This window comes from Haematobia irritans, chromosome 5, assembly GCF_050003625.1.
Source record: "Haematobia irritans isolate KBUSLIRL chromosome 5, ASM5000362v1, whole genome shotgun sequence".
NCBI classification, from domain to species: Eukaryota; Metazoa; Arthropoda; class Insecta; order Diptera; family Muscidae; genus Haematobia; species Haematobia irritans.
Genome location: NC_134401.1, coordinates 118808450 through 118880538, shown reverse-complemented (window position 1 = coordinate 118880538; position 72089 = coordinate 118808450). Strand labels below are relative to the sequence as shown.

The 72089-nt window shown below is 32.1% G+C and overlaps 2 protein-coding genes across 2 annotated transcripts; both read left to right on the top strand.

Moving 5' to 3' along the window:
• Window positions 1-36954: 36954 nt before the first annotated feature.
• LOC142237909 (chitinase-3-like protein 1) lies at window positions 36955-45100 on the top strand. Its single transcript, XM_075309367.1, has 5 exons — window positions 36955-37112; window positions 37186-37350; window positions 37422-37689; window positions 44202-44419; window positions 44489-45100. The coding sequence occupies exons 1-5, from the start codon at window positions 37046-37048 to the stop codon at window positions 44968-44970; spliced, it is 1200 nt and encodes a 399-aa protein (XP_075165482.1). The 5' UTR covers window positions 36955-37045; the 3' UTR covers window positions 44971-45100.
• Window positions 45101-48694: 3594 nt separating this feature from the next.
• On the top strand, window positions 48695-62104 carry LOC142240013 (putative chitinase 10). Its single transcript, XM_075311732.1, has 10 exons — window positions 48695-48850; window positions 48918-49091; window positions 49149-49416; window positions 53232-53449; window positions 53514-53991; window positions 54226-54321; window positions 57490-57560; window positions 57630-58116; window positions 61009-61226; window positions 61527-62104. The coding sequence occupies exons 1-10, from the start codon at window positions 48763-48765 to the stop codon at window positions 62015-62017; spliced, it is 2589 nt and encodes an 862-aa protein (XP_075167847.1). The 5' UTR covers window positions 48695-48762; the 3' UTR covers window positions 62018-62104.
• Window positions 62105-72089: the final 9985 nt, after the last annotated feature.

Below are 72089 nucleotides of genomic sequence, written 5' to 3'. Positions count from 1 at the left end.
TTAATATTTATAACAAAAAAACAAGAAAACCTGTTTGTTTAGCGGCAGGCTTCAATTGTGAAAGCAAACATTGCTTTTGTTATTTTCGGCTACTTTCCCCCTAGCCACCCTCTGCAGACCAGTGAATAAAGTGGTGGTGTATGTATGAAACAAAAGTCCAACAAACATAGTGTCACACACACATAACTCCCAAATTATTACAATTACCTATAAATAAGAAGAAGCGCCAGGGAAACTCCCCATTGTCTAATTTCATGTGACCAGAAGCGTAAAAGTGAAGTGGATGTAGCAGCACATAGTAATTGTTTGCAAAAGACAATTTCCAAAATTCATTTAAATCCATAATAAAAATGCTAACGCACAACGGCAATACTATTAGTTAAGCAACAACAACAACAAAGGCCTTACTATTGAATAAGAAACATACAGAATAATTATAAATAAACAATAATAATTTAGTTTTGCAAACTACCAAACAGTCTATCATCATTCGTTTTATATTCTAGACGAACGGAGAAAAAAACTAAACCTATAACAAGAAAAAAAAATCCACAAACTGTGCGTTGCAAAACAGCTGAAAATAGTCATACGCATTCACATATACACACATGTTTGTATTTGGTGGTGGTAGAGCAATAGCAATAACAGCAACACCACCCAAAAGTGCAGTTGAAAACAAACCATACCCATCAACCAGCCCATCATATATACAGAGCAACAACAACATGAAAAAGATTTACTAGGGTACTTTGCTAATGAATAGTATGTGAGAGGTGTGTGTGTGAGAGAGAGAGAGAACGTAACAAAGAGTGAATAACCCAATGCGTACGGGTGAAAACAAAAATATATGTTTTAAGAAATTCGGCTAAATAAAGTGAATTCCACAAATGTTTCAAAGCTTGTTCTTTGTTCCAACCAACAATAAAGAAATGCGAAAATACATAAAATGTGTCAAAGGTAAATATCGTTAAAAAAGAGTACATCAATCAATAATTATCCAATATTATAATCCATAATTATAATCAAAAATACGCTAAACAAAAATTTACAATGTAAACTGTTTCAAATGCAACTACAACAATTAAATCCCCGCGAATTGTTTGCTCTCCTAGTAACAGAGGAAGAAGAAGAGGAAGACTAAAATAACAAAACATTGCCTTCACAAAGTTGCCCGACAAAAACATATGTTTTTGCGACATTGTGTCTTCTTCAAAGAATATTGTCAGAGATATCCAGTGAAAGAGAGCGCGCTCGAGAGAGAGAGAGAAAGTTTGAATGTTAAGTGCAGAGAAAATCTCTCGAAAATAAATACTAATTAACCAGCTGTTTGTGTGCAGTGTACTTAATGTATATTCGAGCAGTGTAATATTAAACAGAGTGTTATGTTGTTTGAAGAAATTTTAACAATAAACAATTAAATTCACGACAAGATTCAAATTTCTTAAAAAGTTTATTAATGAAACAAACAACAAAAATCTAAACAAAGAAATACTAACCATTGAATAATAAAGTAGGCAAGTGTAAAATTCTGTAAATATAAAACAAATCATTATTATTATTATTAATACATATTTATTTTTAATAAAAAAACGTTCACTGAGTTGTGTATAAATGCTAAAGCTATTATGCTTATCGTCAGATTCATTCATTTGTAATTCACTACAAGAAATCTTCGATAACAACTATACAATACCTCACTCCCCCTCCTTGGATTTTGTTTATCGAGAGTGCTTCGTATATGACCGTTATATGCATTTTTGTTATCTGCCGTTTATATTTCACATATGCTGCCGCCGCCTAGTTCATAATCAACATCGCTATTGACTCGGGTAAGTTATAGTTTTGTAATACATTCAAGTGTATTGGTAGTTATTTTGATATCTAAATATTAAGGTGGGTACTTTTTCCGCAATAATATATTAATGGCATTTTTGATTTCGAGAAAAGTGCTTATGAATTAACTATTTCGAATTTTATGAATCCAATTTATGATGAAAAGACAGCAGCAGGCTATTGAGTGCCATTTAGGATTTTTTTCGGGAACCGGATCCCATGAATTCCCGGTATTTTGCCATATTTTCGATCAGGCACATTGTTTGCAATAGTTTATAAAAGCTTAAAAAATCAGTAACGATATCAGCACATCGTTAAAAAAATTACCCTATTTATTTTATTAATTTTTAAATTCGGTCCGATGGTCGGACCAAATGGAATTTGGTTGATTTTGGTCCGTTTTCGTCAAATCGGTAATAAAATAAATATTTTTTTCTAGAAAAAAAATTTTGCGATAACTTTCTATAGAAATAACATTTTGACAACATTTTCTATATAAAAAAAATTTTGACAAAATTTTCTATAGAAATAAAATTTTGACAAAATTTTCTATAGAAATAAAATTTTGACAAAATTTTCTATAGAAATAAAATTTTGACAAAATATTCTATAAGAATAAAATTGTGACAAAATTTTCTATAGAAATATAATTTTGACAGAATTTTCTATAGAAATGAAATTTTGACAAAATTTTCTATAGCAATAAAATTTTGACAAAATTTTCTATAGCAATAAAATTTTGACAAAATTTTCTATAGCAATAAAATTTTGACAAAATTTTCTATAGGAATAAAATTTTGACAAATTTTGCTATAGAAATAATAATAGAAATTTGGCAAAATGTTCTATCGAAGTAAAATTTTGGTAAAATTTTAACTGTTGAATGATATTAATTTAATTTGGAAAAATGGTCCGATTGTGGAAAAATGGTGGTCCAAAATAAAAATTCATTGTGGCAACGCTGCTTACGAGTTGAATTCATTTACAATTTTAGAGACACCTACACGGATGAAAAATAATGTTTTTCATATGTTTGGGTGTAAAAATTATTTGTTTGGAACTCCAATTTTTTAACACAATATTTTTAAGTGCAAACATATAATGTTCATAAACTAAGATAACATATTTGGGATATATATGTTAATATGTTAGAACATATTATGTTTGGGACATAAAATGTTTGTACACACAAAGAAAATTTCATTAAAATTCTGCCAACGAAAAATTTTCATTGATATAACGAAATATTTTCATTAATACAATGAAAATATTTGTTAATAGTACGAAACTGCACAAAATTGCAGAAAATTCGTTATATTAACGAAAAAAATCTTTGTATTAACGAATTTGTTTCATTGGCTGACTTTTAACGACACATTTCTTTAATATAACGAAACTTTTTCTATTAGTGTATAATATGCTCAGTATGTATATTATACACTAATAGAAATAGCCTATAAACATATATGTGTTTAGAAAGAGAGGCCTAGAGAGTATGTTGCAAGTAAAAAACTGGATATAACCCATTTGCGCCTTAAAAATATATATACACGAAGAACTTTTTTTTTCTACCTAAGGTGAAACATAATATGTTTGAACAATACAAACAATATTTTGTTTGGACCAATCCTGAAAATATATATTCTTGAAGCAAAATGTGTTTGGGGTATATGTTACAGAAGCGATTTTTTGAGGATGTAGGATGTTAAGACTTTAAAAACTGTTCGTGAGTCACGACATTTTTCGTGAGCCACGATATTTTTCGTGAGTCACGATATTTATCATGAGTCACGACATTTTCGTGAATTCTTTTTCGTGAATGTGCGTGAGTCATACAAAACAATATCGTGCGTGAGTAATATTTTTCCGTCGTGAGTGTGCGTTAGCGTGAGTAAACACACCTCTAATATAAATTGATATCCAGATAAGACATCCGGCACTTCAAAGGGGAGCTAATTTCATCCAAACTGGCTACTTATATCGGTTCACAATTATTAATAGACTCCTGTATATCCACCGATCAGGAATTAAGGAGGTTTATATAGGTATAAGACCTCTGGAGCAAATATATGCCTCTGATGAGGCTTCAGAAGTCAAATGAAGTTTGATTCATATCGCTTCACAATTATTTATGTATACCTCTATATCAACCGATCAGGAATTAAGGAGGCTTATACAGGTATTTAATCCGACTTTTTTAACTAAATAGACTCCATATGGACTAACTGAAGGTATGATCGCACTGGGCAACTATTTAACAGAAAGAAACAAATTCGTCGCCAGAGTTAAACCAGCAAACATGTTTACCATGTTACTCATATAGAATATATTACAACAGGAGTATTTTACAAAAACGGACAGCCCTCGTTGCAGTCGTGTCTACGGCCCAGGGCGGTCACAGGGTTTACAACCCTGTCCAAGGACTGCAAACCCCCATGTGGAGTATGCCCATTTCCCGAAAAACTCGAAAATACCAACTGCTAAAGGCTACAAGAACAACAACAAAAACTGCATTCAGATATTTCAAAGTGCTCCAGGAAAAATAAGACTCGACCAGGCCGAAAGTTTGGCCGTATATACTTGTTTTTAGTTAAGCATCCTGAAAAGGACTACCATGATTGTCCTTTGCAGGGTACCAAAGCGAGTCTTATAAAAAAACCCACATGAGACCTGGTTAAAATTCGTTAGACCAATATTAGAAGGTAACCTTCGATTCAGATCAGTTCAATGGAAGAAAAGATTAAATCGAATCTCTGAACTGTAAGGACAAGATGCCTTGATTGAAAAGTTTATCGTTGTCAAAGAAAGAAATCTAAGCAAAATTTTAAGGTAAAGAAATCTTTGTACTCACGACAATTATAATGTGTCGAATATTGTGAAACACCTACTTTCAGGCTTTATAAAAACTAAAAACATTTCAGATCTGACTAAACCTGATTGCAGCCATCTACAATAATTTACATTGATCTTACGGAATGTAACGTTCTTTTAACGTAGTTCTTCATCAAAACTATGAAACATTTAATTAATAGAACGAACTTGTTATGAAATGTTACTTCGATGAGAATACTTTCGGTGTCAGAATAATTACACAATTTTAATACACGCAGAGAAGGAATATGATTACCCCAAAAATGTTTTAAGAGCAAAATGTTATTTTTGGACGTTGAACATGGAACATTTTTGTGGTAAAAATTTTGTTTTCTCGGCGAAAATATATATGGTTGCTGCAATAAGATACATAATTTTCGAGAAAATAACATGGTTGCGATAAAAATGTTCCATGTTTATCGTCCAAAAATAACATTTTGCTCTTGAAACATATTTGGGTTGATCACATTCCTTCTCTGGGTGTAGACTGTGATTGTGATATGCTCTGAATCACATATTCTAAAATGTTTCATGGTCTCCTTATTTCCATAATATAACTTTTTGCTAGAAAGCTTCTTCATGGACTATTTACGAATTTGTTCGCATGTTATGACCCTTATAACATGGGAAGGTATAATTCTCTATATTTTATTAACTTCCGCGACATGAAATTTGAAATATTTTAGAGAAAACAAGTTCGGCCAGGCCGAAGCTTATGTACCCTCCACCAAGGATTGCGTAGAAACTTTTACTGAAGACTGTCATCCACAATCGAATTACTTGGGTTGCGGTAACTTTTGCCGATGACAAGGTATCTTAAAACTTCCTAATACCGTAATATATACCACGTAGTCCATTCGTGGTATATATTAAACTTAAAATGGCCGATTAAATACGTATATAATTAAGTTTGACAAAATTTTCCATAGAAATAAAATTTTGACAAAATAAAATTTTGACAACATTTTCTATAGAAGAAAAATTTGGACAAAATTTTCTATAGAAATAAGATTTTAACAAAATTTTCTATAGAAATAACATTTTGACAAAATTTTCTATAGAAATAAAATGTTTACAAAATTTTCAAAAGATTTAAAATTTTGACAACATTCTCTATAGAATTAAAATTTTCACAACATTTTCTATAGAAATAAAATTTTGCCAAAATTTTCTATAGAAATAAAATTTGACAAAATTTTCTATATAATTTTCTATAGAAATAAAATTTTGCTAGATTATTTTTGCTCGAGTGGCAATCATGATTATGAACCGATATGGACCAGTTTTTGTGTGATTGGGGATCGGCTATATATAACTATAGACCGCTATGGACCAATTTTGCCATATGTTAACACCACGTTGCAAATTTCAACCGGATCGGATGAATTTTGCTCGTCCAAGTGGCTCCGGAGTTCAAATCTGGGGATCGGTTTATATAGGGGCTATATATAATTATGGACTGATATGGACCGGATCGGATGAAATTTGCTTCTCTTAGAGGATCGGCAAACCAAATCTGGGAATCGGTTTATATGGGGGCTATATATAATTATGGGCCGATATGGACCAATTTTTGCATGGTTGTTAGAGACCATATATTAACACCATGTACCAAATTTCAGCCGGATCGGATGAAATTTGCTTCTCTTAGAGCAATCGCAAGCCAAATTTTGGGGGTCCGTTTATATGGGGGCTATACGTAAAAGTGGACCGATATGGCCCATTTGCAATACCTCCGACCGACATCAATAACAACTACTTGTGCCAAGTTTCAAGTCGATAGCTTGTTTCGTTCGGAAGTTAGCATGATTTCAACAGACGGACGGACGGACATGCTCAGGTCGACTCAGAATTTCACCACGACCCAGAATATATATACTTTATGGGGTCTTAGAGCAATATTTCGATGTGTTACAAACGGAATGACAAAGTTAATATACCCCCCATCTTATGGTGGAGGGTATAAAAATCAGGGCTTAAGTTGCGCTTTGGAAAATTTCATTATGAAAACCTCAAGTTAGTACAAATTCAGTAGGTTTTTCATGTTTTGCTTTACGATAAAAAAAACTCACAAAGCTATCAAATAGTCATTAGCTCTAATGACGTACTAAGCATTGAACATTTTGCCATATTCCGCGGCTCATTTGTTCGAACCAATAAAGAAGAAATGCAAGAACCTGTTTCATTTGTGGTTTATTGGACTTTCTTACTAATCGTTTTGCAAGTCTGGTGCTTGCTTTTAATTCGGTCTTTTGCTGCGTCGTCATCGTCATCATTAACCTCTTTTGCGGCTTTTGGTTTGAAAGCAAACAAAAAACATCTGATGTTGATCAGCTGGTGTAGTTGGTTGCCATATGAAAACTGGTCGGTCTATGTAATCGTTCGTCACACAGGACGGACCGGTTTTGAAATGTTTCTAGAGAATATAAGACATTAGCAAATCATATGCAGCAGGGGAAGTATGCCTAAACAGAATATATTGAAATTGGTTGAAAATAAAAACAAAAAGTTCTTAATGCCATATTCCATCTTCTATCCTTAAATAAGCGCAATAACTCTACGAAGCATATGAGTTTGATTTCGTATTATGTGAGAAGCTTCACAGAATACCTCAAGGAAATGTACGTTCGACTTCCATTCTGGTTACTGTTGTTTTTAATACTGACTGACCTAGTGTACGTCAACCTTCTTTCGCATACATTCTACAGTGCTTTGAAATGCTTAAGCTTTATTTACCCCAAATCCTTTATAGGATTGTTGTAGGTCACTCATTCTTTATGATTTTTCGAACCATTGAAACATCTAATATCCCTATCTATTTTCACCACTGCTAACACCAGTCGTATTCGCTATTTAAAATTTCCTTTTTAGTGGTTGCCTGTATTCTCATTTCAATGAATTTTAGATTATTCTGTTTAAGAGCCTTTCTGGGAAATTTGCAATAACATAAATATCTTCTAGTGAGGTCAGTTGGTAGAGTATTCTTCATTTGTACTTAAGATTTGAATGAACAAAACTGAAACCAACCATAAATGCTGAATTGGATAGTCATTCTCTAATGGAAAAGGAGAAAGAATATAAACTACACCCAAAGAATAAACTACTGCAGATGATTAATGAAAGTTGGACCCACATGTATGCTTGATTTTTTTTTAGTTCGATTACTTCTATACCATTCCGCCAACCTACTTCTTAGTCATTCAAGGGTTCTCTGTATGATATGTCCAATTGTATATGGGAATTTTTCAGATACAATGAAACATAATCACTTTATAATTTTATCTTCTAGTGAGAGGAGAAGACAATAGTAAATGTCCGAGAACTCCACCACGATGAGTGAACCCGTTAATATATACTTGAAAGTTTGTCTTCGAAAGCGAAGCCGCCATGACAGCGATGAGATTGAAGATGTTGGGAGAATGGAGGAAAACACGAAACATGACGCTGTTATGGTGGGTGCCACAACAATCCCTGATCGTATACCTGAGCTGGCCATAGCTGCCGAGTGTGACATTCCCGGAGAAGAGATACCAGAGAGAATTAACTGCTAAATCGATGCATCAAAGATAGGTGAAAGGACAGGACTGGGTGTATATGTGGAGAACCCAGACACCGAGATCCTATGCCAATTACGGAACCACAGCACAATCGTGCAGGTAGAAGTGCCTGCAATAAGGGAATGTTTTAAATGGATCGGAAATAACACAAAACTTGAACATTTCCACAGTTTGCCAGTGGGCAATGAAGACAATAGCAAACATTACAATTTGATCGCGAATACTAAAGAATGATCAACGAATACTCGGAATACGATAGAACTAGCTTCATATAGAAGCCGAGACGTGCCGGAAAAAGTGAAAGCATAAAGGCCAATGAACTGACACATAAGGAAGTGAACTTAGATAACGCAAAGGCGGGGTGGTGGCCATCGGTGCCGAATATGAAATTTTGACGCCAGTTACTCTGGGAGGATGGGATCCCAGAGGGAAATAACTGCTACACCGATGGATCGAAAAAGGAAGAGAGGACGCGACTTGGTGTATATGTGGAGGACCCAGACATCGAGATCCTATGCCGATTACCGGACCACAGCACAATCGTTCAGGCAGAAGTGCGTTCCATAAGGGAATAGCTTAATTGGCTCGGAAATAGCACGAGACTATAAATTGTGAACATTTTCATCGATTGCTGTAGGGCAATAGCAGACATTACAGTTCAATCGCAAACCGTATTAGTATGATCACCGAATACTCGGAATATGGCAGGACCCGTATCATATGGGTGCCCGAATAAAATAAAGTATAAAGTTAAATGTACTGGCGATAGGACCTAGGACACATAGGGAAGTGAGTTTGGAGAACACAAAGCCCATATCGACAACGCGTGCCGAGTAAGATGAATGCGCACACATAAAGTGATGTGGACCAATGCAACGGTCGGAAGGACAACGAAAATACTATGGAGTGAAGCAGACAAGAAAAAGTGTGAAGAACTATTCGAGTGGTGCATGTAGGGCGTGTTTTGAGGACGACGAGACCTTCGTCAGTGCCATGACTTTACTAGGCAAAGAGTTAATCATATCGGTGGATATGTTATACGGAACTGACCCATCTTAGAAACAGGGACTAGGGAATACCTTAAGGACAGAGTTACTGCCATAAAAGAAGGCTACAATGGTAAAAAAGCCGAATATTGATTTTGTGTCTGCCAGCCGACTTTATCCTTTTTTATACCCACCACCATAGAATGGTGATGAGGGTATAATAAGTTCGTCATTCCGTGTGTAACACATCGAAATATCGATTTCCGACCATTTAAAGTATATATATTCTTGATCAGGGAGAAATTCTAAGACGAGTTAATCATGTCCGCCTGTCTGTCTGTTGTAATCACGCTACAGCCTTCAATAATGGCGCTATCGTCCTGAAATTTGGCAAATATTCGTTTTTTTGTTTGCAGGCAGGTCAAGTTCGAAGATGGGCTATATCGGTCCAAGTTTTGATATAGTCCCCATAAAAACCGACTTCCCGATTTGGGGTCTTGGGCTTATAAAAACCGTAGTTGTTATCCAATTTGCCTGGGAGCCACCGTGGTGTAATGGTTAGCATGCCCGCCTTGCATACACAAGGTCGTGGGTTCGATTCCTGCTTCGACCGAACACCAAAAAGTTTTTCAGCGGTGGATTATCCCACCTCAGTAATGCTGGTGACATTTCTTCTCTAAGCTTCTCTAAGTGGAACGCCGTTCGGACTCGGCTATAAAAAGGAGGTCCCTTGTCATTGAGCTTAACATGGAATCGGGCAGCACTCAGTGATAAGAGAGAAGTTCACCAATGTGGTATCAGAATGGACTGAATAGTCTAAGTGAGCCCGATTCATCGGGCTGCCACCTAACCTAACCTAACCTATCCAATTTGTCTGAAATTGAAAATCTAAAGGTACTTGAGGACCACAAAAAGGCGTGCCGAAAATGGTGCCCATCGGTCCATGTTTTGGTATAGCCCCCATATAGACCGATCTTCCGATTTTACTTCTTGTAGTTCTAGAAACTGTTTTTACTATCCGATTTGCCTGAAATTGGAAATCTAGAGGTATTTTGGGACCATAAAGAGGTGTGTCGAAAACGGTCCGTATCGGTCCATGTTTTGGTATAGGCCCCGTATAGACCGATCTCCCTATTTTGCTCTTGTGCGTCTAGAAACTGTATTTTCTATCCGATTTGCCTGAAATTGAAGATCTTGAGGTATTTTAGGACCGTAAAGTGGTGTGTCGAAAATGGTCCGTATCGGTCCATGGTTTGGTATAGCCGCCATATAGACCGGTCTCCCGATTTTTATTCTTGGGCTTCTATAAACTGTATTTATTATCCGAGTTGCCTGAAATTGGAAATCTAGTGGTATTTTGGGACCACAAATAGGTGTGCCGAAGTTGAGGTGTATCGGTCCATTTTTTAGTATAATCCCCATATAGACCGATCTCCCGATTTTACTTCTTGGGCTTCTAGAAACTATTTTCTAGCCGATTTGCTTGAAAGTGAAAATCTAGAGGTATTTTAGGATCACAAACAGGTGTGCCAAAAATGGTGAGTATCGGTCCATGTTTTGGTATAGCCCCCATATAGACCTATCCCCCGACCTTATTTCTGGGTCTTCTAGAATCCATAGTTTTTATAAAATTTGTCGGAAATTAGAAATCTAGAGGTATTTTAGGACCATAAAGAGGTGTGTCGAAAATGGTCCGTATTGGTCCATGTTTTGATATAGCCCCTATATAGACTGATCTCCCGATTTTACTTCTTGGGCTTCTAGAATTCGTAGTTTTCACCCATTTCGTCTGAAAGTGGAATTCTAGAGGTATTTGAGGAACATTAAGAGGTGGTGAGTATTGTTCCATGTTTTGGTATAGCCCCCATATAGACCTAACTCCCGAATTTATTTCCAGGACTTCTGGAATCCGGCTGAGCACAAATAGGTCAGCCGAATATGGTGTGTGTCGACCCATGTTTTAGTATAGCCTCCACATAGACAGATCTCTAGATTTAACTCCTTGGGCTTCTAGAAATCGTAGTTTGGTAAAGCAACGATATAGACCGATTTAACTTATTGAGGGTACACCCAAAGAAAGAATATTTTCCTCTGCAATGAAATTTTAGACAAACGAAATTCGCCTTTCGTGTTTTCGTTTAGAGCAAACTAATCCAAATTTTTGATAAGCGATTAAACGATTGTCTCTAAAATTTGTGTTAAAAGAAAACTTTGCTTGTCTAAAATTTCGTTCCTCAGAACAGATAACACTTCTTTCAGGGTATAACAGGCGCACTGATCATGAAAATTACTTGAAACTCAAAGTAAAATTTGTCATCAAACCCCCTAAAATTCTATATATTATCAAGAAACCCACTACGACGAAGAGTTTTCAAAGTAAACTATTATATTTGATTCATGGTGGTGGGTATTTAAGATTCGGCCCGGCCGAACTTACAGCTGTATATACTTTTTTTAGTGTTAAAGCATCTTGAAGAATTCTGAAATTGATGTTTGACAAGTTCTCATTTATGTAGAATTTGCGGTCTGAGTCGAAGTCAATAGCATTAAGTAGAAGGTTGTAGTGGTTTGTCTTCTTATATGAAGAATTCCTCTCTAAGATCGCAAAGCTTCCTACAAATTCGTTCCGTAGACGTTTTTCGGATTCCCTTAATATAGAATTGAAACGTTCTTCCAAATCCTTGTTAATAGTTTCAATGTGATCTGTCGATTCACGAAGCATAACGGTCATCCGATCTTCAAATCTCTTACAAAGTTTTTCAAAGCGTTCATCAAGGAGCTGCATCAAACGAAGGGGAGAGTCAGTGAGATGAGGCGTCTTGGGAATATTTCCCACCAACGATCTGTAAATATGGGAGTCACGAGCTCGTTTATTGGTTTTTTAATCCTGGATCCTCTTTTCAAACTAACCTAATCTAGCTTGTCGTAGAGTGGCTAATTTACGTCATTGTACATTGCATACATAAGTTCATCAAGAGATATTTAGCAATAAATAAAGCCGACTAGGTCATGTAATGCAGTCTTTGCTGATTAAGCTTATTAGACGGAAAACCTTTGCTCGCTAAATCTTTTTCGCTAACGGATCGAAAGCTACTTAAAGTCGACTTTAATTGTGCTTCCTTACTAGACTTAATTTAAGACTAGGAAGTCTCAAAATGAAATCTATATGGGTCGTCGAAGACAAGTATTTTAATTAAAAAGTGGACTTATGGAACCACATCATGAACTTTCATTGGTTTAATTATCTATAAAAGGTTATTTTCTTTGAGTATACAACAAAAAAAAAAAAAAAATAGTTTGAACTTTACTCTGTACAATTAATAGCCTTATGGGTTTCAGTAGCATTTTTTTTTTTGCATTATACCATGACCAACATTTAGGCAGCTCGGTTGAGAAAATGTTCAACAGGATTTATGTTTGTAAGAACCATGAATGTATGCAGGCTCCTTCCGTCCACATAGGACGATTGCTAAAAGCAATAGAATTGTAAATTTTATGGTTTGATAATAAAAGTTGGGGAAAACAAAGTCGTCTCGTATAAGAGCCGGAAAAACTTGCACAATATTGAGGACGATGGTTGAAGACATGTGCTTGCAAAAACTTTTTGATCCTGTAGGGCATGAAAACCAAACTAGCCACCACCACTCATCGAAAGGCGAAATGTTACATTTCTCATTTACTAGCAACTGTTCTCTCTTCTCAGTTCCAATGTCATTCAATATCTCATGTAATGCTTGAAAGAAATCTTAAAATGTTGTACTTATGCCCATTGAAGTGGTATAATCCATCCATAAAACCAAATTGTCAACTAGTTGGACAGGGGATATCCTTAAAAGTTCTCCTCTAATGGTTGAAAATGTTTGAAGGTTTTTTTCCGGCCTTTGAACAGTTGAGATTAAAACAGAATTTTTTTCTGGCTTCCTTTTACGCTCTAGGGCTTAAGTGGGCCAAGAAAAAGAAAAGCAAATACAAAGAAATAGAAATTCTCTATGGTCATATTTGAAATGACAAATCAAAGCTATGAGAAGAGAAAATATTTTTCTTCTATTTCGTTTGTGGGTATTATCTTAAATCTCTGTTTGCTAGATTTCCATAATTGTGTTTGGACAAATTCCATGGAATTTGATTACGAAAGTCTTTGATTTTATTGTGGCATGATGCGTTCAACCATCCATGTGGAAAGAGATCCTGGTGGAGTTCGTTCACTTCATTTGGTGCCAGTAGTGCCTACTCAGCATGATTTGTATACAATGTTTGCAACTCAATGTCATTGACCTTTAAGGTTAAAAAGCAGTCAATTTATGGACATACTTGTTCATGTTGACTAATCTTTAATCCTATGACATGGATAATTTACTGGACAATTTAAGGAATACTATTTTTATATGACAGACAAATTTTAGAACCTCCCACAGATCTTAAAGCAAGGAATGATAGTTCATAGAAAAATTTGCAGACTAATTATTCCCATTGGGTTTTGCGTTTGAGTTTTTCTTACCATGATTTCGCTGCATATTCCTTCGGCATAGCTCTATCGCCAGGAAGAAAAAAACGACATCAACAAATTTGTCGTCAGGTTAGAGGAGGAAGTTTTAAACATTAAAGCAATGAAAGCAAGCTAAATGTCGAAATAATTAATTCGGATTCAAGCTAGCATTCAAAGCTAGACGATTGCGAAGAGGACCTTAAAATCTGGCTGAACAATTTCTTCGACAGAGATCAGATGATTTTTGGCGAAATGGCATCAATAAATTGATTGAGAGGTTAGATCAGGAAGTTATAACCATGAATGCAGTGAAAGCAAGCTAAATGTCGAACAATTAATGCGCAGTCAAGTTAGCCAAGCTAGATGTCGAAACAATTAACTAGAAAGCAAGTTAGATTCCGTAGCAAAACGCTTGTGCGGAAGAAATTTATGCGCCGATGTACTAGAGCGAAAGCAATGTAAATGCCGATGTAATTAATGTAAAAGCAAATTAGATTCGGAAAATAATAGAGCGGATAGAAGCTAAGCGCCGAAACAATTCTGTCTATATAACCTAAAGCTAAAAATGAGAAAGTGAGCTAGATGCCGGAATGATGCTGAAGCAAGATAGGTGTCATAGTAAAGCAAGCTAGGTACAATTGTGCAAACAAGATAATGCAGAAACAAGTTAATTGTAGAAGTAAAAAGTGCGGAAGCGAGCTAGATGCCCAAGCTCTAGTTCGAAAACAAGCTAAATATCGGTACATTTAGTGCGGAGTAAAGTTACTCGACGTCGAAGCTATTAACTAGGAAGCAAGTTAGGTGACGAAACGCTAGTGCGGAAGCAGGCTAGGTGCCAAAGCTCCAGTCCCAAAAAATGTAATGCCGAAACAAGATAGGCACCATTCTCGAAACATGGTTTGGAACAATCTGGTTGGTTCAACAGAAGAAAATAATCGAGAAGGTTCAGCGGTTAAAACTAGAAGTGCACATATGTAAGAGGTACTTTTAGTTAAAGTGGACTGAATAGTATAAGTGAGCCTGAATCGGGCTGGCACTTTAACCTAACCTATTCCGGAAACAAGCTAAGGCAATCGAACGAAATCGAGCTACTGTCGAAGCAACTAATTCGGAAGCAAGCTAGCTGTCGAAATAGTGCGGATACCAGCTAGATGCCACATCACTAGTGCGGCAAGAAAATAATGCCAAAGCGAACGGTGCGGAGATAAGCTAAATGCCTATGTAAAAAGTGCGGAAGCAAGCTAGGTGACGAATCGCTGGTGCGGAAGCAGGCTACATGCCAATGCATCAGTCCGAAACATGTAGTGCAGAAACAAGATAGGCTGCGAGGCATCATTCCGTAAATAAGCTAAAAACCAAAGTAAATCGTATGAAATCAATCTACATGTCAAAGTACTTAATTCGGAAGCAAGACAGCTGTCAAAATAGTACGGATGCCACCTAGGTGCCACAGCACCAGTGCGGAAAGAAAATAATGCCGAAGTGAATAGTGCGGAAGCAAGTTAAATACCGGACTAAATAGTTCAGAAGCAAGCTAAATGCCGAAAGTCTCGTGCGGAATGAAACTAGATGTCGAAACAGGTAGAACGGAATTAAGCTTGATGCCGAAGGGACAAATTCGGATGGAACTAGCAGTGAAATTATCTCGGAAGCCAAAGTACCAATGCGAAAAAAAACTGATGTCGAATGTAATGGTACGGAAGCATGCTAAATTCCGAAGTAAAAAGTGTGGAAGTAAGCTTGATGCAGAAGCTTTGGTACGGAAACAAGCTAAAGGTAAAATACGGAAGGAAGCGAAATGCCGAAGCAAATAATCCGGAAGCAATCTAGCTGTAGAAATAGTGCGGATACAAGCTAATGACGATGGAAATTGTACGGAAGCAAACTATTTGCATTGGAGCAGGAATAAGTTCAATGCGGAAGCAAATAGTAAGAAAGTATTAGTGCAGGCAAAAGTTAAATGGGGAAGCTAGCTAACGAAGCAATGAAGTGTGAATGTACATCTTTTGATATAAAACGCTAATTTGTATTTGTATTACCGTTGTTTTTGTTGTTGTAATATTGTGGTGTGTTACCATCCAATTTTTTGTTGCGCTTTTTATGCAGATCTAGGAAAATTGAGGTAGGATGCATCCAGGATGATCTGTTAGTGAGTTGAGTAGAAACGATGATGCGTATTATTTGTCCTTTGATTACAGTACTTCTACTCTCCATGTGGTGCCTACTGGGTGCTTCTGCTGCCCACGTAGTGAATAGTTACCCTGAGAATTTGGTGGCAGATATCCTCAAATTTCTAGAAGCGAATAACTGATTACAGTACTTCTACTCTCCATGTGGTGCCTACTGGGTACTTCTGCTGTCCACGTAGTGAATAGTTTCCTTGAGAATTTGGTGGTAGATATTTCTAGCAGTGAAATAACTGGCGCGATCAGCAAGTTAGATATTTAATCGATTGCAGATGCCACCAACAATGGGTCCGGTTGACATGCGTGTACGGTCTTCCTCATGTGATACAAGCTCAACGCTTCCTTGAGGGAGTGGAATAGAAGATAGGTAGAGGTTGAACGGTGCCACTGTGGTGTAATGGTTAGCATGTCCGCCTTGCATACGTAAGGTCGTGGGTTCGATTCCTTTGACCTAACACTAAAAATTTTTTCCGCGGTGGATTATCCCATCTCAGTACTGCTGGTGACATTTCTGAGTGTTTCAAAGTTTCTCCAAGTGATTTCACTGCAATGTGGAACGCCGTTCGGACTCAGCTATAAAAAGGAGGTCCCTTGTCATTGAGCTTAACATGGAATCGGGCAGCACTCAGTGATAAGAGAGAAGTTCACCAAGGTGGTATCACAATGGACCGAATAGTCTAAGTGAGCCTGATACATCGGGCTGCCACCTAACCTAACTTAACGGTGCCTTGAGGAACTCCCCGTTTCACTTTACGAGGCCTTAGTTTTTTATCTCTAAATTCCATGTAAGACTGGCTACCTCATAGATAATTAAGAACCCAACGTTGGTTCCTGCTGGTCAGGACATGTTTACGAAGAGCTCGACCAGCCTGACATTGCTGACGTATCGAATATTTTTGATCCACCGTCTTGTGACCCGGCTAGGTCTGATTGAGCCCTCTATTTATGTATGCTGTAAATATATGCAAAGCTGTTGTTCTGCTATGAACTTTGGATGGTCATAATATTAGAGAGGAGTAGTACTTCAAGTGCCGTGACTACTGCTGCGAGAAAGGTATAGACGATACACCTTTGCTCGAGTCTTTGACTATCTTCACCCAAGGGCCCATTGAGGAGTGTGGTCAAGTACTCAACTCCTCAGATGCTTCAAGATTCTCAGAGAAATTCCGTCAGTGCGCAGCGCCTTGTATCATTTTACGCTGTTTATGATATTGGTAGCTGCGGCTGAGGTAAATTGTGGAGTGTCGCCGTAGCCTTCGATGTCGCGACTGAGCCGATAGTTGAGAAAGTTTGCATCCATATATCACCATAAACATTGTTTGCCATCTAAATGACATCTAAATTTAGGTATAATCATTTCAGAATTTTATCTTAAAATTTCGTGAATGACATTCAATCTGTTATTGTTTGCCATGACTTTATTGCTGAAGAGTAATAAATAATCTACCATTTACGTCATTTTGGGTATCATGTGATTTCTAAGATTACACGTCTACGTTTATCGTTTACTGTCAGATTCATGTATAACATGTACCAAACGTATCTTAAGTTTTCATAAAATTTAACTTCAAAATCTTACGATAACAAAGATAAATGCGTGAATTTTGGATTGATGTGTTTTAAAATTTATTTTCTTATTTCATTATCGTTAAATCAAATACACGCAAGTTGAGAAAGTCATAAATTAAATTGTAGCCACATTAATGAGACGTTTAGTCGTTTCAAACTCGTTTATTTACCCTGTTTAAATGATTTAACTGCTTTGAAAACTAAAAAGTAAACGGACGGATAGACACACTTGATTTGTGTCTTCTCTGGAGACAAACAGTAGACAAGAAGACACTGGCAACTAAACAGAAGTCTACCGTTTCCACAAATATGCAAATGATTTTATTATCTTCAGATTAAATAATTGAATTTGTTTACTACATATACATAGGCATATATAAATAAATAATTTAAAATTTAAATAAGATGCAAAAACAAATGTGCCACAAACTAACTTATTTTACTGAGAGTCTGTCTGCCAGACATGTTGGCCAATATAACATTAAAGACAAAATGTAAATATTAACATATTTGGATGCATACGTTTATGCAAATGTTTACTTAGTAATAGAAACTGTTAAAATTTTAGTTTTTCTTAGTATATAGAAAAACATTTTTGATTTAAAGAATACTCTTTAAACTAATTCATGTAGTGAATCTTTATACTAAAGATGAAAATGTTTTAAATTTAAACTAATTGTTTTTTGAGTATAGGCTAAGACTTATTTTAACCCTCTAATGCCCCAATTTTTTTTGCCAGCTGATTAAATTTTCAATGTTAACGACACGAAAGCAAGAAAACCAAACAAGAAAAATTTATACGGTAAAATTCAGTATATGCTGCAAAGCCTCTTTAACTGTTTTAACTAAGTTTTCTTTTTATTTTACCCATTTTTGTTGTCTTAAGGTGTGTTTTACTAAAAGCTTCCTTATTAAATGAAGACCGCCTAAAGGCGGGCTTGGGCATTAGAGGGTTAAGTATACGATGACCCAGCTTCCAAAAAGAATGTTTGATCCCCAATTTATGATCCGGAAGTAGTGCAAACTTGGATCATTTTCAATAAATTTTACATGAGCTTCTCATAGGATGGAAGTACTCAATTTTTGGGTCTTTTTTCATTGAATGAAGAAATTTAAAAAATTAAAAATTATTTTCACCAATTTCGCTTTTTATTTCTTTAAATAGTTTTATTAAACTTTTATTTTCTTATTATCTAATTTTTAAAATTTTAAAAGCTTTTTCGCTCCCACCGGAGGTTGAATCTGGGTCTTTAGGCACCATAACAGAACGCCTTAGAACACTCAGCCGTAAACGCCATTGAACACGATGCCTCGAAACCATCGTTGCCACAATGAATTTTTATTAGGGACCAACATTTTTCCAAAATTGGACCAAAATTCGTACCAGTGGACTTTGTTTCCAAATTAGATTAATATCATTCAAAAGTTAAAAAATGTCCAAAATTTTACTTCGATAGAAAATGTCAAAATTTTATTTCTTAAGAAAATTTTTTCACAATTTTATTTCTATAGAAAATTATGTCACAATTTTACTTCACAATTTAAACACCTCTTGTGTGAGTGTCCTGCATTTTGCGTAAGGCGTAAGCGAATTTTAGGGGCATATAGCTTTAGATACTGGCGGACCTGGAAAACGTTAACTTAAGCAGTCTGTTAATGTTTTTGGAACAATCTGGTTGGTTCAACAAAAGAAAATAATAGTGAAGGTTCAGTGGTTAAAACTAGAAGTGCCCATATGTAATAGGTACTTTTGGTTAAATGTGGTATCATAATGGACTGAATAGTCTAAGTGAGCCTGACACTTAATCGGGCTGCCACTTTAACCTAACCTACATCTATAGAAAATATCGTCAAAATTTTATTTCTATAGAAAATGTTGACAAAATTTTATTTATCTAAAAAATTTTGTCAATATTTTATTTCTGTAAAAGACTTTATTAAAATTTTAGCTCATTAGAAAATTTTGTCAAAATTTCATTTCTGTAGAAAATTTTGTCAAAATTTTATTTCTTTAGAAAATATTGTCAAAATTTTACTTCTATAGAAAATATCGTCTTTGCCAAAATAAATTTGACAAACATTCTTTTCCTCCGTTGGTTAAGCTACACTTGTAGTTTAGTTAATGCATGGTTTTAAGCTGAAATCAAAAAACAACAACAATTATTATTAAAGAAAAAAAAAAACAACAATAACAAAACAAAACAAAACGAATTAAAATTTTATTTCTATAGAACATTTTGTCAAAATTTTATTTCTATAGAAAATTTTGTCAAAATTTTATATCTTTAGAATATTTTGTAAAAATTTTATTTCTATAGAAAATTTAGCCAAAATTTTATTTGTATAGGAAATTTTGTCAATATTTTTGTATCTATATAAAATTTTTTGAAAGTGTATTTCTGTACAAAATTGTGGCAAAATTTTTTTTCTGTAGAACATTTTGTCGAAATTTTATTTCTATAGAAATTTTTGTAAAAATTTTATTTCTATAGAAAGTTTGGTAAAAATTTTATTTCTATAGAAAATTTTGTCAACATTGTATTTCTATAAAAAATTTTTCAAAATGTCAGTTCTATAGAAAATTTAGCCAAAATTTTATTTGTACAGAAAATGTCAATATGAAATGTCAAATTTGTCGAACTTTTATTTCTATAGATAGTTATTTTTTACAAATTTTTCTTCCTATATAAAATTTTTGCATAATTTTGTATGTATATACAATTTTTTGAAAGATTATTTCTGTACAAAATTTTGGCAAAAATTTTATTTCTATAGAACATTTTGTCAAAGTTTTATTTCTATAGAAATTTTTGTCAAAATTTTATTTCTATAGAAATTTTTGTCAAAATTTTATTTCTACAGAAAATTTTTTGAAAATTTCAGTTCTATAGAAAATTTAACCAAAATTTTATTTCTATAGAAAATTTAGCCAAAATTTTATTTGTACAGAAAATTTTGTCAATATTTTATTTCTATAGGAAATTTGTCGAACTTTTATTTCTATAGATAGTTATTTTTTACAAATTTTTCTTCCTATATAAAATCTTTGCATAATTTTGTATCTATATACAATTGTTTGAAAGTTTATTTCTGTACAACATTTTGACAAAATTTTATTTTTACAGAAAATTTAGCTTGTGCCAACTGCACTCAAATTGATTATTTGACCGCGGCAAAGGAAAAGAGATATGTTTGTACGAATTTATTTCGGCATAAGCCGGCTATCGTGTAAACCCTGTTTTCGAAAGGTACAAGTGTGGTTCACTTTTGGGTTTAGTGAACTGCCAGAATTTATTCTGATAATTGGTTGTTGTTGTAACAGTTTTTAATGTAGTTTCATCCATTTTGTTCTATGCTTGTGTAGTTCAGCTGGTAGCCAGATCAAGGAACTCTGCGACAAGGATGGGGTGTGTCCAGAGTGATCTGGTAGTGAGACGGGTAGGCTTAGCTGGGCAAGCAAAAAGGTGACGAGTGTCATGTGGCCCTTGATTACATATGGGACACACGTCAGCTACGCTGCTATCAATCACTGATAAGTATGAATTGAGGCGGTTGCACTTGCCTGATCTTAGTTGGGAGGTCTCTCTCCTCCGGTGCAATGGGCGGCGGTCGGACTCCGAGAACAGGATTAACCTTGTTGCTTCTCACCGCTTCAGCTACAGTATCCTCATGAATCCTGTTCAGACCTGTCTGGTATGCTGCCTGATCTAGAGGCTCTCTTTTGTAACGCTGGATCTCTGGCTCTAGAAGGTGAAGATCAACCCTTACATTCCTGGGTGGAGGTTGTCTATCCACAAGATGGTGATTCGGATGACAACTTCGATGGCAACCCAAGAGGTACTGCCTTGACAACATGTAGTTGTGTCGACGCACTGGGATGATCTTGGTCTCCGCATAAAGGTGATCCAGGGGTGTACTGCGGAGACATCCTGTTGCGGTTCTAAGGGCAGCGTTCTGACAGGTCTGTATGTTATTCCACTGCGTATCGCTTGTTTGAGGTGTCAACACTGGCGCTGCATAGTTTACCACTGACCGGCCAATTGCCTTATATATAGTTAACAAGGTTTCTTTGTCCGCACCCCAAGTGCTGCCGGCAAGCGACTTTAGGACCTTGTTTCTATCGCGGAGCTTATCACAAATTGCAGTGGCATGGGCGGACGACTTATAAAGGCTGTCGAATGTGACCCCGAGAATCTTGGGGTTATTTGTTGTCGGAATTGTTTCGCCATCGACTCTGACATTCAACATCCTGCGTACTTCCGCCGTCCATGTAGTGAAAAGTGTGGCTGAGGATTTGGTGGGAGATATCCTCAAATTTCTTGCAGTGAAATAACTGGTAAGATCACCGAGGTAGACATTTAATCGATCGCAAATGTCATCAACAATGGGCCCGGATGCCATGATTGTGCAATCGTCCGCATAAGACACAATCTCGACGCCGTCAGGAGGGGGTGGAATCGAGGACAGGTAGAGGTTAAACAGTGCCGGAGATATCACCCCGCCCTGGGGAACTCCCTGTTTAACTCTACGGGGTTTTGACTTCTTGTCCCTGAATTCCACGTACGACTGGCGTCCACACATATAATTTAGAACCCAACGCTTCGCCCCTGCCGGTAGGGACGTGTTCTCGATGTCCTCGAATAATGTGGCATGGTTGACCGTATCGAACGCTTTCGATAGGTCAAGCGCCACGAGGACCGTCCTATGACACGGCTTGGGCTGGTTAAGTCCCCTATTGATATGTGTCGAAATGGCATGTAAGGCCGTCGTCGTACTTGTGTACCTTACGGAATCCATGTTGATGGTGGGCAGCTGGAAAATTCTCCACAAGGCTGGGGAGGAGTAGTGCCTCAAGTGTCTTAGCTACTGGCGAGAGAAGGGATATCGGTCTGTACGATTCACCTTTACTCGAATCTTTGTCTGGCTTCAGTAGTGGAATCACTCTTCCCATCTTCCAGACATCGGGTATAATGAGTGATTCCAAGGACAAATTGAGGAGTCTGGTCAGGTACTCAACTCCCATAGAAATACTCAACTCAACATAGAAATTTTGTAAATTTTTTTGTCAACATTTATTATTGGCAAAATTTTGTAAATTTTTTTTTCTATAGAAAATTTTGTTAAAATTTTATTTCCATAGAAAATTTTGTCAAAATTTTATTTATATAGAAAATTTTGTCAAAACTTCATTTCTACAGAAAATTTTGTTAAAATTTTATTTCTATAGAAAATTTAGTCAAAATTTTATTTCTATAGAAAATTTTGTCAAATTTTTATTTCTGTAGAAAATTTTGTCAAAAGTTTATTTCTATAGAAAATTTTGTCAAAATTTTATTTCTATAGAAAATTTTGTCAAATTTTTATTTCTGTAGAAAATTTTGTCAAAATTTTATTTCTATAGAAAATTTTGCCAACATTTTTTATGGAAAATTTTTCTAAATTAAAAATTTAACCAAAATTTTATTTCTATAGAAAATTTAGCCAAAATTTTATTTGTACAGAAAATTTTGTCAATATTTTATTTCTATAGGAAATTTGTCGAACTTTTATTTCTATAGATAGTTATTTTTTTTTAATTTTTCTTCCTATATACAATTTTTGCATAATTTTGTATCTATATACAATTTTTTGGAAGTTTATTTCTGTACAAAATTTAGGCAAAATTTTATTTCTATAGAAATTTTGTCAAAATTTTATTTTTGAAAAATGGATCAATCAAATTTCATTTGGTCCGACCATCGGACCATATATAAAAATCAATAATTTGGTGGACCATTTTTGGTCCGATCGGACCAAACTGGCAACCGTGCTCGAAACGTAAATTCAAATGTTTGTTATGTGATCGTATTATGACATCAAGACATAACATTCTAGACGTTATTTATTATTAGGAAGAAAAAATTAAAATTTTAAAAACTCAAAAAAAAAAAAAAAAAACACTCAAACGACACAAGTTCAAACTCCAGCGAGGATGATAGTAAATTAATTTTAATTTCATTATTTTTTACATTTTTTTTGGGAGCCACCGTTATGCAATGGTTAGCATGTCCGCCTTCTTGCTTCGACCGAACATCAAAAAAGTTTTTCAGCGGTGGATTATCCCACCTCAGTAATGCTGGTGACATTTCTGAGGGTTTCAAAGTGGTTTCAGTGCAATTTCAGACTCGGCTATAAAAAGGAAGTCCGTTTTCATTGAGGTTAACATGGAATCGGGCAGCACTCAGTGATAATAGAGAAGTTCACCAATGGGGTATCACAATGGACTGAATAGTCTAAGTGTGCCTGATACATCGGGCTGCCACCTAACCTAACCTAAATCTTGACAATAAGATATGACTTCTACATTCTTTAGACTGCATTTCAAGCTTTATCACAAGAAATAGAAAATTAAATTTTTAATTATTTTTTTCAATTTTAATTTTGCTTTCAGAGTTATTTAGGTTATATTGTAACGATTCCCTGAATCTTAATCGGGCTGCCACTTTAACCTAACCTAACCTTATCACAATGGACTGAATAGTCTAAGTGAGCCTGAATCTTAATCGGGCTGCCACTTTAACGATTCCCTTTGTTCCAGTATACAATCGACAACTACTTTTCCATCCACAAGCACAACAGAATCACAGGCATTTCCATCTCAAAAGTATTTTTGAAATTCTAGGAAATCTTGTTTTCGACTAGGGCTATCACCATGTTTTCCGTATGACTTTGTCTATTTGATATCATAATAACCAAAAGTACTAAAGTACTGCATTTTCCATCCCTGATTGTTTAATACACACAAGATCATTCTTTCATATCTAGACTCATGTTAACAATTGCAAAACAGTTCATTCGTTTATGAAACCACAGAAATATGACAAACATCTTCTGATTATTTTCACTTAAGAATCAAATAATCAATTGCTCCAAATGAATTCGATATGAAACCTTAGACTTCAATCAATTATAATTATCCCCTGTATCGGATCGAATATCGATATACAATGTTAGTACGACGATAATAATACGATATAAATTGTAGGAAAACCACAAGTGTAGAAAACCTGTCTACAAGTAATCAGCTTGGTTTTATTTTTGTTTGTTCTTCAGATTTTGACTTTTTTCTCACATGATCTGTAACGGGCTATCTTCACAATTTGAAAAATATTTTGTCTGTCCACAACGAAATGTAACCAATCGCCTATAATTTACACTTATTGGCTTGATTGTTTTATTGGGTCAATGATTTGTGATCGCTGGTACACTAATGAAAGAGAGACGTATCGATAAATGCAATGCATTGGAATCAAATCAATTTGCATTTCAATTAGAATTGATCAACTTAGAGAGGAAACTATAAAAAGTGAGAATAATTACAATCAATATTGTTAATAGAGCTTGAGTTTAATTTATTGATACAAAAAATAATGTAAACAAATAAATTTATATAGTGCAAATGTATGTATACAGTGGAACCTCTCAGAAATGCGCATCCACGGTCGCATATAGTGACTATTAGAGAGACTAATGTGATTCTACAGCGTAATTTTTTAAGAGTTATTGGAAATTTTTTCGAAATAAAAAACACAAAATTCTGAAAAATGCACATAAAATTCCAAAAAAATTAAATCGATATATTACGGTCCATATGATTTAATGTTGGAAGATTATTTCATGCAAATGTTGACGTGACTGCGCCTTAAGAGGTCCATTCGCTTAGTCCAAGTTTTGTACAATCTTTCCAACATTTCGGCAAGTATCTCACGAATAGTAAATGGTGTTCCAATCACGGTTGCCAGTCGAGCCAAAAATAATCTAAAAAACTTTAGAGAAAAAATTACTACCAAACAAAAATTTTTATTTTTCTATATTTTATGTCTATAGAAAGAACATTTGTGAAAAAATTTTATTTCTATAGAACATTTTTGAAAACTTCTTTTTCTAAAACGATTTTGTATAGAAATAAAATTTTGACAACATTTTCTATAGAAATAAAATTTTGACAAAATCTTGTATAGAAATAAAATTTTGACAAAATTTTCTATAGAAATAAAATTTTGACAAAATTTTCTATAGGAATAAAACTATAGTTGTGTTTTGATTTCAGCTTAAAACCATTGCGATTTGACAATTTTTGTTAAAGTAATAAAATTTGGAAAAATTTGTTATAGAAATAAAATTTGGAAAATTTTTTTATAGAAATAAATTTTTGATAAAATTTTTTATAGAAGTAAAATTTTGACAAAATTTTGTATAGAAATAAAATTTTGACAAAATTTTGTATAGAAATAAAATTTTAACAAAATTTTCTATAGAAATAAAATATTCACAAAATTTTCTATAGAAATAAAATTTTGACAAAATTTTCTATAGAAATAAAATTTTGACCAAATTTTCTATAGAAATAAAATTTTGACAAAATTTGTTATATAAATAAAATTTTTGCAAAATTTTCTATATAAATAAAATTTTTACAAAATTTTCTATATAAATAAAATTCTTACAAAATTTTCTATAGAAATAAAATATTGACAAAATTTTCTATAGAAATAAAATGTTGACAAAATTTTCTATAGAAATAAAATTTTGACAAAATTTTCTGTAGAAATAAAATTTTGACAAAATTTTCTATAGAAATAAAATTTTGACAAAATTTTCTATAGAAATAAAATTTTGACAAAAATTTCTATAGAAATAAAATTGTTGACGAAATTTTCTATAGAAATAAAATTTTTCAAACATTTCTGCATAAATAAAACATTTCAAAAATTTTCTATAGAAATAAAATTTTTAAAAAAATGTCTATAGAAAATTTTTAAAAAATATTATTTCTATAGAATTTTTTTTTTAAATTTTATTTTTATAGAAAATTTTTGAAGTGTTTTATTTATGTAGAAATTTTTGAAAAATGTTAGTTCTAAAGAAAATTTTTGAAATGTTTTATTTATATAGAAATTTTGTAAAAATTTTATTTCTATAGAAAATTTTTAAAAAATTTTATTTCTATAGGTAATTTTTAAAAAATTTTATTTCTATAGAAAATTCTTGAAAAATTGTATTGCTATAGAAAATTTTTGAAAAATTTTATTTCTATAGAAATTTTTGAAAAATTTTATTTGTATAGAAAATTTTGTCTAAATGTTATTTGTATAGAAAATTTTGTCAAAATTTTATTTCTATGGAAAATTTTGTTTCTATAGAAAATTTTGTCAAAATTTTATTTCTATATTTTTTTTATTTTTCAATATTTTATGTCTATAGAAAGAAAATTTTTGAAAATTTTTATTTCTATAGAAAATTTTTGAAAAATATTTCTATAGAAATTTTTTTAAAAAGTTTATTTCTATAGAAAATTTTTGAATTGTTTTTTTTATGTAGACATTTTTTGAAAAATTTTATTTCTATAGAAAATTTTTGAAATGTTTTATTTATATAGAAATTTTTTAAAAATTTTATTTCTATAGAAAATTTTTTAAAAATATTATTTCTAAAGAAAATTCTTGAAAAATTTTATTTCTATATAAAATGTTTGAAAAATTTTAGTTCTATGGAAATTTTTGAAAAATTTTATGTCTATAGAAAATTTTGTCTAAATGTTATTTCAATAGAAAATTTTGTCAAAATTTTATTTCAATAGAAAATTTTGTCAAAATTTTATTTCAATAGAAAATTTTGTGAAAATTTTATTTCTATAGAAAATTTTGTCAAAATGTTATTTCTGTGGAAAATTTTGTCAACATTTTATTTCTATATAAAATTTTGTCTAAATGTTATTTCTATAGAAAATTTTGTCAAAATTTTATTTCAATAGAAAATTTTGTCAAAATTTTATTTCAATAGAAAATTTTGTGAAAATTTTATTTCTATAGAAAATTTTGTCAAAATTTTATTTCTGTGGAAAATTTTGTCAACATTTTATTTCTATATAAAATTTTGTCAAAATTGTATTTCTATAGAAAATTTAGCTAAAATTTTATGTCTATAAAAAATTTTGTCAATATTTTATTTCTATAGAAAATTTTATCAAAATTTTATTTCTGTAGAAAATGTCAAAATTTTATTTCTATAGAAAATTTTGTGAATATTTTATTTCTATAGAAAATTTTGTCAAAATTTTATTTCTATACAAAATTTTGTCAAAATTTTATTTCTATACAAAATTTTGTCAAAATTTTACTTCTGTAGAAAATTTTGTCAAAATTATAGTTCTATAACAAATTTTATCAAAAATGTATTTCTATAACAAAATTTTCCAAATTTTATTTCTATAACAAATTTTTCCAAATTTTATTACTTTAACAAAATTTGTCAAATCGCAATGGTTTTAAGCTGAAATCAAAACACAACTATAGTTTTATTCCTATAGAAAATTTTGTCAAAATTTTATTTCTATAGAAAATTTTGTGAAAATTTTATTTCTATAGAAAATTTTGTGAAAATTTTATTTCTATAGAAAATTTTGTCAAAATTTTATTTCTATAGAACATTTTCTCAAAAATTTTATATCTATAGAAAATCTTTTCAAAATTTTATTTCTATAGAAAATCGTTTCAAAATTTTATTTCTATAGAAAATTTTGCCAAAAATTTTTTTCTATAGAAAAATTGTTAAAATTTAATTTCTAAAGAAAATTTTATCAAAATATTATTTCTATATCAAATTTTATGAAAATATTGTTTCTATATCAAATTGTGTCAAAATATTATTTCTATAGAAAACTTAAGTACCTCTTTGTTGGAGAGGAATATTTTTATCAATCTTTATCAATCTACCAAAAAGTAAAAATTAATTAAAATTAAAATGTTTCATTTCGCAGAACAAACACATTTCTTCAAAACATAAGCACTCTAGACCTTTCAAAGTTGTTTCTACCATACCCATAATAATGCGAAGAAAAACTAAAAACGCTTAAAAGGCAACATTATAACATACACCCAGAAAAAAGTGACCCCTTCTGTAAGTTAAAATGAACTCATTATGAAGAAAGTTGAATTTCGTATAGCGCCAAAGACATTTGTATTTGTTTGAACGATGTGGTTTTCGTAGAAATTAGATAGAATACATTCCATATATTAGTTAACATTTTCCTATATTTATGTACCACTATACTACAGAATGAAAAAATTTAACTGAATTGAATTCATATTTTTATTTCACGTCATTAAAGTTAGCAAAAAATTATTCAAATAAGGAACATTTACTCATATTGTGCAAAATTTAACTAAAATCAAGTAATCTTCATGAACTAAAATAAAGTTCAGTTGGCATTAGAGCCCTTTTTTCTGGGTGTTCTGGTACCTTTCACTTTTAATAAGTTGCTGCTTAACGATTTTGTTATCCTTTTACAATTTCAATACCTACAAATATAAAAAAATCATAAACCAATTTTTCCCAAAAGGTTAGCCAAGTGTTATTCGTATGAATGATAAGCTTTCTATAATAAAGGAAGTAAGAATTATCATTTTATAAGAAATTTTACTAAACTTGAGGAAACTTGGTTTTAGTTCGGTTTTTTTTTTATTTTTACGAATGCTTTGTTATCATTGAATACAATTTTCTCGTTCAGTAGTAAATTCTTATACTCAGAGAAGAAACCACTATTAGCAAAATGTCATGCCTTATTCTAGTTAATGAACTATTCCTAACTGCTTTCAGTTTAGAATTTTTTTTACTGAAACAAGTAAATTTTATTATTTCACACACAAATTTAACTTAATGGAAATAAAATGGCTAAACTACATTGATGAATATTTTTTCCTTTAGTTTCGAAGGCACTTTTTTGTGGGTGTATAAGATGGTTTTCTTTGTTCGCCTCTGCCGTTCCTCTCTCTCTTTTTGCTACTACCTATTCCTTAAGATGAGTGGAAAATTACCAAAAACATGCACTTGAGAAGTGATCCAACATATGTTGTAATATGACACATGTATGTGTGGTTGGAAGTGTGTTACACTCTTACAATTTAGTGTTTGAGCAAATTAATGTGTTTAATGTAGATGTATGTGTGAGTGTGGTTTGGGTTTTTGCATCACTTCAAGATTGTTTGCTGGGCATGAGTGAGATAATGTTAAATGTTAATGGATTCAAGGCATAAAGAAAATTATCCACATAATTGTTAGAGTCTCTGAAAAATGCTGTTCATGGGTGTACATCATGTTTGGCAAGTTGGTGAGTGTTTGAAGCAAAGAAACCAAACAAAACAAATAATGAGTGTTTATGTTTATACAGTGGTACAAATACCATCAAATGTATACATTGTAAACTCTGAAAAATGGACACCGATGTCGCCTAAATTTTGTCCCCCTTTGACAAGTGTCCAGATATATAGGGGTTATTTTTAATGTATTAATATAACAAACGTCCCCAGACAACTGTCCATGTTTGGGAGGTGTCCAGGATTCAGAGTGATCATGTTTTGAGAGGTTTCATTGTATTTTCGCATGCAGAGAAAATGTGTACGGTAATGATAATCGTAACCATTTATTTATTAATCAATGATTGCAGAAAGCATGTGTTTTGCCTTCGCAAAAGAAAATTATTACGGAATTACCTAGTGCAACGTTGGTTAACGAACTTTTATACCGTACTAGAGTCGTGTCTGCCACTCTGCCTATATATCCATGTCTCAGTTAGGAACATAACTGCTGAAAAATTTTCAGGTGAAGTTAACCGGAGAGAAGATATATGCAATTTACTTTCAGTTAACTGGCAGTTAAAGGGTGATACGGTCAAAATTTGGTCAATATAAACTTGACGTATTTCTTTCAATTTTGCATTTAAAAAACCTGAACACCCCTCATTTTGAAGGTGTGTGTGTGTGTAGAATGTTGCTCCTATTTTGATTTTGGAATTCACTCGTCAGTTATCAAAATGCCGTCCAAGCAAGAAGAGCAGCGTATCAAAATTTTGCTCGCGCATCGCGAAAATCCGAGCTACTCGCACGCAAAGCTGGCAAAATCGCTAAAAGTTGCCAAATCAACCGTTACAAATGTAATTAAAGTGTTTGGGAACGTTTGTCGACAGCCAGGAAGTCTGGATCGGGGGGAAATCGAAAACCGGAAGCCGCTGAGACGACAAAGAGAGTTGCCGGTAGTTTCAAGCGAAACCCTAACCTCTCTCTCCGAGATGCCGCAAATAAGCTGGGTGTATCGTCTACAACCGTGCATCGAGCCAAAAAACGAGCCGGACTATCGACCTACAAGAAGGTAGTGACTCCAAATCGCGATGATAAACAAAATACGACGGCCAAAGCGCGATCCCGAAGGCTGTACACGACGATGCTGACGAAGTTTGACTGCGTGGTAATGGACGACGAAACCTACGTGTAAGCCGACTACAAGCACCTTCCGGGACAGGAGTTTTATACGGCAAAAGGAAGGGAAAAGGTAGAAGATATTTTCAAGCACATAAAACTGTCAAAGTTCGCAAAGAAATATCTGGTTTGGCAAGCCATCTGTACCTGTGGCTTGAAAAGCAGCATTTTCATAGCTTCCGGGACTGTCAACCAAGAAATTTACGTGAAAGAATGTTTGAATAAACGTCTTCTGCCTTTCCTGAAGAAACACGGTTGTTCCGTACTCTTTTGGCCGGATTTGGCATCTTGCCATTACGGTAAAAAGGCCATAGAGTGGTACGCCGCCAACAACGTGCAGGTGGTTCCCAAGGACAAGAACCCTCCCAACACGCCAGAGCTCCGCCCAGTTGAGAAATACTGGGATATTTTCAAGCGGAACCTAAAGAAGACGAAAAAAACTGCAGCAGTTCAAGGCAAACTGGCTTTCTGCGGCGAAGAAGGTGGACAAGGTGGCTGTACAAAATCTGATGGCAGGTGTAAAGCGTGAGGCCCAGCAATTCGGATTTGGAAAAGCGAAAGCCTAACTGAATATTTTTCCTGAATTTTATACTAATGGAACTTGAAAAATAAATTCAATTTGATTTTTTAAATAATCGATTTCACTGATTTACACGCGTTTTCCCTTGACCAAATTTTGACCGTATCACCCTTTAAATTAAACTGAAACTTTACGAAAATGACTGTCAATTTTATAGTATAGACATAGCTACTTACAAAAATATTTTTTATGTAGTAATTTAATAATGTTTTGTTTTGTATTTTCAGGTATGTGTCATTATTAAAAATATTAATAAAATTGCAATTGTGGTATGTACCCCATTCTGAATTGAAGCTTACGAAATCTAGCACCTTCTTGAGTTTGTAAAACTGAGTGACTAATTGTTAAAAAATATTGTATCTTAAAAATATCCTTATATTCGTTTCTTTGGCTCTGAATCGATAGCAAAATCATAAGTACACAGAAAAAAATCCGTAGTTAAGCTAAATTTAACTTATTTTTATTGTAAAAAAATTATTTGCTAGTACTAAATTTTATTATTTTGTTTTCGAAATTTTCCATAGCCCAATGAAATTTTCCTTTTTCTAAGTATGTCTCAATCATTTTATGAACTAAACGTGGCTATAAGGTTAAATGACCATACACATAAGTTCAATATAAACTAAAGCAAAAGAACATTTTCGTACGATTCCCAAAAATAGTAAGAATGAACTACTGTAACAGGTTGGCTGATAAGTGCCCGACACATAGATGGCGTCGCTAGTATTAAATGCATATTATTTTTATATAGCACCAACTTTCAAATGATTCGTTTCAAAATTTGACGTCTGTAAGTCAATTAGTTTGTTAGATAGAGCGTCTTTTGTGTAGCAACTTTTGTTATTGTGAAAAAAATGGAAAAAAGGAATTTCGTGTTTTGATAAAATACTGTTTTCTGAAGAGAAAAAATACGGTGGAAGCAAAAACTTGGCTTGATAATGAGTTTCCGGACTCTGCCCCAGGGAAATCAACAATAATTGATTGGTATGCAAAATTCAAGCGTGGTGAAATGAGCACGGAGGACGGTGAACGCAGTGGACGCCCGAAAGTGGTGGTTACCGACCAAAAACATCAAAAAAAAAAAAATGATTTTGAATGACCGTAAAATGAAGTTGATCGAGATAGCAGAGGCCTTAAAGATATCAAAGGATCGTGTTGGTCGTAAATTCAACAATATTTGGATATGCGGAAGCTCTGTGCAAAATGGGTGCCGCGCGAGCTCACATTTGACCAAAAACAACAACGTGTTGATGATTCTGAGCGGTATTTGCAGCTGTTACCTCGTAATACACCCGAGTTTTTCCGTCGATATGTGACAATGGATGAAACATGGCTCCATCACTATACTCCTGAGTCCAATCGACAGTCGGCTGAGTGGACAGCGATCGGTGAACCGTCTCCGAAGCGTGGAAAGACTCAAAAGTCCCCTGGCAAAGTAATGGCCTCTGTTTTTTGGGATGCGCATGGAATAATTTTTATCGATTATCTTGAGAAGGGAAAAACCATCAACAGTGACTATTATATGGCGTTATTGGAGCATTTGAATGTCGAAATCGCGGCAAAACGGCCCCATATGAAGAAGAAACAAGTATATACGGCCGTAAGTTCGGCCAGGCCGAATCTTATGTACCCTCCACCATGGATTGCGTAGAAACTTCTATGAAAGACTAACATCCACAATCGAATTACTTGGGTTGTGGTATCTTAAAACTTATTTACATCGTTTCCTAAATTGTGAGTTAGTCCATACGTGGTATATATTAGACAAAAAAGTTATGTATAGTTAAGTCTACAAATAATTAGGAATCGATATGGAGTTTCTGTACGGTACGTAGAGAGCCAGAATTGAAATATGGGGGAAATATGGGGGTCGCTTATATGGGGGGAAATATGGGGGTCGCTTATATGGGGGCTATATACAATTATGAACTTGATATGGACCAATTTTTGTGTGATTAGGGATCGATTTATCTGAGGGCCATATATAACTATAGACCGATATGGACCTAGTTAGGTATGGTTGTTAACGACCATATACTAACACAATGTTCCAAATTTCAACTCACTCGGATGAAATTTGCTCCTCCAAGAGGCTCCAAACCCAAATCTCGGGATCGGTCCCGAGATTGTATGATTATGAACTGATATGGACAACTTTTGGCATGGTTGTTAAATATCATATACTTCCACCACGTACCAAATTTCAAGGAGATCGGATGAATTTTGCTTCTCCAAAAGGCACCGGAGGTCAAATCTGGGGATCGGTTTATATGGGAGCTATATATAATTATGGACCGATATGGACCAATTTTTGCATAGGAGTTTGAGGCCATATATTAACACCATATACCAAATTTCAACTGAATGAGATGAATTTTGGTCTTCCAAGAGGCTCCGGAGGTCATATCTGGTGATCGGTTTATTTGGGGTCTATATATAATTATATATTGTTACAGACCATATACTAACACCATGTACCATTTCAACAGACGGACGGACATTCTCAGATCGACTCAGAATTTCACCACGACCCAGAATATATATACTTTTTGGGGTCTTAGAGCAATATTTCGATGTGTTACAAACGGAATGACAAAGTTCATATACCCCCCATCCTATGGTGGAGGGTGTTGTTCCACCAAGACAACACACCGTGCCACAAGTCATTGAGAACGATGGCAAAAATTCATGAATTCATGAAAAAAATGTGTTTTTCTTTGTTAGACCGGTGACATCAGCCAACCTGTTATGGTTAAAATGGTCATGATTTGGCGCCAATGATTTTTTTCTTTACTTTTGGTTCATTTTGTCTTCTATGAGAGGATGTAATATCGTGTCATTCAGCTTAACATGGAATCGGGCAGCACTCAGTGATAAGAGAGAAGTTCACCACTGTGGTATCACAATGGACTGAATAGTCTAAGTGAACCTGATACATCGGGCTGCCACATAACCTAACTTAACCTAATATCGTGAACTGTACTTACAATGGGGCATTAAATTTTCCTGATTTTAAAAATGTTTTGTGGAAATCTCAAAATGTGGAGTACAATTCAGTTCAATTTTCGCTCGAGGTAGTTCATTCTTACTATAAAACAGTTAAGTTTTTTTTCGGTGTATAAACACAAAATCTCTGGATTTTGGTACTCACCCAATGGTTTCCATGCAGGTGTTTTTTTATGAGGTTAAAGGTGAAGATAATCTACACCGCCGCACAGAGGTGTTTTGCTCTAAGTTTGCAGGTTGAGGGTCTCAAGTAGGTCCACGGGCTGACCTGTATGCGTTGAAAGTTGGTCACCTCGGGGGTATGAAATTTTGCTTTAGCTGTAAACTCCGCAATTATGAACCGATTTCGATGGTCAAGTAGTTTATCAGTTATTCTCATCCCAAAATTAAAACTCAAAAATGTTTTGTTTTAAAAATTCTATATAAATCATGTCTGTCATATTTTGTAAAACGATTACATATATTGGGAATAATTCCTAATGATTATTTTTTTATTATTGTAGTTTTTATTTTTTTTTTGGAAATGTCTATTATTGCATTTGCTCTTACTATACTGAGAAAAATATTGACCTACCTGAACACACATTTTAGGACATGAAATTAACTCAATATTAAGGACGAGTTTCTTTAAAGTAAAGAAATTTACATTAAAACAAATTTCATAATCTTTGTTATAAAAAAATGTTTTCTTTGAATTTGGGAATTGCCTTTTTATACCCTCCACCATAGGATAGGGGGTATATTAACTTTGTCATTCCGTTTGTAACACATCGAAATATTGCTCTAAGACCCCATAAAGTATATATATTCTGGGTCGTGGTGAAATTCTGAGTCGATCTAAGCATGTCCGTCCGTCCGTCCGTCCGTCTGTTGAAATCACGCTAACTTCCTAACGAAACAAGCTATCGACTTGAAACTTGGCACAAGTAGTTGCTTGCTGAGCCTCTTGGAGGATCAAAATTCATCCGATCCGGCTGAAATTTGGTACATGGTGTTAGTATATGGTCTCTAACAACCATGCAAAAATTGGTTCACATCGATCCATAATTATATATATAGCGCCCATATAAACCGATCCTCCGATTTGGCTTGCGGAGCCTCTAAGAGAAGCATATTTCATCCGAATCGGCTGAAATTTGGTACATGGTGTTGGTATATGTTCTCTAATGACCATTGAAAAATTGGTTCATATCGGTCCATAATTATATATAGCCTCCATATAAACCGATCCCCCGATTTGGCTTGCGGAGCCTCTAAGAGAAGCATATTTCATCCGATTCGGATGAAATTTGCTACATTGTGTAAGTATATGGTCTCTAACAACTATGCAAAAATTGGTCTACATCGGTCCATAATTATATATAGCCCCCATATAAACCGATCCCCCGGTTTGGCTTTGCGGAGCCTCTAAGAGAAGCAAAATTCGTCCGATCCGGCTGAAATTCGGTACATGGTGTTAGTATATGGTCTCTAACAACCATGCAAAAATTGGTTCACATCGATCCTTAATTATATATGGCCCCCATATAAACCAATCCCCAGACTTGACCTCCGGAGCCCCTTGGAAGAGCAAAATTCACCCGATCCGGTTGAAATTTGGTACGTGGTGTTAGTATATGGTCTCTAACAACCATGCAAAAATTGGTCCATACCGGTCTCAATTATATCTAACCCCCATTTAAACCGATCCCCAGATTTGACCTCCGGAGCTATTGGAGGAGCAAAATTCATCCGACCCGGTTGAAATTTGGTACATTGTGCTAGTATATGGCCGCTAACAACCATGCCAAAATTGGTCCATATCGGTCTATAGTTATAACATAACATATAAAGCCGATCCCCAAAAATAATCTACCAAAATGTTATTTCGATGAGAAAATTTTCTCTAAATTTCATTTTTATAGAAAATTTTGTCAAAATTTTATTTCTATAGAAAATTTTGTCGAAATTTTATTCCTATAGAAAATTTTGTCAAACTGATTTATTTACGTACGAGTATTTAATCGGCCTTTTTTGTTTAATATATACCCCGTATGGACTAACTTACAATTCAGAAGACGGTGTTGAGAAGTTTTAAGATATCTTGCCATCGGCAAGTGTTAACGCAACCCAAGTAATTCGATTGTGGATGACAGTCTTTAGTACAAGTTTCTATGCAATCCATGGTGAAGGGTACATAAGATTCGGCCTGGCCGAACTTACGGCCGTATATACTTGTTTTTTATCATGAAAACACTTTAATTTGAAATATCTGTTACAATTGTTATTTTTGAACTAAAATTTTTTTATATATGAATAACTTGTTAATATATCGCAAAAAGAAAATGAAATATTAGACCTAGATTTAAAGCTAAATATCTGCCAAAAAAAGATCCTTATTTTAAAGAAGCGTCATCTTTGGCTCATTACAACGATCATTTTTGAATGTACTACATTAAAAGTAATGACAAAGAAAGAAGTTCAATAATTTTTTTTTTGCTGGGTTACTGTAGTCCTATTCTAATAGATGAGTAGTCACGAACCTAATACACGATGAATTGATTATTTATTTAGATTTAGAGAAGTTAACGATTATATTTTCCAAAGCGAAATGTTGCCGTCAGAAGAATAGTATATTGTAAAAATATAGCATCGTATTGAAGTTTGAAGATATTATTAATTTCATAAACAATATTGCAAATGTACACATTTCCTAACTTTTTCATAGTTCTATTATTATGTGGTACTGCAATTGCAATAAAAACAGGTAAATTTGTTCTAAAATTTCATAATAAAGTAGTGATCGTCTTCAAGTCACATGTTCTCACATCTGCTTCTAGACAAAATGGTCAATTGCTATTACAGTACATGGCCTCATGGTAATCACTTCACAATGCGTCTAGAGCCCAAAGATATTGATCCATATTTGTGTACTCATTTGAGTTATGCTTTTTTGGGCATCGATGACGGTGGACGTCTTGATGTTGCCGATGATATTAAATATGGTAGGCCAACATTCTTCTTTCTTTTTTATCGAAAAGTAAATTCTTTGTAATCGTTGTATGAATTGCTTTAGGTTTTCTAAATCAAACACTTGCTTTAAAATGGCAAAATCCCTCATTGAAGATAGTTGCCGTTGTGGGAGGTCCTCGAATTTCATCTACCCGATTTTCTCAACTTGTTGGTAGTGAAACACAACGTTCAATTTTTAAATATTCCGTTGCTGCTTTATTTTTACAACTTGGATTTGAAGGTTTAGATTTACATTGGCTATATCCAGGAAGTAATGGAGTACTTAAAGATCCGGAGAATTTTGTTACTTTGCTCAAAGAATTAAGAGCTACGTAAGTATTGCTGAAAGTATGACAGTTGAGATGAGATTTAAGGTGGTGGTGGTTGCATGTACAGTATGGCTGATATGTATTGGAACTAAATTGAGGTTGCTATAATTTCTAAACCGCTCGTCTGCCAGCAGAGAAATTTATTCCAGTGACGGTTCGTTTTATTGTTACCAATAAAGTTATTCGTGATGGAATAAAGAAAGAATCAAGCGTGATAGTGTGATAGCTTCATATTTGGCTGGACAACCAAAAAAGCGTATCTTTGAATACAACTTATGCCCGTGAAGTTAAAGTTAACTTTGTCTTAGCGAAGACAAAAATTGCACAATGTTCAGTTGGTACAACAGTTCAGCTAACTAAAAAAGAGAGCTAGAAAAGATAGATAGAAAGAAGGAAAAAAAGACTTAAGCCTCAATTTTCTCTAAACAAAATATGCATAAACTGATCCCATATTCGTGGAGAGCTTTCTCGAGCAGTACTGGGTATATCCCCCTATTCGGAGTTTTGGCACAGTGGCTCAAATACTAAATTTTTGTTTTTCAGTCTTATACTCACTTTTTCTGAAGCTGCCCGATTTTCAGTGAGTCTTTGTGTAACTGAGCTATGTTCATTATTTAGCTGTGCTGCTGTACCAACTGAACATAGCTCGGTTTGTGTCTCCGCTAAGATAAAGTTCTTCAACTTCACGGACACATAAATAATTTGTTTCTCGTGCCATTGCTCGTTACCGTGTTGCATCTCGTCCAAAACGTGGACAGAAAGAAACGCTAATAACACTAGAAATGATCGGAGAAGGTAAGGCCGGAGTTGATCGAAACCTATGCCGCAGTAGTAGAACTTGCTCGGGAGCTGAACATATCGCGAGGAAGGATGCAGCACATAGTGAAAAATTAGCTTGGACTAAAACCATTGAAGTTCCAAAAATAGCAAGAGCTTACAAAAAAGTGCGATTGGAAAGATCCCAGGAGTTTCTTCGCCTGCACGAATGTGGCTAGTTACCGAATTTGGTATTCTCCGATGCGAAGCCATTTCAAACTGAGAAGTTCGTGAAGAAACCAAATGCCAAAGTGGTCAGCTGTCTATCATCGATTGATCACAAGAACTCAAGCGCCGCTCTAACGGTTGATGGACGCTCCCCGCTCGTCGATATAAATGCCGAAGATTTTCGGGAAGATATCCTAATGACAGTATTGATGCCTTGGGCAGACGAACATTTCGGTTGTAAACCATTGACATTTGAACAGGACTCATCACGCGTCAACCCAGAAGGGCTTAAAAAGGAGTTTCCTGGAAAGAGCCAAGGAGTTGCTTCGCCTGGACAAAGGTAGCCAGATGTGGAATTTGGTATTCCCCGATGAGAAACCATGTCAAATAGAGCAAACCCAATGATCGGGATTACATGTCAAAGAGGTGAGCTGAAAATGGACATCTTCGTTTAGCCATCTGAACTCAAGCGCCGTAACGACAATAGTCGCCCCTCGCTTGTATTCATTGTGGGGTCAAAATAAACGCCGATTATTATCCGATAATAGTCATAAAGCCATGGACAGACATACATTTCATCTGCAGACCTTGGACATTCCAAAAGGACACAAGAACATCACACTCAGCACGCAACCAGGATTGGGTTAAAAAAAGAAGTTCCTCGCTTCATTCCTAAGGCATGATCGCCAACAAAATCTTCAGATCTCAATCCTTTGGTCTTTGCGCCTGGAGATTTCGGAAAGTTAGCACTAAAAAATATCAAAGTGTCTCGGCGGGAATGGTCCGAAATACCGCAGAGGCACTTTCGTGTACTGTGTAACGAGTTTGTCGGCACGGTTGCCACTTCAGCCAAAAATAATCTACCAAAATTGGTAGAACATTTTACCATAAAAACTACCAAACAAAAAAATCTTATTGTGCAAAATTTTATTTCTATAGAAAATTCTATTTGTATAGAACATTTTGAAAAATTTTTATTACATTGGAAAATTATGTAAAAATTTTATTTTTAGAAAATTTTGTGAAAATTTTATTTCTATAGAAAATTTTGTGAAAATTGTATTTCTATAGAAAATTTTGTCAACATTTTATTTTTATAGAAAATTTTGTCAACATTTTATTTTTATAGAAAATTTTGTCAAATGCTGTCAAAATTTTATTTCTATAGAAAATTTTGTCAAAATTTTATTTCTCTAGAAAATGTTTTCAAAATTTTATTTCTATAGAAAATTTTGTCAAAATTTTATTTTTATAGAAAATTTTGTCAAAATTTTATTTCTATAGAAAATTTTATCAAAATTTTATTTCTAAATAAAATTTTATTTCTATAGAAAATTTTGTCAAAATTTTATTTCTATAGAAAATTTTGTCAAAATTTTATTTCTATAGAAAATTTTGTCAAAATTTTATTGCTATAGAAAATTTTGTCAAAATGTTATTTCTATAGAAAATTTTATCAAAATTTTATTCCTATAGAAAATTTTGTAAAAATTTTATTTCTATAGAAAACTTTGTCAAAATTTTATTTCTATAGAAAATTTCGTCAAAATTTTAATTCTATAGAAAATTTTTTCATCATTTTATTTCTTCAGAAAATGTTGTCAAAATTTTATTTCTATAGAAAATTTTGTCAAAATTTTATTTCTGTAGAAAATTTTGTCAATTTTTTATTTCTATAGAAAATTTTGTCAAAATTTTATTTTTATAGAAAATTTTGTCAAAATTTTATTTTTATAGAAAATTTTGTCAAAATTTTATTTCTATAGAGAATTTTATCAAAATTTTATTTCTAAAGAAAATTTTATTTCTATAGAAAATTTTGTCAAAATTTTATTTCTATAGAAAATTTTGTCAAAATTTTATTTCTATCGAAAATTTTGTCAAAATTTTATTTCTATAGAAAATTTTGTCAAAATTTTATTTTTATAGAAAATTTTGTCAAAATTTTATTTCTAAAGAAAATGTTATTTCTATAGAAAATTTTGTCAAAATGTTATTTCTATAGAAAATGTTGTCAAAATTTTATTTCTATAGTACATTTTGTCAAAATCTTATTACTACTGAAAATAATTCGAACCAAAGTTAGCCAATTCGAAAACAGATTTTAAAATTGTATGGTAATCTTATTTCTATAGAAAATGTTGTCAAAATCTTATTTCTATCGAAAATTTTGTCAAAATGTTATTTCTATCGAAAATTTTGTCAAGATTTTATTTTTATAGAAAATTTTTTCAACATTTTATTTCTATCGAAATTTTTGACAAAATTTTACTTATATAGAAAATGTTGTCAAAATTTTATGTCTATAGAAAATTTTGTCAAAATTTTATTTCTATAAAAAATTTTGTTAAAATTTTATTTCTATAGAAAATTTTGTCAAAATTTTATTTCTATTGAAAATTTTGTCAAAATTTTATTTCTATAAAAAATTTTGTCAGAATTGTATTTTTTCAAAATTTTGTCAAAATTTTAGTTTTATCACAATTTTATTTCTATAGAAAATTTTGTCAAAATTTTATTTCTATAGAAAATTTTGTCAACATTTTATTTCTACCGAAAATGTTGTCAAAATTTTATTTCTATAGAAAATGTCAAAATTTTATTACTATAGGCAATGTCAAAATTTTATTTCTATAGAAAATTTTTTCATCATTTTATTTTTTCAGAAAATGTTGTCAAAATTTTATTTCTATAGTAATTTTTCTCAAAAATTTATTTCTGTAGAAAAGTTTGTCAATTTTTATACCCTTCACCACTACTGTGGTACAGGGTATAATAAGTTTGTGCATTTGTATGTAACGCCAAGAAGGAAAAGTCTGAGACCCATCGTTTAGTATACCGATCGTCTTAGAATTAAATTCTGAGTCGATTTAGCGATGTCCGTCTGTCTGTCTGTCTGTCTGTCTGTCCGTCTGTCTGTCTGTTGATGTATTTTTGTGTGCAAAGTACAGCTCGCAGTTTTAGTCCGATTGTCCTAAAATTTGGTATACGGCCCTGATTCGGCTCAAAGACGATCCCTATTGATTTTGGGAAAAATCGGTTCAGATTTAGATATAGCTGCCATATATATTTTTCACCGATCTGGTCATAATTGGCGTGTATATCAACCGATCTTCCTCAAATTCCGTACATCCGAATATTTTATGAGTCTCGAAAAACTTGCAAAATATCATCCAAATCGGTTCAGATTTAGATATAGCTCCCATATATAGCTTTCGCCCGATTTACACTCATTTGCCCACAGAGGCCAATTTTTTGCTCCGATTTAGTTGAAATTTTGTACAGGGAGTAGAATTAGCATTATAGCTAGGCGTGTCAAATTTGGTGGAAATCGGTTCAGATTTAGATATAGCTCCCATATATAGCTTTCGCCCGATTTACACTCAAATGACCACAGAGGCCAATTTTTTGCTCCGATTTAGTTGAAATTTTGCACAGGGAGTAGAATGAGCATTGTAGCTATGTGTGCCAAATTTGGTTGAAATCGGTTCAGATTTAGATATAGCTCCCATATATAGCTTTCGTCCGATTTACACTCATATGACCACAGAGGCCAATCTTTTACTCCGATTTAATTGAAATTTTGCACAGGGAGTAGAATTAGCATTGTAACTATGCGTGCCAAATTTGGTTGAAATCGGTTCAGATTTAGATATAGCTCCCATATGTAGCTTTCGTCCGATTTACACTCATATGACCACAGAGGCCAATCTTTTACTCCGATTTAATTGAAATTTTGCACAGGGAGTAGAATTAGCATTGTAGCTATGCATGCCAAATTTCGTTGAAATCGGTTCAGATTTAGATATAGCTCCCATATATAGCTTTCGCCCGATTTACACTCAAATGACCACAGAGGCCAATTTTTTGCTCCGATTTAGTTGAAATTTTGCACAGGGAGTAGAATGAGCATTGTAGCTATGTGTGCCAAATTTCGTTGAAATCGGTTCAGATTTAGATATAGCTCCCATATATATGTTTTGCTGATTTGGACAAAAATTGTCAAAATACCAACATTTTCCTTATAAAATCGCCACTGCTTAGTCGAAAAGTTGTAAAAATGACTCTAATTTTCCTAAACTTCTAATACATATATATCGAGCAATAAATCATAAATAAACTTTTGCGAAGTTTCCTTAAAATTGCTTCAGATTTCAATGTTTCCCATATTTTTTTTACTAACATTGTGTTCCACCCTAGTCCATTAGCCGACTTAAATTTTGAGTCTATAGATTTTGTAGAAGTCTATCAAATTCTGTCCAGATCGAGTGATATTATGGTATCGAAAATTTAGATCTACAAAGTGGTGCAGGGTATAATATAGTCGGCCCCGCCCGACTTTAGACTTTCCTTACTTGTTTATTTCTATAGAAAATTTTGTTAAAATTTTATTTCTATAGAAAATTTTATTTCTAAAGAAAATTTTGTCAAAATTTTATTTTTATAGAAACTTTTGTCAAAATTTTATTTTTATAGAAAATTTTGTCAAAATTTTATTTCTATAGAAAATTTTCTTAAAATTTTATTTTTAAACAAAATTTTGTCCAAATTTTATTTCTATAGAAAATTTTATCAAAATTTTATTTCTATAGAAAATTTTTTGTCAAAATTTTATTTTTATAGAAAATTTTGTTAAAATTTTATTTCTATAGAAAATTTTGTCAAAATTTTATTTCTATAGAAAATTGTATTTCTATAGAAAATTGTGTGAATATTTTATTTCTATAGCTAATTTTGTCAAAATTTTATTTCTATAGAAAATTTTATCAAAATTTTATTTCTATAGAAAATTTTATCAATATTTTGTTTCTATAGAACATTTTGTCAAGATTGTATTTCTATAGAAAATTTTGTAAAAATTTTATTTCTATAGAAAATTTTGTCAAAAATTTTATTTCTATAGAAAATTTTGTCAAAATTTTATTTCTATAGAAAATTTTGTAAAAATTTTATTTCTATAGAAAATTTAGTCAAAATTTTATTTCTATAGAAAATTTTGTCAAAATTTTATATCTATAGAAAATTTTGTCAAAATTTTATTTTTAGAAAATTTTGTGAAGATTTTATCTCTATAGAAAATTTTGTTAAAATTTTATTTCTATAGAAAATGTTGTCAAAATTTTATTTCTATAGAAAATGTTGTTAAAATTTTATTTCTATAGAAAATTTTGTCAAAAATTTTATTTCTAACGAAATTTTTGTCAAAATTTAATTACTACTGAAAATAATTCGTACCAAAGGTAGACAATTCGCAAACTGATTTTAAAATTGTATGGTAATTTGGACATTTTGTGCTTTTGAGCAATAAAATTAAAAACAAAAATATTACAGCTCTTTACTTTGTTACATAACATATCAGCCACCCTGTATGTCTTCTTCTGAATAGAATAGAAATAGCTCACACCCTGTGAGCTATGACTTCTTAGGAAGGAACCCATGTAATTATTTGCAAAATCCATCCACCCATCCATTTATCCACCACCATTCAATAATAATCCAATTGCCTCCTCTCTTTCTCTCTTTAAACTTAGTCTTAATCCTTTGGAGTTGGAGTTCGGCATAACTGTGAGTGGAAGCATTGAATATACTAAAGAATGGTATAATATAGCTGAAATCGTTAAATATGTAGATTTCATCAATATCATGACCTACAATTACACCGATGGTAACAGGGTGGCCTATGATGCTCCCCTCTATGGCGAAGGCCAAGATAATGTAGATGCCACTATCAATTTTTGGATTGATGTAGGTATGTTGACATTCATACATATACAAAAAATTGTTAAATTGCTGAAATCTTACATTGAATTGAATTTAGGAGCCCCTGCTTCCAAATTGAATATGGGTATAGCTTTAACAGCTCGCACATTCATTCTATGGGATGCAGAAAAAATTCGAACTGATACTGCCATCGATGTGGCATGGCCTTTTTCCGATATTGATCCACAGTATAAAACTTATGGAGAATTTTGTCACATGGAATATGCTGATCTTATGTATAATACAAGTTTTGGTTTTGATGTTGAACTTGGTGCTAGTTTCGTACAGGATGATGTCTCTTGGACTGCCTATGAGTCTCCACGAGCATTGGAAGTGAAATTGGAATATTTATTGACGAAAGAGCTACGCGGAGTTATGGTGTGGTCTTTGCAGAATGATGATTATCTGGGTACATGCTCTGAGAAATATCCCCTCTTGAAATTGATTAATCGCAAATTGGATCATAGATATGTATGTCAACCGGGAATGTGCTGTATAAAATCGATACGTACGCGAACCTACTGTTTTTATATCGATTAGAAAATATGTTTTTTTTTTCGTATTTTGCGAGTTTGGAAAAAATAATATATTTTGTGTTTTTTTTTTTTGAGTTGTTTACTATATCTCCAATATATTCGCAATTAAAAGTTGATTGCAGCTAAAACCAAAAGTCAGTTAAGAAAATGATTGAACATTTTGATTGTTGATTATTCTAATGAATGTAAATTAAAAAGATATTGGGAGAGCAAATTAAAAATGCGGGATTTTTAAGAATTTATCCCGAAAAAATAACAGATTAAGAGAGAAGTTGGGAGCCACCGTGGTGCAATGGTTAGCATGCCCGCCTTGCATACACAAGGTCGTGGGTTCGATTCCTGCTTCGACCGAACACCAAAAAGTTTGTCAGCGGTGGATTATCTCATCTCAGTAATGCTGGTGACATTTCTGAGGGTTTCAAAGCTTCTCTAAGTGGTTTCACTGCAATGTGGAACGTCGTTCGGACTCGGCTATAACCTGGAATCGGGCAGCACTCAGTGATAAGTTCACCAATGTGGTATCACAATGGACTGAATAGTCTAAGTGAGCCTGATTCATCGGGCTGCCACCTAACCTAAGAGAGAAGTTCACCACTGTGGAATCACAATGGATTGAATAGTTTAGGTGAGCCAGAAATATCACTATACCTAACCTAGCAGACTGGTCAATGGAAGTATTGTCCATTTCTCTCCACTACTTTTTCTCATATTCCTGTCAATACAGGGATACCGCGACGGAAAACAACTCGTCTTTCGACTCAAACCTCGAATCGAACCGAATTCCCTCATAGGGATGAAAATGCTGATCAGCCAGGTCATGTGTCTTCAATAGGAATAAATGGAGCAATGTCTGTTAAAAACAGCTTCCTAGTTGAGTGTTTCCAATTAAGTTTTTACGGGTTTCGCAACATGTGCCGAGCGTTTTCGTACTGCAAAATCACCTTGTCGTTTCTTTCCGTTCATCGGCTCACTCGGTTGTAGTAGCTCATAGTACGTCATACTCAGCTGGACCCTCCACACGAGCTTCTCTATATGGATATTCGCCTTTGCCGTCGATATTGTGGTCGATCGTCAATATTGAAGCATGATTGAAGAAGCTGTTCGCAAGTGCAAAATCACCTTTCAACGTCTCTCGGTTTCAGCTTGTACGGTACGCAGTTTCCTTATTTTTGAATCATTCGCAATAGTAGTGTCAATCGATGGGAAATTGATTGGCGTGTAACTTCGAACGATATGGCAAGTTCTCGTACTTGACAAGAGTTCTCATCTTCGACGGGATGTTCTTTGTTTTCCATATGAAAATCACCACTTCCGAAACCCTCAAACTACCTGTCGCTCGTTGAAACCAATATGTTAGAACACACTCCAGATAAGATTCGGAGAGTAATCGATGCGATTCAGCTGCTCTTGTCTCCAAATTAAAGAAGTAAATCATATCTTTCCGCAAATCAAAAATCCTCGAATCTTGACATCTGAAAGCAAAAAAAGTATGTTGTTTACATTCCGGACAAATGACACATACTGAATATGAAAGCTATGGAATGAGGCTATGACATGAAGATGGCGGCATGAAAATGGACCCCAGGAAAATGAGCTCCAACTAAATGTAACTGTAGCATGAAAATCTACTCTAAAATAAAAGTAGGGCTTATTTTCATTTTGGATTTAAAAGAAATGAATCGTAAGGCGCTATTCATATGGTCCCATGAGTTACGACCATTTATTTGTTTGTAGATACTTCGTTATCCTGTTGAAACGTCCAATATACCATTAATTTGATTCAGTGGACCTAACCCATAAGATCAAATAGAGCTCGAACGAAGCGGATTTTTTTTGGCAGAAGCCGATGTTCGGCAAAAAAGCAATAATCCGCCGGGGTGTTTTAGTTCAATAGTAGCATTTTTTATTCAACAAATGAATAAAAAAAAACAATAACTGATAATTCTGTCATTGTCTTATAATATTTTTTTAGAACTAACAGACTTTTTAGTATCCAAATCCGATTCTTTGGTGGATCCGAATTTCCAAATTTGTAGCAAAACTGTATGTGTATGTTCTTAGAACGAACTAACAGGTTGGCTGATAAGTCCCCGGTCTAACAAAGAAACACCCATTTTTTGTCAAAATTCAAGAGCGATACAACGATTATAACGACCTTCCAATTTTTTTATACCATTTTGGTAGTACTCCTTCGGGTTTGCCTCAAAATAGGCCTCAGTTTCGGCGATCACCTCTTCATTGCAGCCATTTTTTTCCCCTGCGAGCATCCTTTTGAGGTCTGAGAACAAGAAAAAAAGTCGCTGGGGGCCAGATCTTGTGAATACGGGGGGTGGGGAAGCAATTCGAAGCCCAATTCATGAATTTTTGCCATCGTTCTCAATGACTTGTGGCACGGAGCGTTGTCTTGGTGGAACAACACTTTTTTCTTCTTCATATGGGGCCGTTTTGCCGCGATTTCGACCTTCAAATGCTCCAATAACTCCATATAATGGTCACTGTTGATGGTATTTCCCTTCTCAAGATAATCGATAAAAAATATTCCATGCGCATCCCAAAAAACAGAGGCCATTACTTTGCCAGCGGAATTTTGAGTCTTTCCACGCTTCGGAGACGGTTCACCGGTCGCTGTCCACTCAGCCGACTGTCGATTGGACTCAGGAGTGTAGTGATGGAGCCATGTTCCATCCATTGTCACATATCGACGGAAAAACTTGGGGTGTATTACGAGTTAATAGCTGCAAACACCGCTCAGAATCATCAATACGTTGTTGTTTGTGGTCAAATGTGAGCTCGCGCGGCACCCATTTTGCACAGAGCTTCCGCATATCCAAATATTGATGAATGATATGACCAACACGTTCCTTTGATATCTTTAAGGCCTCTGCTATCTCGATCAACTTCATTTTACGGTCATTCAAAATCATTTTGTGGATTTTTTTGATGTTTTCGTCGGTAACCACCTCTTTCGGGCGTCCACTGCGTTCACCGTCCTCCGTGCTCATTTCACCACGCTTGAATTTTGCATACCAATCAAATATTGTTGATTTCCCTGGGGCAGAGTCCGGAAGCTCATTATTAAGCCAAGTTTTTGCTTCCACCGTATTTTTTCCCTTCAGAAAACAGTATTTTATCAAAACACGACATTCCTTAATTTTTTTCACAATAACAAAAATTGCTTCACAAAAGACGCTCTATCTCACAAACTAATTGACTTGCAGACGTCAAATTTTGACACGAATCATTTGAAGGTTGGTACTATATAAAATAATATGCATTTAATACTAGCGACGCCATCTATGTGTCAGACCGGGGACTTATCAGCCAACCTGTTATTTCTAATTCTGTTATTGGAGTCCGATCAACACCCATAGCTGTGGAGAGGACAGGATCTTGCCCCAAGTAAAAAAAGAAAACTGTATTTTATTCAACTACTACTTATCCGGAATGGATGGCAGGGTAGTTGACATTTGTCCCATCTGTAACACATCACATGACAAACCTTCTCGATTCACCTTCATATCACATTCCACCCCAGTCGGAGATTCCCTTGATATGAATACATGTTTTTAGATCTCTAGCGCAAAAACGAATGATTTCTTGGCGTGGTATTCATATTATCCACACTGGGTGATTAATTAGGTATTAAAATGATTATGCAAGCTCATGAACTTGTAAGGAAAAATCTCTGTATGAGATAAATGTTCTCTATTATTAGATACCTACTCAAACCAACTCATCCATTCTAGTCTAAATATGCAGCATCCATAACCAGACATTTTGTTCCATTTCGACAATAATGACCAATATTTACAAAATGATTAAATTAACCTACATGACAATAATGGTTCTGGCTCTGTTCAATCCAATGGAAACTGTGGAAACAGGTGACCCTATAACGAAAATAATGCGATTGGATATCTTTGTTCACTGTTCATTTCATCTTTTTCTTAGACAAAATGATCAATTGCTATTATGGTTCATGGAATCACAATGACCATTTTGGTAAACACCTGGAACCTGAAGAGATTAATCCATATTTATGTACACATATCAGTTATGGATTCTTTGGTCTAGCGGAAACTGGAAAAGTTGTAGTTTTAGATGTTACAAGAGATCTAATGTTGGGTAAGATAACATGACTTGAGTTGATGTTGACATCGCGTTTACCACAGACATCCTTAGGATATTTGGATCATACTTTAGCATTGAAATGGAGAAATCCTGAATTGAAAATAATTGCTGTTGTCGGTGGTCCAAGTGTTGCATCCAAAAGATTTTCCAACATTGTGGCTTCGCCTATGAAACGTTCTATGTTTCGATATTCAATATTGACTTTTATTCAGGCCAATGGATTCGATGGCGTTGATATACATTGGCTATATCCTGGAAGTGAGAAAATTGCCGGAGATTATGAGAATATTGTAACACTTTTGAGTGAATTGAAAGATATGTAAGTATTTCGATGGAATGGAAGTGACAGGGAAGAGAGGAGTAAGAAACTTCATAGTCGTATCTCATCAATGTTCTGGAATATACATTCAGTTTAATCAGCCATTGTATTTGCCGACAACCTGGGATAATTTTGGGAGTAACTGTTTTTGGCCATTAGGTCAGGAAGACTTAAAAAATTATCCCATGGTTGTCGGCGATACATAAAGGCTCCATCAACTTAGCGTTTATTTCAGGAAAGCGGAGGGAAACAAAAGTCGTTTTCATACCGGGAAAATCCTTTCACTTGAGTGCGAAGGATTTCCGACCAATCAGCTTATCCTCATTCCTTCTTAAGACTCTGTAGAGGCTCATAGATAATTATCTTATAACTAGCATTGATTCCAAATTGCTCTCGAAACGAAAACATGTTTACTCGAAGGGCATGGAAAGCTCACTATCTGTCAATGGATACACAATTGTGGCATAGACATCGAAGAAGCATTCAATAACGCCCATTCAATCAGTCATCACAATGGACTGAATAGTCTAAGTGAGCCTGAATCTTAATCGGGCTGCCACTTTAACCTAACCTAAGTTCGGAATTGAATGGACTGATAACTCTGAATGTTGATCAAGGGATCCTACAGGCTGTTATCACAATGGACTGAATAGCCTAAGTGAGCCTGAAACTTAATCGGGCTGCCACTTTAACATCTAGGCTGTTATACGAACTTCTAACAAAGAAACGCATTTCAGGGCAAACAAACATTCAAAGGTATGTGAACAGAGGCACTCGCCAAGGCGGAGTTCTATCACATCTTCTATGGAATGTTGCTGGTTGTCTTTTGTTAAGAATGTACAAATTCTCACGGCTAAGCCCATCTCCCTTGGTGGTATTGAAATTCCCTTTAGAGAGTATTCAAAATACCTTGGGGTTATATTGAACAGGAGGCTGAAATTTAAGCTTAATGTTAGATTTGTACTCATGCAAAAAGGCAATAGGGAAAAAGTGGGGACTTAAACCGAAAAGTGAAAATTTTCTGTACACGGCAGTGATTAGACCTATAATGTTACATGCACTATAGGCACTTCAGTAGACGTCAAGTTTCGATACAATTCAGCGAATGGCAAGCTTGTGTATCTCAGGAGCATTCAGAAGAATAGGAAGAGATTCTTTTAAAGTCATGTTGCATTTATTGCCTTTAGACATATTGTCAAATCATTCAGCTTCAGCAATGACTATACGATTGCGCGAGCTATCGCTCCGGTCGGAAAAAAGCTCAGTCCCAGTTCGGTCCTCAAAATGATGCTGGCCGTATCAAACATAGTGGATTACATTCCATTCCAGTGCGCACAGACCACGGGGAATAAAAGTTATATAGATTTCTATATGAATTGCTCCAAAGTTAATGGATAAGTGGGTTTCGGAGTATAAAAGTTCTGGAACTTAAAATCGCGAAAAGATTACCTAATTACCGTAGTATTTTTCTGGCTGAAGTATTAACAATAAAAGAAGTGGCAAATTGGCTGAGAACTAATGTTCCAAGAAATGTTGGCAAAGATATAAAATCAGACAATCAACCTGCAATAAAATCCTTGTGCTCTGTGTTATTCAACTCAAAAGCCGCCATAGACTGCCGCAACTATTTCAACGAGATGGCTACCGCAAATCTCTCAATGATTTGCTCTGGTCCGCAAATTCGATTAACTTAAGTCGTCTTTGATACCATCCAACCTTCTGGCGTCGAGGACTTGGTCTGGGAAACTTTTTTAGCACCTGTGAGTAGACACCAGGAGTCGCGTTCTCAATTTCCTCCATTTTTGCTTTGATACCATCCAACCTTTTGGCGTCGAGGATTTGGTCTGGGAAACTTTTGTAGCACCTGTGAGTAGACACCAGTCGTTCCGTTCTCAATTTCGCCCATTTTTGTTTTGGAACCACAAGGCTGTCTTTTGCAACTGTGGCAAACGATGTTTGGTCTCTTTTGGAAGATGGCCGCCGGATGCGACCATTCCCTTTTGCCAGTTTCAAAAATTCATTGCACCCATTTTAAGGAATTGCTTTGCTTAGACGACAACGTGCTTGGGTCGACTGATCCTAATTTCTTTAGGATAAACGAAGCATTTCTGCGTTCTTTGAACCTCTTTCATGAGGGATTACCATCTTTTGATGTCATTACCTTAAGAAAGGTTTGACTTGGCAAAGAGGTGTCGCATCCTGTCAACGCGTTTACAGGTGGACAATTGGGCCTAACTCTTGGTTATTGCCCAAATTGATAACTTCAGTCGAAATCCGTCCACTGGACCCTGAAGTATCAAGATGTGTTAAGCTGACAACATGCATGGGTCGACTGATCCTAATTTCTTTAGGATAAACGAAGCATTGCTGCTTTCCTTGAACCTCTTTCGAGGGGGATTACCACCTATTGATGTCATTAGCTTAGAAGAGGTTCGACTTGCTAAAGTGGTGTCGCAATCTGTCAACCCGTCTATATGTCGACAATTGGACTTAACTCTTGGTTATTGCCCAAATTGATAACTTCTGTCGAAACCTGCCCACTGGCCTCTGAAGTTAGCAACGAAGCATTTCTGCGTATCTTGAACCCCCATTTCTTGAGGGATTACCACATTTTGATGTCGTTACCTTAGGAACGGTTCAACTTGCCAAGGAGGTGTCGCATACTGTCCACGCGTTTACAGGTCGACAATTGGGACTAACTCTTAGTCATTGCCCAAATTGATAACCTCGATCGAAACACGTCCACTGGGCCCTGATGTTAGCATCCCAGTGGATGATTTTGAATTTCGTTGCATTGTGGCTTAATCTACCACCACACATGAAATTCGCAAAGGGTACGTTTTAAGATTAATTTAATTAATCCATTATGTGAAAAACATGTCCATTCAGTTCGACGGTTGAATATGGTCATCATTGCAAAGGTTGCAACGAAGCCAAGCACGTAAGGCTCCATCTAACCTTAAACCACGTTTTCAAGACGTCAGATTTCTCTCCATATATCTGCAATAACGGCTTGCTGTCTGATAGGCTCGTGAAGTATAACGACTACTCCATGAGATGCCATGATGCGGAAGAAAAGGAATCAATTAAACGCCTCTAGTTTAAGTATCCTGAATTTTGAGGCGTAATAAATTTTAGGGGCATATAACTTTAGATTTGGGATCCACCGTGGTGTAATGGTTAGCATGCCCGCCTTGCATACAAGGTTGTGGATTCGATTCCTGCTTCGACCTAACACCAAAAAAGATTTTCACCGGTGGATTATCCCACTTCAGTATTGCTGGTGAAATTTCTGAGTGTTTCAAAGCTTCTCTACGTGGTTCCGTGGCGTTCCACACTACAGTGAGGAACGCCGTTCGGACTCGGCTATAAAAAGGAGGTCCCTTGTCATTGAGCTTAACATAGAATCGGGCAGCACTCAGTGATAAGAGAGAAGTTCACCACTGTGGTATCACAAAGGACTGAATAGTCTAAGTGAGCCTGAAATATCGGGCTGCCACTACACCTAACCTAACCTAACTTTAGATTACTGCCGGGCTGCCGCATAAATCTAACCTAGTCTTGTCCTAGATTATTACTAATGTCAAAATACATTTCACATATAGGTGGCGCTTTATCTGTGAAATAACTATTTATGCCATTTGCTTATTGTAATGAAAAAATATAAAGCTTGGTTCAATCGATAGTACAGATATTTCACGTTTTGAGGGCGCTTTATCCTTTAGTAAAGCTATCTCACATTCAGATGGCGCTTTGTCCTTGAATTAATTTTCCCTACGGTATTTCTTTATGGCCTCACCCCCTGTGTATTTCAGGCTTACTCCTCTTAAATTGGAATTGGGTATTACGGTGAGTGGTAAAGTGAGTATAGCTCGAAACTGGTATGATATACCGAATATTGCAAAAAATGTGGATTACATCAATGTTATGGCCTATAATTACACCAGTGGAAATAGGATTACTCATGATGCTCCACTTTTCGGACGTGGAGATAATAATATAGAAGCTACCATAAATCATTGGATTGATAAAGGTTTGTCAATATCTGAACAATTCCAACTTAATTTGTAAAAATCCCGCTTTCTATTTGAAATTAGGTGCTCCTCCTTCTAAGCTAAACTTGGGTGTAGCCTTTGTGGCCCATAGTTATATCCTTTGGGATTCACAAGATATACGCACGGACACCGCACCCGATTCTGCATGGCCATTTTCTAGTATTGAGCCTGAATTCAAATCCTATGGTCAAGTATGTCACATCGAATATACAAAATTGGTACTTAATACATCCTTTGGTTTCGATGGTGAGGTTGGTGCAAGTTTTGTACAAGATCAAGTCACATGGACTAGCTATGAGTCTCCACGAAGTTTGGAAATGAAAATGGATTTCGTATTGGAGGAACGATTGCGTGGTGTTATGGTTTGGTCTTTGCAGAACGATGATTATCTTGGCAAATGCTATGAGAAATATTCCATGTTGCAAATAGTCAATCGAAAGCTGGATAAACGTTTTCAATGTCAACCGAAAATCTGTTGTATGCAATCGAAACATCTACGATCATTTTGTTTTAATATTGAGTAATTGGCGATTTGAAATTTCTACGGAAAATAAATAATAATTTCTATATGTCAAAATAAAGTTATTATATAATGAACCGTTTCCATTTGGTATGGTGTAGCCAAACAGTTGACAAATCAATGGATCTTTTACGATAATATTTGCACAGTCTAACAATTGGTAACTGATCCAGACGGAATCCCTGACGAAAATATAATGAAGGTTGGGGAACAAGAATATTCCCAAAATTTTAGGAAAGGTCAATTCCTTGTTCTAGACAATCCTCTGGAGAATCCGTCGTCATACTGGCCACTGTGTCTCACCGACAGTGAGGTTTCTCCCCCAATGCAGTTCGGATTTGTAAAGAGAAAAATCGATCGAAAAATCGAAGTGAAAGGCGTTTCTGTGCTATCGCAACGATAGACATAAAAATGCCATTACCTCTGCTGATTGTAGAGTTGTCCCCGGGACCATGCGACTTCAACATTTTTCTCCCTATCTAATTTCAAGCATCTATGTTATGTAGAAAATGTTGTCAAAATTTTATTTCTATAGAAAATTTTGTCAACATTTTATTACTATAGAAAATTTTATTTCTATAGTAAATGTTGTCAAAATTTTATGGCTATAAAACTTCTTGTCAAAATTCTATAGAAAATTTTGTCAAAATTTTATATCTATAAAAAATTTTCTCTAAATTTTATTTCTATAAAAACTTTTCTCAAAATTTTATTTCTATAGACATTTTTTCAAAATTGTATTTCTATCGAAAATTTTGTCAAAACTTTATTTCTATAGAAAATTTTGTCAAAATTTTATTACTATCGAAAATTTTCTCAAAATTTTATTTCTATTGAACATTTTCTCAAAATTTTATTACTATAGAAAATTTTGTCAAAATTTTATTTCTTTAGACAATTTTCTAAAAATTTTATTTCTTTAGAAAATTTTGGCAAAATTTTAATTCTATAGTAAATTTTGTAAAAATTTTATTTCTATAGAAAATCTTGTCAAAATTTTATTTCTGTCGAAAATTTTGTTAAAATTTTATTTCTCTAGAAAATTTTGTCAAAATTTTATTTATATAGACAATTATTTCAATATTTTATTCTATAGGAAATTTTGTTAAAATTTTATTTCTAGAGAAAATTTGGTCAAAAATTTTATTTTCATAGAAAATTTTCTCAAAATATCTTTTCTATAGAAATTTTTTCAAAATTTTATTTCTATTGAACATTTTGTCAAAATTTTATTTCTATAGAAAATTTTGTCAACATTTTATTACTATAGAAAATTTTATTTCTATAGAATATGTTGTCAAAATTTTATGACAATAAAATTTTTTGTCAAAATTCTATAGAAAATTTAATCAAAATTTTATATAGATAGACAATTTTCGCTAAATTTTATTTCTATAGAAAAATTTTCTCAAAATTTTATTTCTATATACATTTTTTCAACATTTTATTTCTATAGACAGTTTTCTCAAAATTTTATTTCTACAGAAAATTTTGGCAAAATTTTATTTCTAATATAAATGTTGTCAAAATTTTATTTCTATAGAAAATCTTGTCAAAATTTTATTTCTATAGAAAACTTTGTCAACATTTTATTTCTATAGGCAATTATGTCAAAATTTTATTTTAAAGAAAATTTTGTTAAAATTTTATTTCTAGAGAAAATTTGGTAAAAATTTTTATTTTTATAGAAAATTTTCTCAAAATTTCATTTCTATAGAAAATTTTATCAAAAATTTATTCCTATGGAAAGTTTACTCAAAATCTAATTCCTATAGAAAATTTTCTCAAATTTTTTTTCTATTGAACATTTTGTCAAAATTTTATTTCTATAGAAAATTTTGTCAAAATTGTATTTCTATCGAAAATTTTGTCTATAGAAAATTTTGTCAAAATTTTATTTTTGTAGAAATTTTGTCAACATTTTATTACTATAGAAAATTTTATTTCTATAGAAAATGTAGTCAAAATGTTATGGCTATAAAATTTTTTGTCAAAATTCTATAGAAAATTTTGTCAAAATTCTATAGAAAATTTTGTCAAAATTTTATATCTATAGAACATTTTCTCAAAATTTTATTTCTATAGAAAATTTTCTCAAAATTTTATTTTTATAGAGATATTTTTCAAAATTTCATTTCTATAGAAAATTTTCTCAAAATTGTATTTCTAGTGAACATTTTCTCAATATTGTATTTCTATAGAAAATTTTGTCAAAATTTCATTTTTATAGAAAATTTTGTCAAAATTTTATTTCCATAGAAAATTTTGTCAAAATTTTATTTCCATAGAAAATTTTGCCAAAATTTTATTTCTATAGAAAATTTTGTCAAAATTTTATTTTTATAGAAAATTTTGTAAAAATTTTATTTCTATAGCAAATTTTGTTTTTCAAAATTTTATTTCTATAGAAAAATTTTCCAAAATTTTATTTCTATAGAAAATTTTGTCAAAATTTCATTTTGATAGAAAATTTTGTCAAAATTTTATTTCCATAGAAAATTTTGCCAAAATTTTATTTCTATAAAAAATTTTGTCAAAATTTTATTTCTATAGAAAATTTTGTCAAAATTTTTTTTCTATAGAAAATTTTGTCAAATTTTTTTTTTCTATAGCAAATTTTGATAAAAATTTATTTCTATAGCAAATTTTATCAAAATTTTATTTCTATAGAAAATTTTGTAAAAATTTTATTCCTATAAAAATTTTTGTCAAAATTTTATTTCTATAGAAAATTTTGTCAAAATTTTATTTCTATAGAAAATTTTATCAAAATTTTATTTCTATAGAAAATTTTGTCAAAATTTTATTTCTATAGAAAAATTTTTCAAAATTTTATTTCTATAGAAAATTTTTCAAAACTTTTTTTCTATAGAAAATTTTGTCAAAATTTTATTTCTATAGAAAATTTTTTCAAAATTTTATTTCCATAGAAAATTTTTCAAAACTTTATTTCTATAGAAAAGTTTGTTAATTTTCTTTATAGTAAATTTTGTCAAAATTTTCCTTCTATAGAAAATTTTCTTAAAATTTTATTTCTATAGAAAATTTTGTAAAAATTTTATTTCTATAGAAAATTTTGTAAAAATTTTATTTCTATAGAAAATTTTGTCAAAATTTTGTCTATAGAAAATATAAAAACCTCGTAGTTTGGTAGGAATATTTTGCAAAATCTACCAAACCATCAAGAATTCTACCAACTGTGGCAACCGGTGTTTCAAGCCGGTATTATTTATTTACGTCACCGCTAGAACGATATTTTTTATTTCTATTGTAAGTAAATCAAAATATATGAGGTGGCATGTACGGTTACGTGATGATGAATTTCAAAATTTTGCTTTAGGGAATATTTACAAGTAGTGAATGATTGCAAGTTCCGGGGGAAATATCCATTGTTAGTAGCAATAGAAGCTTCCCGCTAGCTGATGAAGATAGACAACTCTAGCATATGTATTCCATTGTTCAATAGTTTTTGTTTTGAGTTGTCCCTTCCAAATTTAGAACAATGAAATCATTGGCATATTTCCTAATAACATCCACTCTATATACAATCTCTGAGACTGTTGATACTGGTAATTATAGAAAGAAACATTGCATATATAGCTCCTTAAATCCATTTTAATATCTTCAAATTCTCTTAGATAAAATGGTCAATTGTTACTATAATGCAGGATCATATTTTCGTCGTAATGACGGCAAATTTACACCGCAAGATATTGACCCATACTTGTGTACACATATTTCGTATGGTTTCTTTGGTATATCGGAGAATGGGACATTCATATATTCCGATACTCGATATGATCCAAAACCTGGTGCAAGAAATTATGGAATTTCTCAGCAACAAAAATTATTCTCTCAAGATTTGATAAGGCGCACAATCGATTTGAAATGGAAAAATCCCAAATTAAAAGTTATTGCTGTTCTTGGAGGATACCAAATGAATTTGCCACAATTTCTTGGATTAGAGAATAAATTGAAATTCCGAAACTTTCGAGATTCCATGGCTGAGTTTCTTGTAGAAAATAGTTTCGATGGCTTTGATATTCATTTGAGAACAGACCTAAAGGACTCTAATCAAATACGAAGGGATACTTTTAGTAACATTTTACAGCTTTTTAAAAAAGGGTAAGTTCGAAAATATGAAACTAGTAAGACAGAGCTAACGTTGGACGGAGCGGACTATGTGATATTTTAAGCTCCGCGAAATACGCGAATATTCATTGATGTTGGTCCGGTTGCATTAAATCCACTTAGTTAATTTGCTTTTGTTAGTTCGGCATAATTCATTTATCGATGCTAACTTGGCTTCGTCCTTGAATTGGATTTGCTGTTTCAACGTCGATGAATATCGTTGATTCGCTGTCGTTTACTTGGCTTCGTTGATATGGATTAGTGAATTTTGTTGATTGTTTGGAAACAAACGGGTACGCGATAATTAGTGCGGAAGTAAGAAAGATACCGAAAGAGCTAGTGCAATGCAAGCCTTTGCGGCTATACAAGCCAACAGAGGTTAAGCTACACTTGTAGTTTAGTCAATGCATGGTTTTAAGCTGAAATCAAAAAAACACAACAAAATTTTATTTCTATAAAAAATTTTGTCAACAATTTATTTCTATAGAAAATTTTGTCAAAATTTCATTTCTATAGAAAATTTTGTCAACATTTTATTTCTATAGAAAATGTTTGTCAAAATTTTATTTCTATAGAAAATTTTGTAAAAATTTTATTTCTATAGAAAATTTTGTCAAAATTTTATTCTATAGAAAATTTTTGTCAAAATTTTATTTATATAGAAATATTTGTCAAAATTTTACTTCTATAGAAAATTTTGTCAAAAATTTTACTTCTATAGAAAATTTTGTCAACATTTTATTTCTATAGAAAATTTTGTCAAAATTTTATTTCCATAAAAAATTTTGTCAAAATTTTATTTCTATAGAAAATTTTGTCAAAATTTTATTTCTATAGAAAATTTTTGTCCAAATTTTATTTCGATAGAAAATTTTGTCCAAATATTATTTCTATAGAAAATTTTGTCAAAATTTTATTTCTATAGAAAATTTTGTCAAAATTGTATTTCTATAGAAAAATTTGGTGAAAATTTTGTTAAAATTTTATTTCTAAAGGAAATTTTGTCAACATTTTATTTCTATAGAAAATTTTATTTCTATAGAAAATGTTTGTCAAAATTTTATTTCTATAGAAAATTTTGTCAAAATTTTATTTCTATAGAAAATTTTGTCAAAATTTTATTCTATAGAAAATTTTTGTCAAAATTTTATTTCTATAGAAATATTTGTCAAAATTTTATTTCTATAGAAAATTTTGTCAAAAATTTTACTTCTATAGAAAATTTTGTCAAAATTTTATTTCTATAGAAAATTTTGTCAAAATTTTATTTCTATAGAAAATTTTGTCAAAATTTTATTTCTATAGAAAATTTTGTCAAACTTTTATTTCCATAGAAAATTTTGTCAAAATTTTATTTCTATAGAAAATTTTGTCAAAATTTTATTTCTATAGAAAATTTTTGTCAAAATTTTATTTCTATAGAAAATTTTGTCAAAATTTTATTTCTATAGAAAATTTTGTCAAAATTTTATTTCTATAGAAAATTTTGTCAAAATTTTATTTCCATAGAAAATTTTGTCACAATTTTATTTCTATAGAAAATTTTGTCAAAATTTTATTTCTATAGAAAATTTTTGTCCAAATTTTATTCGATTTCGATTTATTTCTATAGAAAATTTTTGTCAAAATTTTATTTCTATAGAAATATTTGTCAAAATTTTATTTCTATAGAAAATTTTGTCAAAAATTTTACTTCTATAGAAAATTTTGTCAAAATTTTATTTCTATAGAAAATTTTGTCAAAATTTTATTTCTATAGAAAATTTTGTCAAAATTTTATTTCCATAGAAAATTTTGTCAAAATTTTATTTCTATAGAAAATTTTGTCAAAATTTTATTTCTATAGAAAATTTTTGTCCAAATTTTATTCGATTTCGATTTATTTCGATAGAAAATTTGGTGAAAATTTTATTTCTATAGGAAATTTTGTCAAAATTTTATTTCTATAAAAAATTTTGTCAAAATTTTATTTCTATAGAAAATTTTGTCAAAATTTTATTTCTATAGAAAATTTTGTCAAAATTTTATTATTATAGAAAATTTTGTCCAAATTTTATTTCTATAGAAAATTTTGTCAAAATTTTATTTCTATAGAAAATTTTGTCAAAATTTTATTTCTATAGAAAATTTTTGTCAAAATTTTATTTCTATAGAAAATGTATGTACAAATTTTATTTCTATAGAAAAATTTGGTGAAAATTTTATTTCTATAGAAAATTTTGTCAAAATTTTATTTCTATAGAAAATTTTGTAATTTTTTTTCTATAGAAAATTTTGTCAAAATTTTATTATTATAGAAAATTTTGTCAAAATTTTATTTCTATAGAAAATTTTGTTTTATTTCTATAGAAAATTTTGTCAAAATTTTATTTCTATAGAAAATTTTGTCAAAATTTTATTATTATAGAAAATTTTGTCAAAATTTTATTTCTATAGAAAATTTTGTCATATTTTTATTTCTATAGAAAATTTTGTCAAACTTGTACTTGTTTTTCAAAATTTTATTTCTATAGAAAATTTTGTCGAAGTGAAGGTCCTGGTCCAAACCTTCTGAATCAATAGCGTGTTTTAAAGCAGATTTAATATAAATCGGTGAAGTTGGCCTAATGACACTTTGCAACAATACATGTGTGTTGATCACGCACATGTATTGCTGTAAATCCTCTTGACTTAGGGAATTCAATACCGGAAATGGTATGGTGTGTTTTTGCCGCATTTTTCAAGTCCCAGAATTGCGGAACCATGACAGTAGAGATGTACTCACGACTCACAAAAAAAAGCTCAGGGTGATAACAAAAACTCACGATAGACAAACGTATACGGTCATTAACGTGTCAATTTGTCACTAATTTTTGAAACTTTTGATACTTCTTGTATATCTCTTAGATTTGAAAACAATGGATTACTCTTTGGTATAACAGTAAGCGGTCGTGTGGGTTATGCTCGTGAGTTTTATGATATTAATGTGATTAACGAAGTAGCTGACTACATAAATATTTTAACTTTTAATTACACCAACGATAAATGGGCTACCCATGATGCTCCGCTATATGGAGTTGTGGAGGAAAATATAAATAATACAATCCAATATTGGCTACAAAAGGGTAAGTATATGATGGTATACAACTATCACGTAAAATTGTAGGATTTTGAGGAGATATTTAATTAAAAATTTTAATTTAACTATAAATAAATTTCTACATATAATGATAATTTCATTGAAATTGTGCCAATGAAAGTTTTTAAAATATTTTCATAAAGACGATCCAAAATTTTCGTTAATATTTTGTTATAAATTAATAAAATTATTATAAATTAATTTCTTAAATCAATTATTTGCAATTATTATAATTACTTTTTTAATCTTTAGATTTTATAAATAAGTCATTTAATTTTCTAATTAGGCGTACCTGCTTCAAAAATAAATATGGGTGTTGCTCTAATTGGTCGAAGCTTTGAAATTAATCCGTCTGCTGCATTGGAATTTAAACTACCAGCAATTGGTCCCGGTATCTCGGGCAGCTATACGAACGAATCCAGTTATATATCTTATATGGAAATGTGTCAGATACGTCAGAGAATCGAAAAACTTGATCCTAAAGCAAGTGCTACGGATATCACTGATGGTGGATCTGTTTTACAATTTCGCAACTATTGGTGGACCTATGAAAATTGTGAAAGTTTAGAAATGAAATTGAATTATTTGCAAGAAATGAAATTGGGTGGTATTGTAATATGGTCTTTGGAAAATGATGATTTTCGTGGTCTATGTGGTTCCGTGTATCCGCTAATGCATTATATAGATAGGAAATTGGATGATCGTTTTGTTTGCACCACAGGACGTTGTTGTATTAAATCAAAAAATATCGAACATCATTGTTATGATGCATATTAGGGGGCCAGTTGGGGGAGGATAATATAATATAGGATATTGTTTTTTTTTTTGTTTTTTAATAAAAATATTAATTGTTTACAGAAAAAATGTGTTTCTGATTCAATAACAAAATTAATTGTTCCAAGTAATTTTTTTAATTGAATTTGCCTCAATTAAAAAAATTATTTATCAATCAAATAATTAATAATAAATAAATAATTAATAGGAAAAATCTCCGAAATTTCTTAAAACTCCCCACCAAATTCCCAAATCGAAAATTTCGTCCCCATCTACGAAAAAATATACCAAATTTGGAAAAATCCCCTATACTGGAATCCCCACCACCCACCAAACTAGGGAACATCTGTCGTGCAATATTTAGCATGCCCGCCTTGCCATAACATACATAAGGTAGTTGGTTTAACCCCTGTTTCGACCGAACACCAGAGTTTTTCAACGGTGGATTAACCCCTCTCAGTAATGCTGGTGACATATCTGAGTGTTACAAAACTTATCAAAGTGGTTTCATCGCAATGTGTACACGGTTGCTGCAGTTAGTAGAACTATTTCTATCAATTTAGAAAAATGTTCCTCTCTAACTAAGAGGTACTTAAATTTTTTATAGAAATAAAAAATGGCAAAATTTTCTATAGGAAATTTTACAAAATTTTCTATAGGAAAAAATTTTTGAGAAAATTGTCTAAAATTAAAATTTTGGCAAAATTTTCTATAGAAATAAAATTTTGACAACATTTTCCGTCGAAACAAAATTTTGACAAATTTTTCTATAGAAATAAAATTTTGACAAATTTTTCTATAGAAATAAAATTTTGACAAAATTTTCTCTACAAATAAAACTTTGACAAAATTTTCTATCGAAATAAAATTTTGACAAAATTTACTATAAAAATAACATTTTGACAACATTTTCTATAGAAATAAAATTTAAACTAAATTTTCTATAGAAATAAAATTTTAACTAAATTTTCTATAGAAATGAAAGTTTGACAAAATTTTCTTTAGAAATAAAATTTTGACAAAATTTTCTATAGAAATAAAATTTTGACAAAATTTTCTATAGAAATAAAATTTTGACAAAAATTTCTATAGAAATAAAATTTTAACAAAATTTTCTATTGAAATAAAATTTTGACAAAATTGTCTATAAACATAAAATTTTGACAAATTTTTCTATAGAAATAAAATTTTGACAAAATTTCCTATAGAAATAAAATTTTGACAAAATTTTCTATAGAAATAAAATTTTAACAAAATTTTCTATAGAAATAAAATTATGGCTAAATTTTCTATAGAAATAAAATTTTGACAAAATTTTCTATAGAAATAAAATTTTGACAAAATTTTCTATAGAAATAAAATTTTGCCAAAATTTTCTATAGAAATAAAATTTTGACAAAATTTTCTATAGAAATAAAATTTTGCCAAAATTTTCTATAGAAATAAAATTTTGGCAAAATTTTCTATAGAAATTGACAACATTTTCTATAGAAATAAAATTTTGACAACATTTTCTATAGAAATAAAATTTTGACAAAATTTTCTATAGAAATGAAATTTTGCCAAAATTTTCTATAGAAATAAAATTTTGACAAAATTTTCTATAGAAATAAAATTTTGACAAAATTTTCTAAAGAAATAAAATTTTGACAAAATTTTCTATAGAAATAAAATTTTGACGAAATTTTCTAAAGAAATAAAATTTTGACAAAATTTTCTATAGAAATAAAATGTTGACAAAATTTTCTATAGAAATAAAATGTTGACAACATTTTCTATAGAAATAACATTTTGGTTAAAATCTTCAGTAGAAATGAAATGTTGACAAAATCTTTTATGGAAAAAAAATTACGACAAAATTTTTTATAGAACTACAATTTTGACAAAAATTTTATCAAAATATATATTTTTTTAATTTAATAGATTTTTGGTAAAATTTGCTCCAAATTTTGGTAATTATTATTGGGACGAGTGGCAACTGTGAATGTGAATCGTCATTCGGACTCGGCTATAAAAATGAGGTCCCTTGTCATTGAGCTACACATAGAATCAGGCAACACTCAGTGATAAGAAAGAAGTTCATGGTATCACAATGGACTGAATAGTCTTAAGTGAACCTAAAATGTCGGGCTACCATTATACCTAACCTAACCGGCATGTCCAGAGAATGACTCTGGACATGGCGGTATTTTTTTTTAAAGAAAAACCGTTCACTGGTTCGGGAAAATATTCCGTTATTTAAAAATCGAAAAAACCCTACAAAGATATTTTAGCAAAATCTCCTCCTGTTTTTTTTTCATCAAAAACCAAATTTACTTTGTTCTTGAATTTGTTGAAAATTATTTATGTTTATTAGTTTATTTAAATGCAATACCTTTGAAATTATATTAAGCTAACCTTAATTAAATTTTCATATACGTTTTACTACTTTATACAAATATTGTATAAAAAGCAATCTCCCTGATGTATTCTTACTGTATGTAACAGTCGTTTTGGGTCTCCTGTGCATTTTTGTATTAGAAAAACTGGTTTTTATGGCCCTTAAGAGATTAGACATTAACAACAGATATCAAGGACACAACATAGCGCTCACCCATTGTTTGTACCAACGGTGGAACGTAATTTGCCTTTATTTCTTTGATTTCAATGTTATATGATATTCACATTATTTTTGTGCCAAACAATATAAGGACCAAATAACATCTATGCTTTGAGGCGGAAAAATGCGTCATCAAATCCATTTAGAAGCCAGTAAGAACACAATGGAAAAAATACATCATTCATGAGTCTATATATGTTAGAGATGAAGACAATGGGCGTTGATTAAATAACAAATATGAATATTAATTGAAGCGATTTAATATATTTTTCATATTTTTTTGGTAAATATGTATATATAATATTGTATGGTTGTGATCTTCAAAAACAAAATTCGGCTCTACAAAAAAAGAGCATGAGGACAAATCTCAAATATTTAAAAATCTTATTTAAATTTTTAGCAGACAGGAAAAGACATACATTAGGTTAGGTTTAAGTGGCAGCCCGTATTTTTTTTATTCAGGCTCACTTAGACTATTCAGTCCATTGTGATACCACATTAAATAAAAATACCTATTTTTGTGGTTTTATGAAAAAAAAACTTTTCTTCGAAAGAAATGATCTATTATATTATTTTAGAGGTTTATTGATTATTTTATTGTCACTCCTAATACCGACAATTTATATCGGTGTAAAAATATCCCTTGATTTATAAATGTTGTCGAAGTTTAATATATTTTTAGTTTGCCTCAACAAGGTAAAGTTGCTACTTCACAAAAATAATATAGATTTTATAGAAAATTTAGTCAACATTTTATTTTTATAGACAAATTTGTCAAAATTTCATTTCTATCGAAAATTTTGTCAAAATTTTATTTCTATAGAAAATTTTGTCAAAATTTAATTTCTATAAAAAATTTTGTCTTAATTTTATTTTTATAGGTCTAAATTTTATTACTTTAGAAAATTTTGTCAATTTTGTCATATTGTTATAGAAAATTTTGTCAAAATTTCCTTTCTATAGAAAATTTTGTCAACATTTTATTTCTAAAGAATATTTTGTCAAAATTTTAATTTAAAAATTATTAATTTAATTTTGTCAACATTTCATTTCTATAGAACATTTTGTCAACATTTTATTTCTATAGAAAATTTAAAACTTTATTTCTATAGGAAAATTTGTCAAAATTGTATTTCTGTAGAAACTTTGTGAAGTACCTCTCAGGTGGAGAAGGATAATTTGCAATATTTAGCAAATCATCAATAGTTCTACCAATCTACCACACAGTAAAAAATCTACCATTTTTTGGTAGAAAAAGAAAATTTTGTCAAAATATTATTTTTATGAAAAATTTGTCAAAATTTTATTTCTATAGCAAATTTTGTCAAAATTTTATTTCGTTAGAAAATTTTGTCAAAATATTATTTCTATAGAAAATATTGTCAAAATTTTATTCCTATAGAAAATTTTGTCAAAATTTTATTTCTAAAGAAAATTTTGTCAAAATTTTATTTCTATAGAAAATTTTGTCAAAATTTTATTTCTATCGAAAATTTTGTCTAAATTTTATTTCTATAGAAAATTTTGTCACAATTTTATGTTTATAAAAAATTTTGTCAAAAATTTATTTCTATAGAAAAGTTTGTCAAAATTTTATATTGTAGAAAATTTTGCCAAAATTTTATTTCTAAAGAAAATTTTGTCAAAATTCTATATCTATAGAAAATTTTGTCAAAATTTTATATCTATAGAAAATATTGTCAACATTGTATTTCTACAGAAAATTTTGTCAAAATTTCATTTCTATAGTAAATTTTGTGAACATTTTATTGTTATAGAAAATTTTGTCAAAATCTCATTTCTATAGAAAATTTTGTCAAAATTTTATTTCTGTAGAAAATTTAGTCAAAATTTTATTTTTATTGAAAATTTCTTCAAAATGTTAATTCTATAGAAAATTTTGTCAAAATTTTAATTCTATAGATTTTTTTTTGTTAAAATTTTATTTCTATAGAAAATTTTGTCAAAGTTTTATATCTGTAGACAATTTTGTCAAAATTTTATGTCTATAGCAACTTTTGTCAAATTTTTATTTCTATAGAAAATTTTGTCAAAATTTTATTTCTATAGAAAATGTTGTCAAAATTTTATTTCTATAGAAAATTTTGTCAAAATTTTATTTCTATAGAAAATTTTGTCAAAATTTTATTTCTATAGAAAATTTTGTCAAAATTTTATTGCTAAAGAAGATTTTGTCAAAATTTTATTTCTAAAGAAAATTTTGTCAAAATTTTATTTCTATAGAAAATTTTGTCAAAATTTCATTTCTATAGAAAATTTTGTCAAAATTTCATTTCTATCGAAAATTTTGTCAACATTTTATTTCTATAGAAAATTTTGTCAAAATTTTATTTCTGTAAAAAATCTACCATTTTTGGGAGAGTTATACCAACTGTGGCAACCGTGGTTGCAATCCTTGCAGTTCTTCCATCGGATATTCGCTATCATAACAGAATACCAACAGATTCTAGTTCCCTTGGTATATGCAAGGTAGTTCATAGTGTTTACCCAAACTTTAAGTGTTTACCCAAAACTCATTAAAGCTCTTTAAGGTTTTAAAAAATGCCAAATATTTTTCTGTTGACATTTCTAAAATTCATCTTTAGGTTTTAAAACTTGCCAAACATAAAATTTTTAGAATTCATCGAAAAATAACAATCACACCCCATTGTGCAATGTTGGCTTGTTTGTATCAGCATAAATGTTGAAATCGAAATCACTCTTGTAAATTGTTTGAGTGACATCCTATCACAGATACGTTCACTGTTGTTTATTGTGATGTGATTATATGGGCGAGAGCAGATACAGGGAGTCAATGGTGGGAGAGAGATATCAGAGAAAAAGAGAAGATGGATTTATTATTATTGACAATGTGTTTGTTATTTTGCTTCTGATGTCACGTCGATGCTGGGAGTCTATTTCTATCTACCTTCTCTCAGCCTCTCTCGTGATTTCTATGGTATTTCGAACAATGTGAATTGATTTCATAGAATATTCAATAATGTTTTCTTCGTTTTTTTTTTGTATTTTATTTTTGCTTTAATCTGCTATATTTTCTTTATGTTATTCATTATTTTTCGCATTGTCATTTGAGTAGATGAAATGACATTGTGACTGTGTGAAAAGTTTAAATGAAAAATTCTGGCATTGTAGACAACATGTCTTACAAACAGGATCTCATGGAATGGAAATCTTCAATGAATGTCACATAGTCGCCAATATTCTTCTCAATTAAAATTTGACAAATTGTATTTTTCCCATGGTTACTTTTCATACAATTCCGTTTAGTATATAATTGAAAAATTGAAAACAAAATTTATTTGTATCGGTGATGGTGGATATTCCATAGTAAAGGGCCACCTGGATAAACAGCTCATTGTGAGAAGTCATGGATTGGAAACACCGAGTATACATCTTCTTTGCTGAAGTCTTCCAACTTTGTACAAAAATAATTTGTCTTAGTAATATATAATATATTAATTATAATTTCTGTGAAATATTTGTAACATATCTGAGTCAAATTTCGTCAATTTCTACTTCTATAGAAACTGTTGTTAAATTTTATTTCTATAGGAAATTTTTGTGAAAATTTTATTTCTATAGAAAATTTTGTAAAAAAATTATAAAGATTTTGTCGAAATTTTATTTCTATAGAAAATTTTGCCAAAATTTTATTTCTATAGAAAATTTTATCTCAGTCGAATATTTTGTCATATTGTCAAAATTTTGTTTCTATAGAAAATTTCATCAAAATTTTATTTTTATAGAAAATTTCATCAAAATTATATTTCTATAGAAAATTTCATCAAAATTTTATTTTTATAGAAAATTCATCAAAATTTTATTTCTATAGAAAATTTTGTCAAAATTTTATTTCTATAGAAAATTTTGTCAAAATTTTATTTCTGTAGAAAATTTTGTCAAAATTTATTTCTATAGAAAATTTTGTCGAAATTTTATTTCTATAGAAAATTTTATCTCAGTCGAATATTTTCTCATATTGTCAAAACTTTGTTTCTATAGAAAATTTTGTCAAAATTTTATTTCTATAGAAAATTTAATCAAAATTTTATTTTTATAGAAAATTTCCTCAAAATTTTATTTCTATAGAAAATTTTGTCAAAATTTATTTCTATAGAAAATTTTGTCAAAGTTTTATTTCTATAGAAAATTTTATCTCAGTCGAATATTTTCTCATATTGTCAAAACTTTGTTTCTATAGAAAATTTTGTCAAAATTTTATTTCTATAGAAAATTTAATCAAAATTTTATTTTTATAGAAAATTTCCTCAAATTTTATTTCTATAGAAAATTTTGCCAAAATTTTATTGCCATAGAAAAATTTCTCAAATATGTATTTCCATATATTTTGTCATTTTGTCAACATTTTATTTCTATAGAAAATTTTGTCAAAATTTTATTTCTATAGAAAATTTTGCCAAAATTTTATTTCTATAGAAAATTTTGTCAACATTTTATTTTTATAGAAAATTTCATCAAAATTTTATTTCTTAGAAAATTTTATCAAAATTTTATTTTTTATAGAAAATTTTGTCAAAATTTTATTTCTATAGAAAATTTTGCCAAAATTTTATTTCTATAGAAAATTTTGTCAAAATTTTATTTCTATAGAAAATTTTGTCAAAATTTTATTTCTGTACAAAATTTTGACAAAATTTTGTCAAAATTTTATTTCTGTACATAATATTTGTCAAAATTTTATTTCTATAGAAAATTTTGTCAAAATTTTATTTCTATAGAAAATTTTTGTCAAAATTTTATTTCTATAGAAAATGACAAAATTTTATTTCTATAGAGTTTGTGAAGTACCTCCTAGTTGGAGAGGAATATTTCGAAAAATCTACCAAAGCATTTATAATTCTACCAATCTACCAAGCCGTAAAAAATTTACCATTTTTGGTAGAATTCTACCAACTGTGGCAGCCGTTCTCCTGAGTCGACCTTGCCATGTCCGTTTGCCTGTGAACACATTTTTGCAATCAAAGTCTAGTTCACAGTGTTAGTCCAAATGACTTCAAATGTGGCACAATTAAGTTTTTTTTGGTCAAAATACAACCCTTATTGAGTCAACCCTTATCAAGATTTTACTTCGATTAGGGAGTAGAATTAACATTTTTACTTTGTATGCCCAATGTGGGTGAAGTCGGTTTGGATTTATATGTAGCTTCCATATATATATTGGACTCATATGACCACGGTAGGTCAAAATTTCATTCCGATTTACTTAACATTTTGCACAGGATGGGGTATATTAATTTAACCCTCCACCATAGGATGGGGGTATATTAAGTTTGTCATTCCGCTTGTAACACATCGAAATATTGGTCTAAGACCACATGAAGTACATATATTCTGAGTCGTGGTGAAATTCTAAGTCGATCTAGCGATGTCCGTCCGTCCGTCTGTCCGAAACAAGCTATCGACTTGAAACTTGGCACAAATAGTTGTTATTGATGTAGGTCGGATGGTATTGCATACGGTCATATCCGACCACTTTTACGTATAGCCCTATATAAACGCACCCCTATATTTGGATTGCGGAACCTCTTAGAGAAGCACATTTCATCCGATCCGGTTGAAATTTGGTACGTGGTGTTAGTATATGGTCTCTAACATTCACGCACCAATTGATTTAGATTGCGGAACCTCTTAGAAAAGCACATTTCATCCGATCGGGTTAAAATTTGGTACGTGGTGTTAGTATTTGGTCTCTAACATTCACGCCAAATTTGGCCCAAATCGGTCTATAATTATGATTGTTTCCGGAATTTGACGACGTTAATCGAAACGACGTAAATCGAATTAACATTTGCTCATACTTACTCCTAAGTCCACTGTGTCCGAGAACACACATAGAAATGAATCAAATGCTAAACGTGTACAGAGTTAAAAATTGGGATTCCCCTGCTTTTACTTATAAATTGTAAGCAAGTGAGGCGGCGTAAATCGAATGGCGATACAAGACGAAGTTGGATGGGATAAAAAATCGACGACGTACATCGAATGACGACGTACATTTAAGTTGGATGGAACAAAAAAAATTGACGACGTAAACGAAACAACGTAAACCGAGGCTACGTAAATAGAGAGATTGCTGTATAGCCCCCATATAAACCGATCCCCAGATTTGACCTCCGAACCCTTTTGGAGGATCAAATTTCATCCAATCCGGTTGAAATTCGGTGTATGGTGATGATATATGGCCTGTAACACCCATGCAAAAAATTGGTCCAAATCGGTCTATAATTATATATAGCCCCCATATAAAAAGATCCCCAGATTTGACCTCCGGAGCCTCCGGAGCAAATTTCATGCGATCCAGTTGAAATGTGCTACGTGGTGTAAGTATATGGTCTCTAAAAACCATGCAAAAACTGATCCATATCGGTCCATAATTATATATAGCCTCCACAAAAACCGATCCCCAGATTTGATCTCTGGAACCTCTTGGAGGAGCAAAATTCATCCAATCCGGTTGAAATTTGGTACGTGATGTAAGTATATGGTATCTAACAACTATGCAAAAACTGATCGATAGCGGTCCATAATTATATATAGTCCCCATATAAACCGATCCCCAGATTTGACCTCCGGATCCTCTTGGAGGAGCAAATTTCATCCGATTCGGTTGAAATTTGGTACGTTGTACAATGACATGGCCGCTAACAACCATACCAAAATGGTTCCATATCGGTCTATAGTTATATATATCCCCCGGATAAACCGACCCCCAATCAAAAAAAAATTGGTCCATATTACTTCATAATTGTATATAGCCCCCATATAAAGCGATCCTCACATTTTGCTTGCGGAGCCTCTGGGAAACTCTGGGAAAGCCAAACTTGGTTCATATCGGTCCAATCACACAAAAAACTAACGTGGCCCCCATATTTTGCTTCTGGCTCTATAATTACCACGCAACAGTTCACATCGGTTCGTAGTTATTTATAGACTCCCCTTTATACCGATCAAGAACTGAATTATATACGTATGTAATCGGCCTTTATTTATCTAATATATACCCCGTGTGGGAGCCACCGTGGTGCAATGGTTAGCATGCCCGCCTTGAATACACAAGGTCGTGGGTTCGATTCCTGCTTCGACCAAACACCAAAAAGTTTTTCAGCGGTGGATTATCCCACCTCAGTAATGCTGGTGACATTTCTGAGGGTTTTAAAGCTTCTCTAAGTGGTTTCACTGCAATATGGATCGCCGTTCAGACTCGGCTATAAAAAGGATGTCCCTTGTCATTGAGCTTAACATGGAATCGGGCAGCACTCAGTGATAAGAGAGAAGTTCACCAATGTGGTATCACAATGGACTGAATAGTCTAAGTGAGCCTGATACATCGGGCTGCCACCTAACCTATACCCCGTGTGGACTGCCTTACAATTTTGAAAACGATGTTAAAAAGTTTTAATGTACCTTGCGATCGGTAAGTATTACCACAACCCA

Coding starts and splice junctions, on each gene's coding strand:
- LOC142240013 (XM_075311732.1), top strand. CDS start 48,763: ATGACCAATATTTACAAAATGATTAAATTAACCTACATGACAATAATG. Junction 54,322..57,489: donor GAGGTTTCTCCCCCAATGCA/GTTCGGATTTGT, acceptor TTCCAAATTTAG/AACAATGAAATCATTGGCAT. Junction 57,561..57,629: donor CTCTGAGACTGTTGATACTG/GTAATTATAGAA, acceptor AAATTCTCTTAG/ATAAAATGGTCAATTGTTAC.
- LOC142237909 (XM_075309367.1), top strand. CDS start 37,046: ATGTACACATTTCCTAACTTTTTCATAGTTCTATTATTATGTGGTACT. Junction 37,113..37,185: donor TGCAATTGCAATAAAAACAG/GTAAATTTGTTC, acceptor ATCTGCTTCTAG/ACAAAATGGTCAATTGCTAT. Junction 37,690..44,201: donor CTCAAAGAATTAAGAGCTAC/GTAAGTATTGCT, acceptor CTTTAAACTTAG/TCTTAATCCTTTGGAGTTGG.